The sequence below is a fragment of the Leptodactylus fuscus genome, chromosome 4 (assembly GCF_031893055.1).
Source record: "Leptodactylus fuscus isolate aLepFus1 chromosome 4, aLepFus1.hap2, whole genome shotgun sequence".
Taxonomy (NCBI): domain Eukaryota; kingdom Metazoa; phylum Chordata; class Amphibia; order Anura; family Leptodactylidae; genus Leptodactylus; species Leptodactylus fuscus.
This window is the reverse complement of record NC_134268.1, coordinates 148,384,020-148,456,108: the sequence shown is the minus strand read 5'-3', so window position 1 is coordinate 148,456,108 and position 72,089 is coordinate 148,384,020. Positions and strand designations below refer to the sequence as shown.

At 40.4% G+C, this 72,089-nt stretch overlaps 2 protein-coding genes across 2 annotated transcripts; both read right to left on the bottom strand.

Annotated features, from left to right (window-relative positions):
* Window positions 1-1,022: 1,022 nt before the first annotated feature.
* On the bottom strand, window positions 1,023-4,466 carry YAE1 (YAE1 maturation factor of ABCE1). Its single transcript, XM_075272221.1, has 3 exons — window positions 4,277-4,466; window positions 3,327-3,448; window positions 1,023-1,555 (listed from the first exon to the last, which is right to left on the bottom strand). Exons 1-3 carry the CDS (start codon window positions 4,400-4,402, stop codon window positions 1,141-1,143), a joined length of 663 nt encoding a protein of 220 aa, XP_075128322.1. The 5' UTR covers window positions 4,403-4,466; the 3' UTR covers window positions 1,023-1,140.
* A 23,372-nt stretch (window positions 4,467-27,838) lies between these two features.
* On the bottom strand, window positions 27,839-55,383 carry TBX20 (T-box transcription factor 20). Its single transcript, XM_075271202.1, has 8 exons — window positions 55,239-55,383; window positions 52,942-53,176; window positions 44,220-44,384; window positions 41,167-41,275; window positions 40,203-40,361; window positions 34,117-34,193; window positions 28,616-28,728; window positions 27,839-28,515 (listed from the first exon to the last, which is right to left on the bottom strand). Exons 1-8 carry the CDS (start codon window positions 55,360-55,362, stop codon window positions 28,175-28,177), a joined length of 1,323 nt encoding a protein of 440 aa, XP_075127303.1. The 5' UTR covers window positions 55,363-55,383; the 3' UTR covers window positions 27,839-28,174.
* Window positions 55,384-72,089: the final 16,706 nt, after the last annotated feature.

The window sequence follows — 72,089 nt, the reverse complement described above, 5'->3', positions numbered from 1 at the left end:
AGCGGTATATAAAACCGCATGTGCCCCAGGTGGTGAACGGTCCTGTTTAACTACTTCAAAAGGAAAGAGACCTTTGAGAGCTACTTCCACATATATAGAGACAAACAACCAAAACAGTTTTTAAAATAAAAAGGGGAGAAAGAGACAGATAAGCCTGATAACATAAGAGGAGTTTTGTTGTCATGCAGCTTGGAGGCTTTCTAATAGGTTGGGTACATCCAGCTTGTTTGCTGATTTTCAAAGTGTGAAAAAGTTCCAAGGCATTCACAGTTTTTGTAATAGTGAGCTGCTGCCTAGTGAAGATACACTTCACTGTCAGGATGCCTCCCTATGCCATCTTGGAAATGAACTGCTCCATCTGTATGTGAGTGAAGTATTCTACAGGTGCTTAAGGTCACGGTCCCGGCACAACTGGAGTTATACCTGTCAGAATCCATAACCGTGGAAGAGAAACTGCTCTGGTCCTACCTTGTTTCAGCAGGTTGCATGAAATGGTCAGTGCATGAAATGGTCAGTGCATTAAATCCTTGCACTGACCCTGTGACAGACCATACTCCATCCTGGGAGTAATCACATCCCCTTTGCCAGTGTTCCAGCACCTACTCAGAGGATACTGGCAAATGTAGGATTAGGGCCCCTTCACACGGCGTAAGTGCTCGGCTCATTCCGAGCCGTACACGCGAGCGCTTCTAAACACTTCCCAGTCACTTCAATGGGAGAGCTCGTAAAGCCGGCTTTACGCACGCTCCCATTGAAGTGAATGGGAAGTGTTTAGAAGCGCTCACGTGTACGGCTGGGAACGAGCCGAGCGCTTACGCCGTGTGAAGGTGCCCTTAGGTTGAGAAAAACTATATTTGCCATTCTGATGAGAAGTAATCTACTGGATCTAACTAACTTCTCCATTTCTGCTAAATTCTAACTGTATAAGCGTTGTAGTTTAGGTTCAGTGGTTCTTTGATTCCAAAACCTTGAAGCTATACAGTAGAAGACTTGATACCATTTTGGGGTGAATTTGATATTTTATTGCATTGGCTGAATTATGGGAAAAATACATATTTATAGTTAATAAAACATCCATCTGACCCATGCAGCCTTCTCTGGTTGCTCAGTCTCAAGCTTGATTAGAAATGAACAGCAGCATCAAAACCATGAATGTTTTGTTTTCAGCATCTGTAAGTAAGAAAGTAGGTCTGCAGGCATATTACTTTGCTGAACTAGAACAATGGTGTCTCGGAGAATTCGACCAAGTTCATGTTTAACGACATCACTTAATTGTTGTGCAGTCCTACAGCAAGGAAATGTGGGAACAAATTCTTGGTTTTGACAACAATCTTGTCCAGCATTACATGACCTCTCATTGGACTTCTCTGAACAACATGTGAAATCCATATCCTCCAATGAGCTTGACAAGTCAGATGGATGAGAAGTCTGATTAATGGATGACAAGCTTTTCACTATATTGTCTTCACACTTGACCACTGAAGTCAGGAGCTCACCAAGCTGTGTACATATGTTAGAAGTGGATTCATGGACTTGGCACCATGTGACAAGGGAACTAGGGAAACAAAAAAAAAAAAAATCATTACCATTACAAACCATAAAAGAAAAAAGTCAGCAAACCATAACTCATTAGAAATTGTTATTTCTAAAAATGTAATGTCTACAGCACTTAGTACAAGTGTGTGGATCTTCAGCAGTATTTTGCACCCCGCTGAAAAGGGTATTCAGATCTGTCCTTGGATCAGTAAGTGTGGCCTCTTAAAGCCTAAAGAACAAGGTACTTAGTGGCCAACTTCACTGGTAATGATGAGAGATTAATGCAAGCCACTGCCACTTTTGACTACTAGTGAGTGCCAACTCCAGAGGACACACTTTAGATTTGTCTGCTGAAATGGTCAATTTTATTCTATTATAAAATTTGTAGAAAATAACCATTACTTTTGTCTGCCAAAAATAGATCCTCTGGAGCAGAATTATTGAGAGGCATATCATAAGCCAGTCTTAATACACAGCCCGAGTGGCAAAGGGAAAAAGATTTATGAAAGTATGCAGCCATGCATACATTTCCATTATAACTTACACTAAGAAACTATAATCCAAACTAAGTATATCAGGCTGAGGCGTCTTCCACCCTCTCCATCCCGCAATGTGTTGGGAATTTTGGGCTAGTGACTGGCTGAAAAAGTAGTATTGTGCACCTAAACAGAAATCTATACCAGTTACTTGCTTACATAAATTGGATGTGGCTGCCGGTAGGCCTACACCTATCAATCCGCTTTTGGCAGAATTTCATGCAGGGTATAAAATTCACTTGCACTTAGTTTTTTTTCCACAACTTGTACTCCAGTCAGAGCACAAGCCAACATAAATCAGCCTTTTAATTTAAAAAATAAAAACTACCTATCCAATTAGACAGTTTATTTCATGTTGATTCCAAAGGAACTGAAAATATAAAGGCAGGATTTAGTCAATTCAGATAGCTATGTGTGGTACAGGTAATACATCTGTAATATAATCTGTGTAATGGCTTTGCACAGCCCAAACAAAGCTGTACTTTGCCAGGAAACTGGCATAGGCCAGGTTCACATCTGTGCATAGGTTTCTGTTTGGGAAGTATGCTTGGGGACCTCCCGAATGGAAACAGAATCCACATAAAAAAGCAGTTACTTAAGGAAACCCATAGACCCCATACACTATATTAGAGTTTGAAGTTTCTGCACTAAAAATGCAGAGCGAAAAGTCCTGCTTGCAGGTCTTTTCATTACACATTTTTCACGCGGAGAGAGGAACGGAATGGCCCGAATGCAAATGTGAACCGAGCTATACAGAGCATGATAGATCTACCCCCAAACATGACCCCCCCATTACAGCTGGCCATAGACGTCGGACTTTCATTGGTTCGTATGGCAGATTTACTAAGAAGAAGATGCTGTGAGCGTCTGTTTGTATCAATGATCCCATCATCGATTGATAATTACACCACAGCTAACAAATCTAGGATGTATGGCCTACTTCAGTAATAACAATACCGGACACATACTTCTCTTAAAATTACCTTAAAGTTCTATATTCTACACCATTTAATCAGGGGTAAGTGCAGCTTTATATTTTCGATAACACTTTTATGGAGAAGGCTGTAGCCAGGAACCATATTCTCATGATCATGGAGATTCCAACACACAGACATTTCTGACATATCCTAGGGCTATGCTATTAATGTCTTCTCTTGGCATAATGTAAGAAGTTTCCAATCCAAAATAATTAGGAGAGCAATACCACAGTTTGATCACTGAATACTATAACCAATTACAAATGAACTGACATACCTTAATGTTCCCCTGAGCTCTCCACAAGGCACTAGAAGGGCCACTCCAAGTTTATAACCCAGATTAAATCCGGTTTGCAGAGAGTTTTCCTTTCCAGCTTCCATCCCATCAAGATAGCCCTCCTGTAATGAAACACATCACCGTTATCTATCATGCCAAAGTTAGGGCTACACAGCAACACTAAAATTTCAAGTATTATTTGTAAATGACAGGTTAGTGGCAAAAAATTCCAAAACAGGTGGGTTTGCAGATACAAGTCTCAAGCAATTTTTGCCCTATTTAGTCTCTGGGAGGCAGGGATTCCCAGCAGATTAGAGAGAGTCCTGCTTCCAGGGTGGTAAATCCAGAGAAACTGTGTGCGTGAATCTATGGTAAGTATTGGACACCTCCAGCTATTTATTTTTTTTTTATTTTTTTTTTTTTAGAGTGTTTCCCAGGTACTGCAAATCCTAAATCGTATGCAGTTTGCAACCAAAATGCACCCTAAAATAGTATTGCGACTGAACTAGTGACTAACTGTTCTGACAAATCAGTCTCATTTTGCAAGTGATTCTGGACCAAAATGTAATTCACTTTAATTAAAAATGTGTCTGGTTCCTGCTGAAAAACCTCTCATTTGCTGTTACTAGACGTCTCCCTTCTAGGTAATTTGCTGTCAGTTCCCGTTGATAGGGAAATTCTGTCTTAGTTACCATGAAAATCCAATCAGGTTCACAGGAAGTGAGCGCTCACAAGTCTGAACCCACCATACAAAGCCTACAGCCCATTGGTATGTTTCTGGAATATGGGACGGTATTGGATTCCCTGAAGCAAACTCATTCACACATGCTGAGAACACAATACAATCCATACCAGTGTATGGCTGACTAATGCTATCACATAGGTAACACTGAGGACATCCATGGCTAGCAGGGAGCACCGGCACTGAAGAGGAGGACAGGGGGACTAACCTTCAGCCTCTTCTCCATGGATTTCTTCCAATCATTTTGCAGCAGTTTCATTTCATCCGCTTCCTCATCAAACACCTCATCACCTCCCTGAGGCTGAAGCTCCGCGGCCGCCCGGACCCAAGACATGTGGACCCGATGGTTACACAGAAGCGCAACGGGCAGGCGCTCGGTTACCAGAAGTGAGAAGGACCTTTGATGACGTCCAGGTCATGTGATCAAATACGGCGGGGGAAAGGGACTCCCAGCTAAAGGCGATTCGGCGACGTATGGACCATCTGTTTAGTCACGTGTGTGGGAGGAGTCAGGCTCGGAATTTGCGATTGACACAGTCATAGAAAATTAAAGTGTAGTCAGAAAAGTCAGAGTAGCTGAGCCGTGTGTGTAGGATGTAGTCAGTAATCTATATATGTAACGTCTGTGTAGCTGAGCCGTGTGTATAGGATGTAGTCAGTAATCTATATATGTAACGTCTATGTAGCTGAGCTGTGTATGTAGGATGTAGTCAGTAATCTATATATGTAACGTCTGTGTAGCTGAGCCGTGTGTATAGGATGTAGTCAGTAATCTATATATGTAACGTCTATGTAGCTGAGCCGTGTGTGTAGGATATAGTCAGTAATCTATATATGTAACGTCTATGTAGCTGAGCCGTGTGTGTAGGATGTAGTCAGTAATCTATATATGTAACGTCTGTGTAGCTGAGCCGTGTGTATAGGATGTAGTCAGTAATCTATATATGTAACGTCTATGTAGCTGAGCCGTGTGTGTAGGATGTAGTCAGTAATCTATATATGTAACGTCTATGTAGCTGAGCCGTGTGTGTAGGATGTAGTCAGTAATCTATATATGTAATGTCTATGTAGCTGAGCCGTGTGTGTAGGATGTAGTCAGTAATCTATATATGTAATGTCTATGTAGCTGAGCTGTGTGTGTAGGATGTAGTCAGTAATCTATATATGTAACGTCTATGTAGCTGAGCCGTGTGTGTAGGATGTAGTCAGTAATCTATATATGTAACGTCTATGTAGCTGAGCCGTGTGTGTAGGATGTAGTCAGTAATCTATATATGTAATGTCTATGTAGCTGAGCTGTGTGTGTAGGATGTAGTCAGTAATCTATATATGTAACGTCTATGTAGCTGAGCCGTGTGTGTAGGATGTAGTCAGTAATCTATATATGTAACGTCTATGTAGCTGAGCCGTGTGTGTAGGATGTAGTCAGTAATCTATATATGTAACGTCTATGTAGCTGTGCTGTGTGTAGGATGTAGTCAGTAATCTATATATGTAATGTCTATGTAGCTGAGCCGTGTGTATAGGATGTAGTCAGTAATCTATATATGTAACGTCTGTGTAGCTGAGCCGTGTGTGTAGGATGTAGTCAGTAATCTATATATGTAACGTCTATGTAGCTGAGCCGTGTGTATAGGATGTAGTCAGTAATCTATATATGTAACGTCTGTGTAGCTGAGCTGTGTATGTAGGATGTAGTCAGTAATCTATATATGTAACGTCTATGTAGCTGAGCCGTGTGTGTAGGATATAGTCAGTAATCTATATATGTAACGTCTATGTAGCTGAGCTGTGTATGTAGGATGTAGTCAGTAATCTATATATGTAACGTCTGTGTAGCTGAGCCGTATGTGTAGGATGTAGTCAGTAATCTATATATGTAACGTCTATGTAGCTGTGCTGTGTGTAGGATGTAGTCAGTAATCTATATATGTAATGTCTATGTAGCTGAGCCGTGTGTGTAGGATGTAGTCAGTAATCTATATATGTAACGTCTGTGTAGCTGAGCCGTGTGTGTAGGATGTAGTCAGTAATCTATATATGTAACGTCTATGTAGCTGAGCCGTGTGTGTAGGATGTAGTCAGTAATCTATATATGTAACGTCTATGTAGCTGAGCCGTGTGTGTAGGATATAGTCAGTAATCTAGATATGTAACGTCTGTGTAGCTGAGCCGTGTATGTAGGATGTAGTCAGTAATCTATATATGTAACGTCTATGTAGCTGAGCCGTGTGTGTAGGATATAGTCAGTAATCTATATATGTAACGTCTGTGTAGCTGAGCTGTGTATGTAGGATGTAGTCAGTAATCTATATATGTAACGTCTATGTAGCTGAGCCGTGTGTGTAGGATGTAGTCAGTAATCTATATATGTAATGTCTATGTAGCTGATCTGTGTGTGTAGGATGTAGTCAGTAATCTATATATGTAACGTCTATGTAGCTGAGCCGTGTGTATAGGATGTAGTCAGTAATCTATATATGTAACGTCTGTGTAGCTGAGCTGTGTATGTAGGATGTAGTCAGTAATCTATATATGTAATGTCTATGTAGCTGATCTGTGTGTGTAGGATGTAGTTAGTAATCTATATATGTAACGTCTATGTAGCTGAGCTGCATGTGTAGAATGAAGCTAGAAATGTAGATGTGTGTGTGTGTGTGTGTGTGTGTGTGTGTGTGTGTGTGTGTAATGCCTGTGTGAGCTGTGTGTGTACTCTGTATACAGAAGAGCAGGAGATAGCCCTCTATTTGTAACTTGCATGCAGATGACCTCTGTTCTGTATACATTGTATATACAGAGAGGTTGTGAGTAACATTCATGTGATGGAGCAGTGCGTTTCAGTAAGGTGTAACAAGATGGCGTCTAATGTTACTTTATTATGTGAATACTTGTGTTATAGTAGCGTTTGTGCGCCATCTAGTGTATGGCTGAGTAAAACCTCTGACGGAATCAGGGTATGTTCACATGGAGTTATTTGGTGAGGCAGAAAATAATTTGCTTCAGGAATTTGAAGCAGACATTGGAATTGGATTTTGTTTTTTGAAAGCATGTTCTGAAAAAAAAAAAAAAAAGTTCCAAATTCTGCTTCCATACATTTCAATGTCAGTTTTAGGCTCCGTTCCCACGGAGTAACGCGCCGCACATTCAGATACATTTACACGTGTCAGCGTGTGAGCGCTCAAAACAGATTCCATTCACTTCAATGGGTGCTGGCTTATGGGTGTTAGGGTGCATTCACACGATCACGGCCGCAAAATAACGCGGCTTATACGATCCTAACTTCCATTGAAATGAATGAGAGCTTTTATGGCGTGCAAACTCTGACACGCCGTATACGTGCCAGATCACGCTGCACGTTACATCGTGTGAATGCACCCTTACACGTTGAAATCAATGGGAGGCTTTTTAACTCATTGATTTCAATGTGTAGCGTGCGTCAGCCGGCACCCATTGAAGTGAATGGAATCTGTTTTGAGCGCTCACACCCTGACACGTATATACGTGTCTGAATGCGCGCCACGTTACTCCGTGGGAACGGAGCCTTAGGCATAATCCTGACACCTGAATGCTCCTCAAAATCGTCTCCAAATTCCCGTTAGAGCATACCATAAGTCTACATTACTGACTGTTATAAAAGTGATGGTCTGTGTTAAAATGGACTAGTCACCTCCTGAGAAGAATACCAGCAGCCATGCCTTCTAATCATGGCTAACCCTTGAGTGTGAACGGGTTGTTAAAGGGGTTTTCCAGGCCAAAAATGTTTTTTTTTTTTTTTTTTTTTTTTTTTTTAAATGTCTATTGGTGCTATTAATGGCTTAATAAATGTACCTATATACTTTTTAGTATGTTTTGAGGGAGTTCTGGGTGTCTCTGGGGGCCCCTAGTGTCTCCTACTTTTGTTTACATCCTTCTGCTTCCTGCTATGTAACGTCCTAACTCCTCTCACCTCTCTCTCCCCTCCTTCCTCACCCCCCCCCCTACAACCCCTTCTTGTCTGTCTAGCTATCCTTCCTATCCTATATGTCCTACCCTACCTATTCAGTCCAATCCCAACAAACACTATCATTATACTCGAGGGGTCTTTTCAGACCCCTGAGTATAATGATCGGAGGCCTAGGAGAGGTGAGGCAACATAAAATACTCTTACTTCCGTCTCCTACTCTCCAGCAGGCTTGGGCCTACTTGGCGACGTCACATTTACAGGCCCTGCGTCATTGTGTGTCATGACGCAGGCCCAGCTCACATGACGTCTGGTCCATCATTGAAGATGGCCGACATCACCCAGGAGTGCGCCGGAGCCAGGGAGAGGTAAGTAACAGTATTTTTTATGTTTTTAATAATAATTGTGAGTGGTCCATAATGGGGTATAATACTGTGTGTAGGGGTCACTATGGGGGATAATACTGTGTGCAGGGGCCACTATGGTGCATAATACTGTGTACAGGGGCCACTATTGGGGATAATACTGTGTGCAGGGGCCACTATGGGGGATAATACTGTGTGCAGGGGCCACTATGGTGCATAATACTGTGTACAGGGGCCACTATGGGGGATAATACTGTGTACAGGGGCCACTATGAGGCATAATACTGTGTGCTGGAATGGGGAGGGGGGGGGGTCAAAGGTTCGCCATGGGGGCCCACCATTCCTAGTTACACCACTGGCTAAATGGGTTATCTGGGGACATGGATTCTTTTTTTTTTTAATGTAGATTGTGAGCCCCACATAGAGCTCACAATGTACACTTTTCCCTATCAGTATGTCTTTGAAATATGGGATGGAAATCCATGCAGACACGGGGAGAACATACAAACTCCTTGCAGATGGTTTTTTGCCCTTGGCGGGATTTGAACACCAGGACTCCAGCGCTGCAAGGCTGCAGTGCTAACCACTGAGCCACCGTGTGGCCCTGGGGACATGGATTCTGTGCAATGGGTAAGCTTTATTCCTAATATAGTAAATTTCCTTCATCTAAAGGTCATTATTTTATTGCACTGTGTGATTATTTTTTAATTTTGTGTATGTCTTTTTTGATCTTATTAATAAATTTTCTTTTCCATATCTCTTGATGTATACAGTCTTGTTTGTTTTAGGGTATTCTTAAAATTGTTTCTGTGCACGTGATATCGACCCTTTATATTCATAAATCTGTATTGACAAATATACTGTATATTTTGAGTGGCTTTTGGCTTGAAAGTTTCTTTATTTATTAGTTTCACCTAGTATGTGGTCCAGAGAAAAACGAGTGAACTGGCCACAGGGCTATGGGTGCCCAAGACTGACTGATGTATGTGGCTAGTGACATCTAGTCTGTCTGGTCCAATTTCACAGAATTCAGCACAAAATGCTGAAAAATGTGACTGTGACTGTGACTTTGGTAAAAAGGCGTCACAATGCATTACTCCCCTTGACTACCCTTAGGCCATCTGGGAAGCCATTACCTTCTAAACATTACCGTGACATTAAAGGGGTTGGCCACATTCAGACCAATATTGACAAACAAATGTACAATAAAAAGATTTACAATTTTCCAATATACTTTCTGTATCAATTCCTCACGGTTTTCTAGATCTCTGCTTGCTGTCATTCATTCTGTTACTTGTAGAGGATAAAACTCTGACCATGGTCATGTGATTTACGGTCCATGGTCATGTGATGAGCACACAGGTGTACATCGGTTTACCAGGCAGCTGTCTGATTATTGTGCTGTGACTAACGAGCAGCACCTGTGTGCTCATCACATGACCATGGTCAGACTTTTATCCTCTACAAGTAACAGAATGAATGACAGCGAGCAGAGATCTAGAAAACCGTGAGGAATTGATACAGAAAGTATATTGGAAAATTGTATCTTTTTATTGTACATTTGTTTGTCAATATTGGTCTGAAAGTGGCCAACCCCTTTAATCGCTTTGTTACCCAAAAGCATAAGGAAAGTTGAAAAGCAGCCTATTCCACTGCCAGAAAACAGCCGTTAATCCCTTCACAATCTTTTTATTTGTTTGTTTCAAGAATTCCTGTAATAAGAAGAATCTACTGTAATGGGGCAACTGCATCTATCTATACTGTGCATGCCTCTTTGTCTTGATTTCATCAGCATTCCACAAATAAGGACTTCTTTTACCCTATGGTGTTCTCAGTCATTGCTGTGCAAAAGAGCAACAGAACGACCTCATCTTGCCAAAAAACTTTTTTTTCTGTTTCATAGCTTGGCACTTCCTGCTTCACTTCTGACATCTTAAAGATTCTTGTAAAAAGTTGGTTATTTGTAAAGAGTAGAGATGAGCGAACAGTGTTCTATCGAACACATGTTCGATCGGATATCAGGGTGTTCGCCATGTTCGAATCGAATCGAACACCACGTGGTAAAGTGCGCCAAAATTCGATTCCCCTCCCACCTTCCCTGGCGCCTTTTTTGCACCAATAACAGCGCAGGGGAGGTGGGACAGGAACTACGACACTGGGGGCATTGAAAAAAATTGGAAAAAGTCATTGGCTGCCGAAATCAGGTGACCTCCATTTTAGACGAATAGTGGATTTCAAATCCGGGTCATATGAGAATGTGAACTTTGTGACTATGAGACAGGGATAGCTGTACAGGCAGGGATAGCTAGGGATAACCTTTATTTAGGGGGGAATGTTATTAAAAAATAACTTTTTGGGGCTCTATCGGGTGTGTAATTGTGATTTTTGTGAGATAAACTTTTTCCCATAGGGATGCATTGGCCAGCGCTGATTGGCCGAATTCCGTACTCTGGCCAATCAGTGCTGGCCAATGCATTCTATTAGCTTGATGAAGCAGAGTGTGCACAAGGGTTCAAGCGCACCCTCGGCTCTGATGTAGCAGAGCCGAGGCTGCACAAGGGTTCAAGCGCACCCTCGGCTCTGATGTAGGAGAGCCGAGGGTGCACTTGAACCCTTGTGCACCCTCAGCTCTGCTACATCAGAGCCGAGGGTGCGCTTGAACCCTTGTGCACACTCTGCTTCATCAAGCTAATAGAATGCATTGGCCAGCGCTGATTGGCCAATGTATTCTATTAGCCTGATGAAGTAGAGCTGAATGTGTGTGCTAAGCACACACATTCAGCTCTACTTCATCGGGCTAATAGAATGCATTGGCCAGCGCTGATTGGCCAGAGTACGGAACTCGACCAATCAGCGCTGGCTCTGCTGGAGGAGGCGGAGTCTAAGATCGCTCCACACCAGTCTCCATTCAGGTCCGACCTTAGACTCCGCCTCCTCCGGCAGAGCCAGCGCTGATTGGCCGAAGGCTGGCCAATGCATTCCTATGCGAATGCAGAGACTTAGCAGTGCTGAGTCAGTTTTGCTCAACTACACATCTGATGCACACTCGGCACTGCTACATCAGATGTAGCAATCTGATGTAGCAGAGCCGAGGGTGCACTAGAACCCCTGTGCAAACTCAGTTCACGCTAATAGAATGCATTGGCCAGCGCTGATTGGCCAATGCATTCTATTAGCCCGATGAAGTAGAGCTGAATGTGTGTGCTAAGCACACACATTCAGCACTGCTTCATCACGCCAATACAATGCATTAGCCAGTGCTGATTGGCCAGAGTACGGAATTCGGCCAATCAGCGCTGGCTCTGCTGGAGGAGGCGGAGTCTAAGATCGCTCCACACCAGTCTCCATTCAGGTCCGACCTTAGACTCCGCCTCCTCCAGCAGAGCCAGCGCTGATTGGCCGAATTCCGTACTCTGGCCAATCAGCACTGGCTAATGCATTGTATTGGCTTGATGAAGCAGTGCTGAATGTGTGTGCTTAGCACACACATTCAGCTCTACTTCATCGGGCTAATAGAATGCATTGGCCAGCGCTGATTGGCCGAATTCCGTACTCTGGCCAATCAGCACTGGCTAATGCATTGTATTGGCTTGATGAAGCAGTGCTGAATGTGTGTGCTTAGCACACACATTCAGCTCTACTTCATCGGGCTAATAGAATGCATTGGCCAATCAGCGCTGGCCAATGCATTCTATTAGCGTGAACTGAGTTTGCACAGGGGTTCTAGTGCACCCTCGGCTCTGCTACATCAGATTGCTACATCTGATGTAGCAGTGCCGAGTGTGCATCAGATGTGTAGTTGAGCAAAACTGACTCAGCACTGCTAAGTCTGCATTCGCATAGGAATGCATTGGCCAGCCTTCGGCCAATCAGCGCTGGCTCTGCCGGAGGAGGCGGAGTCTAAGGTCGGACCTGAATGGAGACTGGTGTGGAGCGATCTTAGACTCCGCCTCCTCCAGCAGAGCCAGCGCTGATTGGCCGAATTCCGTACTCTGGCCAATCAGCACTGGCTAATGCATTGTATTGGCTTGATGAAGCAGTGCTGAATGTGTGTGCTTAGCACACACATTCAGCTCTACTTCATCGGGCTAATAGAATGCATTGGCCAGCGCTGATTGGCCGAATTCCGTACTCTGGCCAATCAGCACTGGCTAATGCATTGTATTGGCTTGATGAAGCAGTGCTGAATGTGTGTGCTTAGCACACACATTCAGCTCTACTTCATCGGGCTAATAGAATGCATTGGCCAATCAGCGCTGGCCAATGCATTCTATTAGCGTGAACTGAGTTTGCACAGGGGTTCTAGTGCACCCTCGGCTCTGCTACATCAGATTGCTACATCTGATGTAGCAGTGCCGAGTGTGCATCAGATGTGTAGTTGAGCAAAACTGACTCAGCACTGCTAAGTCTGCATTCGCATAGGAATGCATTGGCCAGCCTTCGGCCAATCAGCGCTGGCTCTGCCGGAGGAGGCGGAGTCTAAGGTCGGACCTGAATGGAGACTGGTGTGGAGCGATCTTAGACTCCGCCTCCTCCAGCAGAGCCAGCGCTGATTGGCCGAATTCCGTACTCTGGCCAATCAGCACTGGCTAATGCATTGTATTGGCTTGATGAAGCAGTGCTGAATGTGTGTGCTTAGCACACACATTCAGCTCTACTTCATCGGGCTAATAGAATGCATTGGCCAGCGCTGATTGGCCGAATTCCGTACTCTGGCCAATCAGCACTGGCTAATGCATTGTATTGGCTTGATGAAGCAGTGCTGAATGTGTGTGCTTAGCACACACATTCAGCTCTACTTCATCGGGCTAATAGAATGCATTGGCCAATCAGCGCTGGCCAATGCATTCTATTAGCGTGAACTGAGTTTGCACAGGGGTTCTAGTGCACCCTCGGCTCTGCTACATCAGATTGCTACATCTGATGTAGCAGTGCCGAGTGTGCATCAGATGTGTAGTTGAGCAAAACTGACTCAGCACTGCTAAGTCTGCATTCGCATAGGAATGCATTGGCCAGCCTTCGGCCAATCAGCGCTGGCTCTGCCGGAGGAGGCGGAGTCTAAGGTCGGACCTGAATGGAGACTGGTGTGGAGCGATCTTAGACTCCGCCTCCTCCAGCAGAGCCAGCGCTGATTGGCCGAATTCCGTACTCTGGCCAATCAGCACTGGCTAATGCATTGTATTGGCTTGATGAAGCAGTGCTGAATGTGTGTGCTTAGCACACACATTCAGCTCTACTTCATCGGGCTAATAGAATGCATTGGCCAGCGCTGATTGGCCGAATTCCGTACTCTGGCCAATCAGCACTGGCTAATGCATTGTATTGGCTTGATGAAGCAGTGCTGAATGTGTGTGCTTAGCACACACATTCAGCTCTACTTCATCGGGCTAATAGAATGCATTGGCCAATCAGCGCTGGCCAATGCATTCTATTAGCGTGAACTGAGTTTGCACAGGGGTTCTAGTGCACCCTCGGCTCTGCTACATCAGATTGCTACATCTGATGTAGCAGTGCCGAGTGTGCATCAGATGTGTAGTTGAGCAAAACTGACTCAGCACTGCTAAGTCTGCATTCGCATAGGAATGCATTGGCCAGCCTTCGGCCAATCAGCGCTGGCTCTGCCGGAGGAGGCGGAGTCTAAGGTCGGACCTGAATGGAGACTGGTGTGGAGCTATCTTAGACTCCGCCTCCTCCAGCAGAGCCAGCGCTGATTGGTCGAGTTCCGTACTCTGGCCAATCAGCACTGGCCAATGCATTTCTATGGGGAAAAGTTAGCTTGCGAAAATCGCAAACTGACAGGGATTTCCATGAAATAAAGTGACTTTTATGCCCCCAGACATGCTTCCCCTGCTGTCCCAGTGTCATTCCAGGGTGTTGGTATCATTTCCTGGGGTGTCATAGTGGACTTGGTGACCCTCCAGACACGAATTTGGGTTTCCCCCTTAACGAGTTTATGTTCCCCATAGACTATAATGGGGTTCGAAACCCATTCGAACACTCGAACAGTGAGCGGCTGTTCGAATCGAATTTCGAACCTCGAACATTTTAGTGTTCGCTCATCTCTAGTAAAGAGGCTACGAAACACTCTCAAAAATCAAATGGACCAAGGCTAAGCCAAGTGACAGGGAACATACTTCCATTATGAGAATGTTATCTATACTGCTCAATGGTCTTCACAGAAATAAATCAGAATATACAGGTAGGGCAATAGCTGACAAGTGTTATAATCTACTCCAGGCTTACACATTGGCGTTGGGTCAACAAAACATGTTTGAAGCAAAATATAAGAAACCTCTACTACATCAGTATAGATAACATAATTCTGAGGCAGTGAAGGTGCTATAAAGAGTATGACAGATACAGAAATGAATATTAAAACTACTAAGTAACTGCTGAAATCTTGTGATATAGCCAATGATTGAAAGTTCAACGCTTCTTGAGGTGTGAACTGCTGAGGATTGAACACGGCCTGCGTGAAACGTCTAGACTTCAAAGTATCCCGCTGCTGTTAGATCATCAGCTTAGTCGGCTCGGCACTTGCTTACCACTGGGTTTCCAGGTATAACAAATTATGGTGTTCCACATCAAAGGGCTGCTAATGAAAAGTTCTAAATTCATATAACTAGGAGCAAAAAGAATTACCAACTTTGAGAAGAAAATATGTCAATTTAAGTGTTTCATAATTTATCTGGAAAGCAAATCATGTGATATTATTCAAGTAAAAGGGGTATTCCAGGCTCCCAAATCCTGACCATTGTATTATTTAAATATTAGAATTGTGTGATGAACTTTGTGTATCAATTCCCTAGATTTTTTAATAGCTATGTTTATGGTCGTTGAGTACAGACAGACACCTTTACCATGTGACATGTGCTGGTGACATGATAAAGTGTTGGGTAACCAACTGTTTGATCGTGTGTTGACCTGGAAAGATTTTCATCCTTTGGATGTAAAGTGTTCCTATTCACCTTCGTTTAATGAATAGATCAGGGGTCTCAAACTCAATTTACCCGGGGGCCGCGGGAGGTAGAGTCTGGGTGAGGCTGGGCCGCATCAGGTTTTCCCCAAATTTTTTTCTAAAAGTTGCCATATTCTGACACCCATAACTTTTTTATAATTCTGTGTACGGAGGTGTATAGGGCGTCTTTTATTGCGGGGCCGGGTGCACTTTTTAGTTATACCATTTCGGTGAATTGGTATTGCTTTGATAATTTTTTATTCAAATTTTTATCAGAGGCAAAATAGTGAAAAAATGGCGGTTTGGCACTTTTTACTTTTTTTTCCACTACGGCGATTACCTTACAGAAAAATATTTTTATAGATTTGTCAAGCAGGCTTTTTCGGACACAGGGATACCTAACATGTATGTGTTTCACAGTATTTAACTACTTTTATATGTGTTCTAGTGAAAGGGGGGTGATTTTAATTTTTAATACTTTTAATTTTTTAAATATTTTTTTTACTTTTTTTTTTTTTTGCATTTATTAGACCCCCTAGGGGGTCTTGAACCCCAGGGGGTCTGATCACTAATGCAATGCATTACAATGCTAATGCATTGCAATACATTGCAAAAAATCATCATTTCTTTTGCAGGATGCATAGAGTAGCCTGCAAATGAAAATCACTGCAGACCGGCCAGGAAGCAAGGCTCCCGGCTGTCATGCCAACGTGACGTTGGCCCTGGATCATGCTCCAGGCGCCGGCGATCACTGACAAAGTGGTGGTGCCCATGTGCCGCTGGGAAAATGGCACCTCGGTCAACTTTGACCGAGGCGCTGGAGGGGGTTAATGCCTCCAATCGGTGCAGGCACTGACCGGAGGCATTAGCGCTGGGTGTCTACTGTGTAAAACAGTAGACACCCGGCAGCTATGGCGGCCGCCTGACTCCCAGGCGGCCGCCATAGTTAAATACCTGGTGTCCGCCGGGGGCTGCAAACTATTGTCCTGAGGGCTGCAGTTGGCCCGCGAGCTGCGAGTTTGAGACCCCTGGAATAGATCCAAAAGGGGTGACTAGAAAATGTATTAGTAAACAGCATAGTAGGTTTTCACCACTTGAAGAAATAGGGATTTTCCATTTTTGTGTTTTCATTTTTTCAAATTACAGAGTTGCATGAGGACTTACTTTTTGTGGAACAAATTGTAATTCATTTTTGTACCATTTAAATTCTGTACAATGTAGTAGGAATTTTTTTACAGGTTTAATTTTTACAGCAAAATTGAGACTTCATATCCTGAAAGTCAGTATAATCACAGCTATAACAAAATTGTTTAGTATGTACATGTTTCAAATCTTCCTCAAGTCCAGAACCCAGTCTCAGACTCAGTTCCTCACAAGGGTGAACCTGGGCTTTCTGCCGCCTGAAGCGGCGTCAGAAAGCCACCCCCACCCCCGGAGGAGGGGCGGAGCTGCGGAGCTGAGGTGGTGGGGCCGAGCGGAAGGGGCGGGGCCGAGCGGAAGGGGGCGGGGCCCAGCGGGAAGGGGCGTGGTCGAGTGGCGTTCGCAGGCAGGGAGAGGACCTGCTCTCTGCCTGAATCTGAGGGGCGGCCGCTGGAGCAGCGCTGCGTCCAGCAGGGCCGCCCCAATACACCGCTCGCTTCCCGTGTCGGGCTGCAGACACGGTGACGCTAAGCCAGTCCAGGACAGCTTGTCCTGGACTGGCTTAGGTCAGCAAAAATGCCGCCCTCCGGAGGCCCTGGCATAGCGCCGCCTGAAGCGGTCGCTTCAGGTCGCCTCATGGGAGGTGCGGGGCTGGTTCCTCATCTTCCTTCATTTCCTTCAGCATGTCGCATTGTGCTGGTTCCCAACAGCCTGAGTGCTATCAATAATATATGGAAGATGTTGTTCTTTCTTCATCCCTTGATGAATGAATGTGAGAATTTCCTCTAATAAAAATATATGGGGTTTGACATCATTGATGATGCAAATTTTCCTAGTGACAAACTTAGTGGCCTCCTCAAAGGGCCTCAATAGGTAGATTGTTCTTTTGTTGCAAGCCCAAAAGGGTGTTCATTGCCTCATCAAAATGGCTGAAATCCCATACACTTTCCTGGCCATGTGCTGTAACTTGTTAAATTACTATGTGTTTATAAAATGTTGCACATACATTTATGGATTTCTCCATGAAAGGACAGTGTGTTATTTAATGCAGTCGCAGTGCAGCCACATTGTTTGTGCTATTGTTGTTCTCTTTTTCCTATTTACAGTTGGTGTAAAGACATCCAGTGGGGAATTTTGCTGCTTGATGCAGAGAGGCAACTCCTCCACTGTGTGCCTTTTCTTACCTAGGCTCCCTGTTGTAAGACAACATGGTGTAACTTCATCTTACACATAAAAAAGGAGAGAGAGGGAAGGGAAGCAATACACTACCCTGTTGCTGTGAGAAAAATGAGACAAAAAGATATCCAGTAAAGAGATGCTGTAAGAGACATGTAGACGTCTTCTGGTGTTGAAAGACTCCAACCTCTCCCGTTCGTCCCACAGGAAAATGGTCGACGGATATGCACAGTCGGCGCTTTTGGACCCAGAAAAGAGGATCACCCGAGAAGAAGGCGGAGGCAGAGAAGAAGACAAAGGCGACGCTGGAGAGTTTTCAAGCAGCACTGGGAATGCCCCCAGTGCTGGGAGAAAACTCATTTACATAAAGAAGAAACAAGGTATTTCTAAGGAACGGTGGCACTGATCAGAATGATAAAGGTAAGAGAAGTAAGAGAAGAATAGCCTTTCTTAAGGCTATTCCTACATGTATTTACTGTAAAATTTACTGTAAAATTCTAATGATAGAATTCTTTTAAGTCTGAGGCCTCACATGGCGGGAATGCAGCAGAAAAAAACAAAACACAGCGCTTTACAGTTCCTGCAAAATGGATGGGATTCTTGAAAATGCTATCCACACATTGTGGAAAAATACATGCAGCAGAAACACTGCAATTTCCAAAATCGTTGCAGTTTTGGAAATCACAGCATGTCAATTATGCCTACGTAAACCCTAATGTTCCTTATAGATATAATGGAAACCTTATATTAATTCCCTGATTCCCCCTGACATAAATACTGCACCCCTAATGATCCCTTATATAAATGTCCACCCCCTTATGTTCATAATGCCCCCAATGCCCCTTTATATAAATAACCTCCCCCATGTATTCATAATGTCTAATAGCCCTTATATAAATGACCGCCTATCATCCTAATTCTTCGTAATGAATCTTCCCTTATAGCTATAATTCCCCCTCCCCTTATACTATTAAATTACCCACAACTGTGCTAAAAAACAATAAAAGAAACTACCTGTGATCCTGATGAATGGAACCGCCGCTTTTTCGGCACAGGAGGTGTAATGGGACGTCATCGCACTGCCTGTGCTGAGGCGCAGACATTCACTGTTGTGGTCTTATCTTCTTGTAAACCGCAGGCCTGAAGTGGCTTGCGGTTTACAACATAGTCATTTGCAGGATGCATTTTAACTAGATCGGTGTCTGCAGACACCGATCTAGTTAAAAGTAAAGAATGCATTAATGGCAGCTCTGGGGTGGGCCCCACAGAGTGAGTGGGCCCGGAGTAGTCGTCCCCTCTTCCCCCCTTTCCCCGCTAACTACAACACTTGAGTGACAGAAAGCAGAGATCTAGAAAACTGTGAGGAATTGGTAGTATAGTATAGCAAGCATGTTGAAAAATTGTATAACTTTATTAAGCAAACTATAACAATTTGTTTTTTAATATTGGTCTAAAATTGAAAAACCCTTTTGACTGTAGCAACCAGTGCCAAGTAACTGCTACCAAGGCAGGTAAGATCATAAAGAGCACTTTAACATTTGTCAGACCACATATGGATCATAATGTTCACTTTGGGCCCCCATGTACAAGAAAATCTTAGTAGACCAGGAATGGTTTAAAGGCAGTCAAAGTAATACGTGGAATGGGTGGAATACAATACTCAGAAAGATTATGAAAATTAGGTCAACTGAAGGGTGGTCCATTTACTACGTATAAATATATCAAAGGTCAGTACAAAAGATATTTCTCATGAACTCATGAACTTTGATTATAATAAGGGGCATCCTCTATATTTAACAGCAAGACGGTTTCTACACTGATGTAGAAGGGGATTCTATAGGCCGGGTTCACACAGGGTTTTATGGGCCGGATTTTGACACGGAATCCGTGTCAGAATCCAGCTCAAAAAACCTTGTCCCATTGAAATCAATAGGAGCCGGTCATTTCCTTTTTCCGCGAGCAGCTTATTCCCGCTCGCAGAAAAAAGAAGTGACCTGCCCTTTCTTCAGGTGGATTCAGCTGTGGATATCCGCCATGCGACACCTCCCTCTCAACTAGGCCCATTCATTTGGGCCTAATCCGGAGCAGAATGCCGCGACATCCAGTTGCGGGTAGCCGTTTTTGTGGACCTGAATCTGAGGCGGCCTCTGCATCAAATTCTGGCCCCAAAAACCCCATGTGAACCGGCCTTGCTGTCAGAGCATTTACATTATGGAACTCTTAGCCAGGGGATTTTTCATGAGGAATTCATTATAATAGTTCAAGAAGGGCCTGGAACCTTTCTGGTTTGTAACAGTATATAACAAGTTATGGTTGTCAGATTTCTGGAGATGGGTTGTGGATCCTGATTGCCAGATTTGTTATAGAAAAGGAATTTTTCTCCTTTAGATTTGGAAAATTAGCTTCTCCTTCATGAGGTTTCTTCTTTCCTTTGGAGCAATATGTAATGGAAATAGGATGAACTGGATGGGCATATGTTTTTTTAGGCCAGGACTGTAGTGTCCCGTAGTGCTAGTGATCAATTTTAACTATTTAGTGACAGCTTCAGCTTGCACATAATCAGTGTCCAAATAGTTAAAATCAATTTGTAGCGCTACAAAAAGTTGCAGTGTAGCCATGGCCTAAAGATTGTTTGTGACATGCGCCTGCCATTCTGTCCATCACTGGCACATTGGTATAGGCATTATAGCAATTGGGTGCCTAAGGGTTGGTTCACACTAGCGCTTGTATTCCGTCCGCATGGAGACCCCCCCCCCCCCCGAATAGAATACCAACGCTAATGCAAGCGCTGTGCAGTTAAGCACACAGAGCCCATAGACTATAATGGGCTCCGTGTGCTTGCCGCGCACTGCCCGTACAATTCATTCGGGCTCCATGTGCTTTGCAAGCACATCGCTTGCAATTGCGATTGCATTCCGTCCGGGGGGGGGGGTCTCCATGTGGACTCCCTGCGGACGGAATACAAGCACTAGTGTGAACCAACTCTTAGGAGTGTTTTTCCTCACAAATACTGAGAATGGCCAGCGGCAGATCACAGCACACTTCTAGCGTCCACTGTAAACAAGGAGTGTGTATATATGCCATTCCATGTCTACATATAATAGTCCTATCAAGTAGCCCTGCCCACTATGAAGTGTTTATCTCACTATTCACACCATGGGTTATTTGGCACACAGTGGTAGTTGCAGGTGGGTCAACTAAATACTGTTAACCCCCTACATGGAACTACAACTAGATGCTCTTATTTTAGCTATTGTCACACTGCCCAAATTGTATCCGACTTTTAATTATGAACTGAGTGACAATGGCAGCTGGGAGATGAGAACTTCCATTACCTTACTAATACTGTCAAGTTACAACTGAAGCGCTCCTAGTACGTTAGTGGTAATAGATGGAATACAGTCCATTCCACTGACTGCCAGTAACTACTCCATAATAGTCTATGTAAAGTTATCAGCAGAGGCTGAAACATGTCAATGCCAAAATTCTGCCTGTTGTATTCAGACACTATTCACGTTATTTACAGATGATAGCTGAAGACTTGGTCTATAAAGTCACACCATTATTACTATATTTTTCATCCTACATGTTTCTGTTGCTTATTTAATTAATTGCTGTTTCATTAGGGGTATGTAATTGCTGCTGGGTCATTTATTTGGCCCATGTTTCATCCAGCCACATGTCGACTTGGTAGCAATACATGTGATAACTGTATTTCACCTATTACCACCATTAATAATAAGAGCGATTCAGTTGTAACTAGACAGTACTAGTAAGTTATTACCCCCATGCTGTGTCTGTCACTCCTCTCTGAATTAGATACCTAATACAGTATGGGCATGGTGACAACAGCTAGCATGATAGTGCTGCTTTACTGGGGTAACAGAACTTGATAGCCCATAGGGTGAATAGTGCGATAAACTCTGTTACACTACAGTGAACATGGCAAACTGATAGTGTCATCATGGCTGATAGGATTATTATATGTAGACCCTAATAGGCATGGTATCGCCACACTCATTATTTACTGCCGTCACTAGACATTTGCTGTGATGTGTTGGTTGCTATTATCTACATGCATGGGACAAAGTAGTCTTCAGGTACTCACATGCTGTAATGATTATATGTGTTTCCCACTTTGTCACAAGCCTGAATTAACCTGTGTAGGCCATTGCTTAATGGAATTATAATATACATTAATAAAGTTATTTTTTTAATCATTTTTTTCAGGTAAAATTTGATTAGTTGTAAGAGGGGGACAAATATGTAGTTCACATTTGAGTGTCTTGTATTTTTCCACTATGGTGAGGTCAGTGACGTAACTAGGAACGGCGGGGCCCCGTGGCGAACTTTTGACATGGGGCCCCCCCCAACCGACACCGAAGACCTCGACCGACCCCCTCCTACGCATTCCTGCGCGTTCTATTATGCCCCATAGTGGCCCCTGCATGCAGTATTATCCCCCATAGTGGCACCTGCACATAGTATTATCCCCCATAGTGGCCCTTGCACACAGTATTATGCCCCAATAGTGTCCCCTGCACACAGTATTGTACCCCAATAGTGGCCCCTGCACACAGTGTTGTACCCCAATAGTGTCTCCTGCACACAGTATTATCCCCCATAGTGGACACCTATAAACAATTATTATACTCTGGGGTCTTTTCAGACCCCAGAGTATAATAATCGGAGACCCGGGGGAATAAAAACATTAAAAAAACACTGTTACTTACCTGTCCCCCGGCTCCTACGCTGTCTTCTCTGCTGCTGTCCTTCTGCTATGACGCAGGCCGGGTTCATGTGACGTCAGAGACGTCAGAAAGGAGGCCTGGCAGGATCGTGGAGAGGTAAGTAACATGTTTTTTATGTTTCTTACCTTTCCCGGTCTGCCAATCATTATACTCGGGGGTCCGAAAAGGCCCCCGCGTATAATGATAGCAGCGGTAGTGGCTGTCACCGGGCCCCTAATGTCCCGGGCCCTGTGGCAGCTGCCTCCGCTGCTATGGCGGTAGTTACGCCACTGGGTGAGGTGTTACACAACAGTAAGTGGCCAACACAAGAGGCAAAAGCGTCATCATTCTGCTACATTGTATTTTATTTTTAAACTTCTATAATCTAATGTTAATGTGTAAATTATCATTGAAACATTTCCCTTAGGGAGTGTTCACACTATCATTGGTGACAGTCAGTAAGGCTAAGGCCCTTATTGCAAAAAAAAAAAAACCTTGCTTTTTGGTGTGGATTTTGTTGTGGTGTTTTGAGCCAAAGTCAAAAGTGTAAGGAATTTAAAATATAAAGGAAGTTCTTATACTTTTACCTTTTTACCTTCTTCTAATTCAACTTTTAATTTTGACTCAAAGAACTGCTGTAAAATCTACCACAAAAAAGCAGCTTTTCTGCAATGTATCACTAAGGTAATTTTCTTCCCAAATCGCGTCAGCATTCCTCCATGTATGTGGTTTTAGTTTTAAAATGCACAGTTTTTATTGGGTCTAAGGGTCAGTGCACATTGAGGGTTTTTTTTTTGCAGATTTTGACTCTGAATCCGCCTCAAAATCAGCCTCCAAAAAAAGTTCTATTGGGAGGCTTTTTGTGGAGGCTGATTTTGAGACGGATTCAGCGTCAAAATCAGCGCCAAAAAACTCTGTGTGCACTGACTCTAAATGTGCTAGACTCTCCCCCTGTTGATTTTGAAGCCTATTTTCCCCCTATATACAAAGGGCACATAAAACAGTTCATACCCAGGGTGGGAGACATCTGAATGCGTTTCCTGGTGCTTTTTGCACTAATGTATAATATAATACAAAAATTATGTAGCTGTATATATATATATAATTTTTTTTAGATGACACAAACATTTATTAAAACACGCACACAAATACTTTATTGAGTAATCACACATCTGCCATAATATACAATGTTCTCATGTTATATATTTTTAGATTTATATATAGAATTTAAGCAACTTTTTACGTTGCATTTAACTTTAAACATTCAAATATTACACAATGTTGACAGAACATTTCCAGCAGAAATAAATATATTGCACTTAAAAAGAAAATTCCATCAGGTGCCATGTCAGAGAGGCGACAGTCACAACTGTAGTTGTCTGCCGTAAAATACATTGGTACAGATTACAGTTTGAGAGTTTTTATGTAATGCAACAACAGCAAAAATGACAATCCAGAACAGAGCAGTAAAAGTATAAGCAAAGCAATAAATCCAGTTTCAAAACTTTTAGAAAATGTTTCCTGGTTGTTACAATTTTAGCTTAACAGCTCCTAGAAAAAGAGAAGTTGTATTAGCTAAGCACATGTTGTGCTCACATTTTAGGTGTTTTTTTTTCTTTTTGCAAAACATGTTTTTGTTTTTCCAAGAACTTGTAAAACTTATAAAAGAATAAAATAATTTATTGTATACTTCTGTGATTTGGTTTAAGAACCATTGAACCTATAAGAATGTAGAATAAAGGTAAGTAAGCAAGCTACAAATAATCTTTAATAAAATATATAATGTTTGGTGCATCACAATCATAGATACTGTAAATGAAATATTAATGGCTTTGGACTTCACCTATTCTAAAGATAGGCTATCAATGAAAATTCCTGAATAACCCCAATAGCATCTGTCAATGAAAGTAAATATTTATATACTAAAATGCAAAATGACCCCTGAAAATTCTGATGTCTACAAATATCCTCATTATTCCTTTCTGCCCTCCATGTGAATCCCACAGTTGTTCAGGTAGCAGATATATTGTGGGTACTAATAGGGGTCCCAACACAACTGTTATATCTCCCCAGAGGTCACATTGCGATCTACAGGTAACCTCTTTCCCACTTCAGGCTCTTTATTAGAATTAGACTTAATAGTACACTATTTGTATAAAACAATGTGTTGTATATTTAGTGGCCATTTTGAATGCTCTCAGTAACATTGACTTCCCCTTTGTGTCACAGATGGACCATATCAAGGATTTGTAAAGGCCTAGACATGTCACATACCCCATTGCACTATTATTAATTGCATTAGTTAGTATTAAATAACTGCATTATCTAAGAAGGGTGAAGTCACTCATAGTGGCATCTGCCATGCACCCATGGGTGATGCCATTGTTTTCCTTTGAATACTGTTAAACATTTATTGTTAAACCTGCAAAACTGCACGCCTGTTAAGGGCCTCTTCACACGGCGTAAGCGCTCGGCTCATTCCCAGCCGTACACGCGAGCGCTTCTAAACACTTCCCATTCACTTCAACGGGAGCGCGCGTAAATCCGGCATTATGAGCACTCCCATTGAAGTGAATGGGAAGTGTTTAGAAGCGCTCGCGTGTATGGCTCGGAATGAGCCGAGCGCTTACGCCGTGTGAAGAGGCCCTTAACAGGAGAGCAAGCATTAAGTAAAATAAATGTTAGAATAGTTTAATACCAAACATTGTCACTATGTGCAGCGTCACCCTTAGGTCCTATTACCACACTGGCCTTTTGTCCGACAGTGAAGCCTATCTGGGCCAGCTTGGGAAAAGTAATTCCCAATAACTAGCCTGTGTAAAGGTGTTAATGATCACTTTATAAAGGAACATAAATCAATGACCCTAAAGCTTTTCCCACAAATATGCCTTATGCGCTCAGCTACTCCTGCTCTGTAACATGTTGCAGATTGGACAGCAAGTTGACTGTATCTTTTATAAATACATTAGTATAAAATCCAAGGTTTACCCTGATTACCAATGGACATAATTATATTTTGCTCAGGTCAATATCAGAAAACAGCCATAGATTTAAAAAAAACAACAAAAAAACAACAAAAAAAACCAACCCTCAAAGTAGATATAAGTACTGTGCTCACTTTCTCTCCTTGGCCGTTTTTATTTTCCATTATAGATCTTAAAACCGTCTCCTTCCTAACGTTTATTTATTAGAAGTGCTAAGAATCTACAAAGTAACTAAAAGGTTATGAAGAATGACTATTATATGGCCTAGCAAATATATGGGATGTTCCTTAGTTAGTGATATGAGGTGAATTCATAATAACGCGCCCACTTTAAGGAGCGTTCACATGTACGAATCGGATGCTGAATTTGAGGCAGAATCCACCTCAAAATCCACAAAATTTAGCCTCCCATTCATTTCAATAGATTTTTTCAGCTTGAAGAAAAAAAAATAAGAGTCTTGTTCATACTTCTGGCGAATTCCGACTGAGAAATCCCATTTAAATGAATGGGATGTAGAAAATACACCTATTCAATTGGCGCAGAACTACATAAATTCCTCAAGAAAATCTGCCCTGCCCAAGAAAAGAAAAATACAGTGGCACTCTTCTCCAAATTCTGCGTCAAATTCTGCACCAGTTTTTGTCAAGCAGAAAAAACAAAACTGCTTCAAAATTCTGAAGCCGAAATTTTCTGCTTGACAAATTCAGCTTCAAAATCTGACAAGAACATCCTCTTATAGTGAAGCAAAATCTACAAAGGGAATCATTTCTTTATTCTATATATCAATAATTGTTGGATAGGAGGGATCTGAATTCATGACCTGATGATATCATGACCTTATTTAAAGGGGCAACACTATTTATTGACAAAATCGGTAATGGTATCCGATATATCAGGTGTTACGGATTCCATATATAATGAAGCATCACTTCATTCCATTAAATCCGACAGTAATGCATGAATGCACCATGGCTACAGAATGAGAACTGAAGCATCTAACTTGGAAAATTCTCCTAATTAAGTCAGAATAAAAGGATATTTTAGAAATAACCATCAAAAGCAAACAGTATATTAAAAGGAGTTGTCCAGGTTTTTTTTTTTTTTTTTTTTAATTATTATTATTATTATTGATGACCTATTTATGGTATAGGTCCTCAATATAGAATCCATAGAGTCTGACACCTTGTACCCTCACTGATCAGCTGTTTAAAGGGGCCACACCGCTTGCATGAGTGCTGTGACCCCTTCTTTGTTTACTCTGTATCAAACACTGATAAAAAGAAACAAAGAAATAATACATGAATAATGTACAAAGGTCCTCCTGACCAAAACTGAACATGATGTTTACTGGACCTATATATGAATAAATAAGCAAACATATTCCCATGGGAGTGCATGCTGTCTTATAATTGCTAAAATGTCGTTTTATGAGCCTCAGACTGTAATTACCTTGCACCGCCACTATGAAACAAATGGTGTCCAATGTAAACAGAGAAGGTTCACGCCACTCACATGGAATAAAACAGCTGATCAGCAGGGAGTCTCCAAAAAAAAAAAAAAAAGGACAACCCCTTTAAATAAGCTATTTTAAATAACAGTAATAATTGACAAAGCCATTATCATTTGACATCTTCATATATAAAGTAGCAGGGCCCTTTTTGAATTGAATAGCTTGGATTGAACCCAGTTCAGACATTCAACGAGAAGTATACCCAAATGTATAGAATATTTTACATCTTTAAAAATACAGGTGTATCCTTGCCAAATGTTCTTTCTTAATAAACCTAAAAGTTGTAGTAATGGATATAAAGAAATGACTACTGCAGCTTTTGGACAGATTTCAATAAATAATAAAATATACTTTAACAGTTAGAAAACATATCAAATAAACACAATGTTAACAAGTTGCTTGACAACGCAGTGGTTTCTGAAAATGCAACATATCCTAAAAGACCAAAAGAAATATTGTTTATATTGATATTTATATTGGTAGTTTCAGATCCTCCATAGCCGTACATGGAGGGTCCAGTTTTCCATTCAGTCTGCAGATTAGTTTCATCAACCGCAAAGTGATAATTGTGCCCATAAAACTGACTTAAAACTGTTCTTAAAAATAAGAATTTGAACCAAATATAAAATCCACCAATCCTTGTTATTGCTAAACATTGGCACTCAAGTGGTGGCCTTAGAGACTGGTCTTTCCAGGTTGCTTCTTGTGAAATAAAAAACCCAGAAGATGAATGTCCTCTGTATAAAGTGAAGCCAAGTTGCGCTGGTCCATCTGATGCTCATGTTATGACCGGAGGGGGTTTAGACATGCAATACATCTCATAATAACCACTTTGCATCTGGCTTGTAATGAATGCACAAATATTAAGAATTATTGCAATATATACCAGAAAGCTTGATATGTACAATCATGTGTTAAAAGCCTTTTCCAGCCACTCCATTTGAAATAGTCAAGCAGCAATGGACATGAAGCTAGGTAAATATCTAGTAAGAAATGACTGACAGTGGCTAAACAATTTCCAAACTGTATATTTTCTAGAGAGTGATACTTTAGGCTGTCACACGTCAGGGTAGTCACTGGTAAAATCTTCATTGGAAAAGGTTATAGTAGCTGAGATTTGCTTTGTGGTTTTCTCCATGGTTTAACAACATGCTTGACTGGAGTCCAGTTATATGAAGAGGTTCAGTGCTTTTTCATCCATGAATTCTGACCAGTTCATACAATAGCATGTGATATATGTGGCCCTGTTACCTCTCCATATTAATGTGTATATATTTTATGCTTCTAGATTGAATCAAATTAGTCATACAAATGGGGTCATCACAGCAGAGGAGTGTCGCAGTCCTTGGATGGCTGCATAAGGCCCCTGCTGAAAGTAATGATGATACCTGGGCATATGGAAGGAAGGGAAAGTTGGCCCACTTCCTTGCATGGTACTTGCAAGAGCTGTTGGTGTTAGAGGCATGCTCAATCGACTGTAAGGAGGCAGGGATCCTTGGATTGGGTGTGGGATTGAAGTGGCAAGAGATGCAGTGCTAGTGCCTAGTGCCGTCAATGCTTGCGGGTGCTGAAAACCGGTAAATCCTGATGTGGAGGATACCCAGGAAGTGAGAGACAAGTTGTCAGATGTGGTAAAAGCTGATCCTATAGAGCACAGAGACACATATTACAATGCATTAGAATTAAAAATACAAGACTTTGGCATATGCAAGCACAGAATGATTTCCTATGCATCACATCTTACCTCTGCTTGGTACTACTTGACCATCTTCAACCAAACCATCTTCATCTCCTCCATATGTCCTGATTGGAGATCTTGCATATGAATGTTTCTGTATAAGATTTTCTACACTTTCCCTGAATGATACAATTAACACTGTTCAGCTTATATACAGTACACAAGTAGTTTACAGTCTAATGTGAATTGTACTATTCATTCATATTAATGTCAAAAACATGTGTCCTTTTGTGTGGAAGGTCCATTGCAATCTACAAATAGAATGAGTGTGTCAAAATCTAGAGCAAACTACAGAGCACATGCAATACAGAAAATGATTTCTTTACCACTGTAAAAACAAGGAATGTTTGTAGGGTTAGGGCCCCTTCACACAGAGTTTACACTCCGCTCATTCAGACACGTATACACGAGCGATTCAAAACACATCCCATACACTTCAATGGGAGCGCGCGTAAAACCGGCTTTACACACGCTCACATTGAAGTGAATTGTCATTGTCATTGTATCATTGCACCTGTATCTTTAGATGTTCACATTTGTTAACAAGTTGGGAAATCTAGAAATGCTGTACAAGGTCACTTATTCTAATTGGAAGTACCAGAGATTGTCCAATCCCAGATAAGAGGTTCACAATGAGATATCCTTTTTCTGTTAGCTTAACTCATATCCACCTCCCTCTATGCAATTCATTGCCGTACTTAAAGGGGGTGTCCACTTTGAGACCAATATTACGAGACAAATGTTATTATTGGTATAATAAATAAAAAGCTACAATTTTCCAATATACTTTCTGTATCAATTCCTCATGGTTTTCTAGATCTCTGCTTGTTGTCATTCATTCTGGTAATGTGATATACCATCCATGGTCATGGACAGGTATACATCTTATTACCAGGCAGATGTAAGATTACTGTGCTGTGACTATAGTAAGTTGTGCACCTGTGTGCCCATCACATGACCATGGACTGATTTTATCCACTGGGATTATACAAGCAATAACATTTATCTCTTAATATTGGTCTGCAAGTGGACAACCCCTTTAAGTTAACCCCTATAGAAAATCCATGTCAGCAGCATATCACTTGAGAACAATAAGATGGGGCATTTGAGATCCAACTACCTGAGTCTTATCTTCCTACCATCTGGGGAGTGTCAGGAGGCTCCCATACACATTAGGATTTTTTGCTCCATTTTCCATATTCCTCTTGAAAGTTGAGAGTATGGATTAGCCAGCAGCAGGCTGAGGAATTATACTTGCTAGTTTAGAACATGTATTAAGTAATCAGGAGAAGGAGATAGAACAGATCAGAACGTCAGCAAGAGTACGTGTCATTTACTGACTAAATTTGAGGTATCGGTTATATCTTCTTGGTCAGATTGATGCTGGAAACTATTGGATGTTTAATTAAAACAGTGATAAAATTGTGCAGTAATTGTATACAATTTAGTAAATTGAATTTGGGCAAATGACTGCTATTTTTTTCTCCTGAGGCATCAGATAAACCCTATATATTCATAATATAATATTCAATTAGCACAAAACGCAGCAATTTCTGTCATCGTGTCATAAAAGAGTACTTTTTGCCTCAGATTTTCCCTAGAAGAGATCTCTCGGTGCTGGCTTCAGATTGGAATCAGTTACAAGAAGCAATCCAATTACTCTGAGGTTTAGTGCACTAACTGACTCCAGACTAATTCAATTTGCTTCTCTAAAGATCAATTGATCTGATTTGGATTTTTCCCTAAAGGCTGTTTAGGGGAAAGGCTGTGTTAAACATTGAAAATGAAACGTATAGGCCACTGCTTAGAAGAACTGTAGTGAAATATACACAAACCATTTATTCCTGCCTGCGTAATTGACATATTAGATGCGCTGTGATAGATTATACAGTAGAAGATAAGCAGCCTCCAGTATACCTGTCAGATGTTGTTTGCTTACACCCTAACATGACCCATTTCCGTTTTTCTATTTATACGCCATTATTCATTTGTAGTGACTTTGTCTAGAAATTGACACTACCGTTGCATAGACTGTATGTTCCTAAAGATGTCCATACACCTTGGATATTTCTCCCGATTCCCCCATACATGTACACACTCGGCTTGGTCAAGCATTTCTCAAGTGCTCAATGAAAAGGAATAAGATTCTGCCAAACATTTCTGGAGGCTCTTCGTTGTGGAAACGCAGCTTTTTTGTTGCAGATTTTGCTGCGTTTTTTGAGCCAAAGCCAAGAATGCTATAAAAGGAATGGGAAATATACACTCACCGGCCACTTTATTAGGTACACCATGCTAGTAACGGGTTGGACCCCCTTTTGCCTTCAGAACTGCCTCAATTCTTCGTGGCATAGATACAACAAGGTGCTGGAAGCATTCCTCAGAGATTTTGGTCCATATTGACATGATGGCATCACACAGTTGCCGCAGATTTGTTGGCTGCACATCCATGATGCGAATCTCCCGTTCCACCACATCCCAAAGATGCTCTATTGGATTGAGATCTGGTGACTGTGGAGGCCATTGGAGTACAGTGAACTCATTGTCATGTTCAAGAAACCAGTCTGAGATGATTCCAGCTTTATGACATGGCGCATTATCCTGCTGAAAGTAGCCATCAGATGTTGGGTACATTGTGGTCATAAAGGGATGGACATGGTCAGCAACAATACTCAGGTAGGCTTTGGCGTTGCAACAATGCTCAATTGGTACCAAGGGGCCCAAAGAGTGCCAAGAAAATATTCCCCACACCATGACACCACCACCACCAGCCTGAACCGTTGATACAAGGCAGGATGGATCCATGCTTTCATGTTGTTGACGCCAAATTCTGAACATACCATCCGAATGTCGCAGCAGAAATCGAGACTCATCAGACCAGGCAATGTTTTTCCAATCTTCAATTGTCCAATTTCGATGAGCTTATGCAAATTGTAGCCTCAGTTTCCTGTTCTTAGCTGAAAGGAGTGGCACCCGGTGTGGTCTTCTGCGCTGTAGCCCATCTGCCTCAAAGTTCGACGTACTGTGCGTTCAGAGATGCTCTTCTGGCTACCTTGGTTGTAATGGGTGGCTATTTGAGTCACTGTTGCCTTTCTATCAGCTCGAACCAGTCTGGCCATTCTCCTCTGACCTCTGGCATCAACAACGCATTTCCGCCCACAGAACTGCCACTCACTGGATGTTTTTTCTTTTTCGGACCATTCTCTGTAAACCCTAGAGATGGTTGTGCGTGAAAATCCCAGTAGATCAGCAGTTTCTGAAATACTCAGACCAGATCTTCTGGCACCAACAACCATGCCACATTCAAAGGCACTCAAATCACCTTTCTTCCCCATACTGATGCTCGGTTTGAACTGCAGGAGATTGTCTTGACCATGTCTACATGCCTAAATGCACTGAGTTGCCGCCATGTGATTGGCTGATTAGAAATTAAGTGTTAACGAGCAGTTGGACAGGTGTACCTAATAAAGTGGCCGGTGAGTGTATATGGAAAGTACTTATACTTTTCCCTTCTGCTCAATACACTGCTGGCTTTGGCTCAAAAATCAAAGGAAAATCTGCAACAGAAAAGGCTGTGTCTGGGGCCTCAGCCTAAGACTATTTGTAATTCTCAGTTGTTGGATGGAGCTGTCTCCCTTACATTGCATACAGAAAGCAGAGGAGAATCTGCTTTTTAACCCTCTATATATGCAGGGCATATATAGACAAGTACTGACTAATATCCATGTAAATAAAGCACTTGGGGTGAGATAGTCGTGGCTGCTAGTAAGTCAGTGTCTAATTTTTTTTTAAAGTGTGAATATGCAGGAGATTAGAGGCTTTGTATCAAAAAAAGAGGGCTCCAACTTCTGTAAAGATATTTTTACAAATAAGACTCATTTTACATTTGCATTATTTTCCCCATGCTTTTGTTCCATTAGAAGATCAGAAAGTGGTGGATAATGGAGGTCTATATCCATCCTATGACAAACAGTAGCAGTGCCTGATGGACCTCCTTGGCATATAATGGGTTCTTAGGGTTCCATCGTGGTGTCCATCATTTTGTCAGGACAAAAAACACAGCATGTTGTGCTAGTTTGTCCATAAAATACGACAGAACTTCCTACAAAAGCTTTGAACGCAGTTGATAATGTGAACAGATACTTAATCAGCAAAAAAAGTGAGAAAAGTTTGGTCTAGACATTTACTTAGAGTTACAGAAAGTTAGCAGGAAAATATCTTTGTACTGTTAGCCAGTGGATATGAAATACATTTTTTTTGAAAAGTCTTCAGTAGTTGATACCTTTATTAGTTAGCCATTAATAAAGGTATCAACTACTGAAGACTTTTCAAAAAAAAATTATTTCAGAAAGTTATCAGTGAGAACACTTGCAATATTCTGTAATTCTCAAGGTAAGAAGACCACTCATCTGCAGACACCTTTCCACGAAACACCCTTGCTAGGGGTGAAAACTATGGAAGTGCCATTAATATGACTTTTATGGCATATTTGATTAACATACCATGAAACAACTTAGTCACAAAACCATTTTAGGTGCAACAGGATTACAAAGAGCTGGAATATATCAGTGGGTATTTAAGAAGCTTGATCAAGGGAAATAACTGATAATAATAGTCATTGTCCTTGGTTTTCCAACTGTAGCTGCTATGACCTTTGTCTGATCTCAGCCATGTCTCTGTTTAGTTACTGACCTTTTGAAATAGGACGGATGAAAATTAATAAATTTAATAAATAAAGTATTGACCTTTGTTGTTAATTATGAATAAAGACAAGGAAGCCATCTCCAGTTGAGGGAAGATGCTCACACAAAGCTAATATCATCAATGGTTTTCGGTTATTCAGTTTTCATCAGAAGATCAGTGGAATACTGAGATAACCATAGACATGTTCTTAAATATTTGTAAAACTAATAAACTAGTGTTATTGTTGTAAATTACACAAATTTTCCACCTTTACCAATTCATTTTTTGTTAAAAGGGACTTTTGAAGAGGAGCTGGTGACGGGGTGTCCCACTGATATCACCTAGAAAGCAGCAATAAAGTGTTGTGGTGATGGTGGGGGGGAGGGGAGAAGACTACTCAGGTTTCAAATGTGAAATGTTTTTCCCCTTCAGCACTATCCCCGGAGAAATGAAGCATTAAACAGTGACCATTGAAATTTTATGCCTTCAATGTAATGCATATACATAGACTGGGTCCTTCAGTGGAAGATATGCTTTGAATAGCCACTTTTCTTCTGGTTTATAGTTGAATGGCCTGAATGGGGGATACACTCTCTAATAATGTACAATTCCTATCAAAAGTATTTATTTCTTTTTTTTTAAATGTAGATTGTGAGCCCAATATAGGGATCACAATGTAAATTTTTTTCCCCCTATCAGTATGTCTCTTTTTGGAGTAAGGGATTGTTGCCCCCCTATCAAAAGTATTTGTTAACATAAGAAACACAATAATGTTTTTATACGGTCTGTATTTGAATACCATATCTTATCATACAAGTTTCCATTACCTCTCAATGTCAGTGAGTCTGGATGAGTCCCGGAATCCTTTAGCGAATGGGTTGCTGTCGATTTTTAGTTTGGTTATCTAAAAAGACAAGGTCATATAATGTCTCCAAGTTTAGCACATCAGCACCCCTCTCAACAACTTTACAAACAATTAACCCTTATAATATAACAAACCCCTTGTATTATTTATATTTTTGTCACTTTTTAAAGACATTTTCCAATTTACTGAGAGCCCTAGACTGATGGAAAAAATTATAATTCTATATGCATCATAATAACTAGAGATGAGCGAACACTAAAATGTTCGAGGTTCGAAATTCGATTCGAACAGCCGCTCACTGTTCGAGTGTTCGAATGGGTTTCGAACCCCATTATAGTCTATGGGGAACATAAACTCGTTAAGGGGGAAACCCAAATTCGTGTCTGGAGGGTCACCAAGTCCACTATGACACCCCAGGAAATGATACCAACACCCTGGAATGACACTGGGACAGCAGGGGAAGCATGTCTGGGGGCATAAAAGTCACTTTATTTCATGGAAATCCCTGTCAGTTTGCGATTTTCGCAAGCTAACTTTTCCCCATAGAAATGCATTGGCCAGTGCTGATTGGCCAGAGTACGGAACTCGACCAATCAGCGCTGGCTCTGCTGGAGGAGGCGGAGTCTAAGATCGCTCCACACCAGTCTCCATTCAGGTCCGACCTTAGACTCCGCCTCCTCCAGCAGAGCCAGCGCTGATTGGCCGAATTCCGTACTCTGGCCAATCAGCGCTGGCCAATGCATTCTATTAGCCCGATGAAGTAGAGCTGAATGTGTGTGCTAAGCACACACATTCAGCACTGCTTCATCACGCCAATACAATGCATTAGCCAGTGCTGATTGGCCAGAGTACGGAATTCGGCCAATCAGCGCTGGCCAATGCATTCTATTAGCCCGATGAAGTAGAGCTGAATGTGTGTGCTAAGCACACACATTCAGCACTGCTTCATCGGGCTAATAGAATGCATTGGCCAGCGCTGATTGGCCGAATTCCGTACTCTGGCCAATCAGCACTGGCCAATGCATTCTATTAGCCCGATGAAGTAGAGCTGAATGTGTGTGCTAAGCACACACATTCAGCACTGCTTCATCACGCCAATACAATGCATTAGCCAGTGCTGATTGGCCAGAGTACGGAATTCGGCCAATCAGCGCTGGCTCTGCTGGAGGAGGCGGAGTCTAAGATCGCTCCACACCAGTCTCCATTCAGGTCCGACCTTAGACTCCGCCTCCTCCGGCAGAGCCAGCGCTGATTGGCCGAAGGCTGGCCAATGCATTCCTATGCGAATGCAGAGACTTAGTAGTGCTGAGTCAGTTTTGCTCAACTACACATCTGATGCACACTCGGCACTGCTACATCAGATGTAGCAATCTGATGTAGCAGAGCCGAGGGTGCACTAGAACCCCTGTGCAAACTCAGTTCACGCTAATAGAATGCATTGGCCAGTGCTGATTGGCCAATGCATTCTATTAGCCCGATGAAGTAGAGCTGAATGTGTGTGCTAAGCACACTCATTCAGCACTGCTTCATCACGCCAATACAATGCATTAGCCAGTGCTGATTGGCCAGAGTACGGAATTCGGCCAATCAGCGCTGGCCAATGCATTCTATTAGCCCGATGAAGTAGAGCTGAATGTGTGTGCTAAGCACACACATTCAGCACTGCTTCATCACGCCAATACAATGCATTAGCCAGTGCTGATTGGCCAGAGTACGGAATTCGGCCAATCAGCGCTGGCTCTGCTGGAGGAGGCGGAGTCTAAGGTCGGACCTGAATGGAGACTGGTGTGGAGCGATCTTAGACTCCGCCTCCTCCAGCAGAGCCAGCGCTGATTGGCCGAATTCCATACTCTGGCCAATCAGCGCTGGCCAATGCATTCTATTAGCCCGATGAAGTAGAGCTGAATGTGTGTGCTAAGCACACACATTCAGCACTGCTTCATCGGACTAATAGAATGCATTGGCCAGCGCTGATTGGCCGAATTCCGTACTCTGGCCAATCAGCACTGGCCAATGCATTCTATTAGCCCGATGAAGTAGAGCTGAATGTGTGTGCTAAGCACACACATTCAGCACTGCTTCATCACGCCAATACAATGCATTAGCCAGTGCTGATTGGCCAGAGTACGGAATTCGGCCAATCAGCGCTGGCTCTGCTGGAGGAGGCGGAGTCTAAGATCGCTCCACACCAGTCTCCATTCAGGTCCGACCTTAGACTCCGCCTCCTCCAGCAGAGCCAGCGCTGATTGGCCGAATTCCGTACTCTGGCCAATCAGCACTGGCTAATGCATTGTATTGGCGTGATGAAGCAGTGCTGAATGTGTGTGCTTAGCACACACATTCAGCTCTACTTCATCGGGCTAATAGAATGCATTGGCCAATCAGCGCTGGCCAATGCATTCTATTAGCGTGAACTGAGTTTGCACAGGGGTTCTAGTGCACCCTCGGCTCTGCTACATCAGATTGCTACATCTGATGTAGCAGTGCCGAGTGTGCATCAGATGTGTAGTTGAGCAAAACTGACTCAGCACTGCTAAGTCTCTGCATTCGCATAGGAATGCATTGGCCAGCCTTCGGCCAATCAGCGCTGGCTCTGCCGGAGGAGGCGGAGTCTAAGGTCGGACCTGAATGGAGACTGGTGTGGAGCGATCTTAGACTCCGCCTCCTCCAGCAGAGCCAGCGCTGATTGGTCGAGTTCCGTACTCTGGCCACTCAGCACTGGCTAATGCATTGTATTGGCGTGATGAAGCAGTGCTGAATGAGTGTGCTTAGCACACACATTCAGCTCTACTTCATCGGGCTAATAGAATGCATTGGCCAGCGCTGATTGGCCGAATTCCGTACTCTGGCCAATCAGCACTGGCTAATGCATTGTATTGGCGTGATGAAGCAGTGCTGAATGAGTGTGCTTAGCACACACATTCAGCTCTACTTCATCAGGCTAATAGAATACATTGGCCAATCAGCGCTGGCCAATGCATTCTATTAGCTTGATGAAGCAGAGTGTGCACAAGGGTTCAAGCGCACCCTCGGCTCTGATGTAGCAGAGCTGAGGGTGCACAAGGGTTCAAGTGCACCCTCGGCTCTCCTACATCAGAGCCGAGGGTGCGCTTGAACCCTTGTGCAGCCTCGGCTCTGCTACATCAGAGCCGAGGGTGCGCTTGAACCCTTGTGCAGCCTCGGCTCTGCTACATCAGAGCCGAGGGTGCGCTTGAACCCTTGTGCACACTCTGCTTCATCAAGCTAATAGAATGCATTGGCCAGCGCTGATTGGCCAGAGTACGGAATTCGGCCAATCAGCGCTGGCCAATGCATCCCTATGGGAAAAAGTTTATCTCACAAAAATCACAATTACACACCCGATAGAGCCGCAAAAAGTTATTTTTAATAACATTCCCCCCTAAATAAAGGTTATCCCTAGCTATCCCTGCCTGTACAGCTATCCCTGTCTCTTAGTCACAAAGTTCACATTCTCATATGACCCGGATTTGAAATCCACTATTCGTCTAAAATGGAGGTCACCTGATTTCGGCAGCCAATGACTTTTTCCAATTTTTTTCAATGCCCCTGGTGTCGTAGTTCCTGTCCCACCTCCCCTGCGCTGTTATTGGTGCAAAAAAGGCGCCAGGGAAGGTGGGAGGGGAATCGAATTTTGGCGCACTTTACCACGCGGTGTTCAATTCGATTCGAACATGGCAAACACCCTGATATCCGATTGAACATGTGTTCGATAGAACACTGTTCGCTCATCTCTAATAATAACATTTTTACCAAAGTGTAGCTGAATAACTTTTAGTGTCAGCACCCAAAATGCTAATTGCTTTGGCTAATTGCATTTTGGGTGCTGAAACTAGTAGAAACAATTGGTTCAAAACAGTAGGAGCAAGAGAAAAATTCTCAGCTATGCCAGAATCAGTGGAGCAGCAACATGTGTATGACTAAAGAGAGTATCCATGTCATGCACTATAAGCAGGGCCACTTTTACCATAGGTACAACAGTGTAGCCGCACCGGGCCCTATAGTTTCGGGGTGAGAATTCATTTTATTCTTTTAAATGTAACATTGGTGGTTGAAGGGAAAGGGGAAATTAAGTTATGGGGAGGTATTGGGGGGCCCACTGTCAAAACGTTTGCACAGGGCCCCCCCCCCCCAATACATTAAACATTGACTATAGTACATAGTAATTTTGCCAGGATTGTTTCTTTTATATTTTGTCTAACATTTCTCTTCTTTCAGGCTTATGTCATAAACAACATGGATAAGCTCAAATCCAATGGTTCTTTTTGGAAATGTTATTTTGTTAGATTTTGTTTAGTATGTTGGACCTGTCAGGCAATAAATACAAATATCTATCAAAAGCCATCTTTAAGCATGTCTGTTGACCTGTACTTCAACTCTGTCAAAGTGGTTTGACTGTTTAGATTGAAACCTGACCTTTAAATCCTAAATTATGAGATAGTTTGTTGAAAGTGTAATGTGTTTATCCTTTATCCAATAAAGTAAAACTAAATTGAATCAAATCCTTAGCAACAGCAGTGAAAAGGGCAGAAAATGTAGTTATTCTAATGATTTATGAATAATGGTGTATTTGATCTGGGGGAATGCGTAGGCCTAGCTTACAACACTCATGCATTGATCATTTACTTTGACATGACTTCATTATAAGGAAATATGTATTGGGTCAATACTTAGAAATTCGCTGTCTATATGTCAGAACACTCCTTAATCCAAAACACCTTTATCACATATATAACATGCTTTACAGGAAAATACAGTAACTCCTATTCCTTTCTTCTTCTTGGTGACAGTCAAGCTCCCAAGATAAGATTGCTTGTGGAACCCATATTAGGCTGGGTTCACACAATGTATTTTGGCATGTAATGTGGCACGTTGACGCCGCGGGAGCTTTTGCGGGCCGTATACGCTCCCATTGATTTCAATGGGAGCGTGGATCGTATACGCGGTGCTATTTTGCGGCGGCCACAAAATAGCGCCGCGTATACGGTCCCGGCTCCCATTGAAATCAATGGGAGCGTATACAGCCCGCAAAAGCTCCCGCTGCGTCTACGTGCCAAATTACAACCCAAAATACATCGTGTGAACCCAGCCTAAAGGTGTCTGTACACATAAGAGCAATTGGCTAAACTCATGATATTTGGCAGGAGAGAGCAACAGTCTTACATGCATGAGGTGTACCAACTCTCAGTTTCAACATGCCCACAGTTTTGCTCTCAATGGAGAAAAGTTACTGCCAAAGGTGTCTGAAACATCTTATCCCCCTCTGCATGACGGAAATATACAGTATGCCTGGTTAGAGGTACCAGTCTTGCAAGTCTGTTGAAGAGTTGGGTAGAATAGCTGTTGGCTAAAATCTGCTTGCAGCAATATTAAAGCTATACGACCAGTTAGCCATACACATTTATACATATTTATCTGAATATATATATATAAAATTTTGGCAGTTCCGGCTAAATTTGGAGAATCTGATTCTGTGTTGATCGTACACATAAGATTAACATCACATGTTACTAATAAAAGACTGAATCTCCCAATGACCTGCAGATAAATAGTTCACGTGTGCCCAACTTAAGTCATTATGAGCGCCAACAAATATCTGCCTTCAGACTTAAGCAGTTTGTCTCAAGTGAACTATGCAGTAACCTGGCATTCATTAAGGGTCTGGCTTTTTGATCTCAGCATTCAGGCAATATAACTGGTAGTAGATGTGGATAGCTGCACATTAGAGTGTGTCCTCTACAGATAGTCACTTGCTAAGAGGAAATCACCAATGTTTTCTAATCCTACATATCCCCTTCACACGGGCGTATCACATTGAAAGCAATAGGTAAAAAAGCCTCCCATTGATTTCAATGGGGAGCCCGCATATGCACCCATAGAAATCAATGGGATCTGTTTTAACGCCGCTCACTCTGAACGAGTTTACGTTCAGAATGAGCGGAGCATTTACTCCATGTGAAGACTCCGTGAAGTGTTAAGTTTTCTTGTGCTTTAATAAGGTGTTTCTTTAGTATAGGAGCATGGACTTACTAGTTGGTTTTGATAGGCTGTAACAGCAGTGAAGACGGTTTCTTGAAAGATAAATGTTCTGAATTCTTCTGATTTCAGGTTCAGCAGAGATGCCGTGTGGTCCTTTTTCTTTATAATGTGCACCCTTGGCTGGTATTTGTGCATGGAGTTCAGGATGATCTATATTAAAACAATATGAGATTTTTTTCTATGACAAAAAGCTGAATCTCGTCCATTCCATAGCATGTCTCTATATTAGTCTACTGCAAATATAATTCTTAATCATGGAAAAATATAATTTATTCTATTGCTATATGTAAAAACAGTATAAAAAGATAACAGAACAAGGATCACTCTCTCTGTGCCTGAATGGAGAGTTGTTTTGTTACTATCTCCTAGTCTTGTGGACCTGGGGCTTTCATGTATCACATCTATAGCCATAGTTAATCGCTGTAACTCTGTGACTATATGACTGTGTGTGGATGTTTTTGCAGCAATAGTTTAAATCTCCTTCAGTATTTTTGATTGTTCCAGTTGTTGCCATTGACTGAATATACATCAAAATGCATCTCAATATGTTGGACATCTTGCTCTTTGCTGTACTTTAAAATGATACAAAGAGATTGCATTCAGTATCCATAATACTGGAACACTGTAAATCACTTCTTTATGTAAATTAAAAAAAAATTCTTAATCAGGAATCAAATTCCACTTGGGGAAATAGTTGCAAATGTTTATGCTAAAAAATCCTAGACACGTGGTGAAGGCTTGACACAGAGTTATCTTGGCAGATTGTTAAGCTGTCCATGCGTCTTCCTCTCATCATATCACACATATGAATGCCACTATCCTCACCATTTTTGTTTATCTGTCATAGCACTTGTGCCTGGATGAGTAATGCAATCTTCTGTGATGGTGCTGATGTTATTTTGGTGCCTGCACTGTATGTGACCTTGGTTTAGTGCTCAGAAATATACACACTTACATGGCCATGTTGGTCTAGTTCATTGTTTGTGAGCTTGACTTTCTCAAAAGAAACCATTTGCTTTAACAATTGTTCCCCAGTGAATGGAGAATCTGGATGGATATATAACCTGGAAGCATAGAGGTTTATCAGATATGCAGAAGATGTATCAAAATAAACACAAAACCAGATTTAGATTCTGATTCTGCACATTAACATATATATGCACTGTATACAAATTATATAGATATAAACCTTCACACCTTTTGTTTAATATATACAGAAGAGTATATAAAGTATAGGCCAACAACTCTTATAAATTACACCAAAAACCTAATTTATCTTTTGCATCTAACTTGTCAGTTTTTAGTTGAAAAAGGGGGAATTTTTTTTGCGCGTGTACAGTACATACCTAAACTGTATTAAAAAAATATTTCAAATATTTTTTTTGAAACAATATTTGTAAATATCTAAGGCAGGACGTGGTGCAAGGCTCTCAACTTCCTTTCTTTCATGACATTTTAGCCATAACTGTATATGACAGTCCGTTTTACTGAAGTTGTTATACCAAAATGTATCATGAAGATAACAATAAAGAGTATGTCTATAGGTCAAAATGGCGATATGAATATACAAGCAGCAAAAACTGTTAGCCGAAAAACCTTCACAAGTTTCACTGACTTCCAGTTATGAACGTATCTTTTTCTTATGGATCCTGGACAAAAATCCATTATTTTATGGACTCCCCATGACCTTATGGATGGCTGGTAACCCTGGCATGGCCTAGCATAATATCATTTGGTCACATCAGATGTTCTGTAGATGGCATGTTATGATCACTATAACAATCTACATTGATCTTATCTGATCTCTATCTTTTGTGACCAAGTAGAATTAGGATTCCATTGTCAAATAGTTGTTAGATATGACTTATAACTCCACCAAACTATGGCCATACAGTACATTCTTTCCTCTCTGTATAGAATAATATAGTTAAAGAGAGTCTGCCACCATTCCCAGCATATTAAATTGTCTGACAACACAGTGCACATTGCAGTGATAAACATGCAGAGGGCACCTTCAACTCGCACAGCACCACTCATGCCACTTGGACATGAGATTTTGCCAAGTAGGATCAACTCCCACTGCACAGGGTGGCAGTGACAAATACAGGAAAGAGGAGGGGTCCGAGTAGAAGAGTTGTAATCCAGGAGGTGAAGGCCCACCCTGTTTACACAGAGTACCTCTTGGCATATTGTTTCAAAGTTATTTTTCTCCAATTTCACAAAAGTCGCATACATAACAAAAGTATGTTTATCATTGTAATATAGTGGTATGTTATTATGCTAGAGTCAGCTCACACAGAGTTTTTTGGCAGCGGATTTTGACACGGAATCCGCCTCAAAATCCGCTACTGAAACCAGCCTCCATTGACTTCAATGTGAGCCGCTTGCTTTTTTTTCCCCGCTAGCTAGTATTGAAGAAAAGAAGCGAGATGACCCTTCTTGCCACGGATTCCGTGGCTGAATCAGCCGCAGCGTCCAAGGTGCAAGGCTCTCTCCAGATTAGGCCTATTCATTTTGGCCTAATCAGGAGCGGAATGCCGCAACGGGATGCCGGTGCACTGCTCCGGCATCCCGTCATGGCTAGCCGGATGTAATGTTCACACACGGAATGCAAATTCTGCCGTGTGAACATACCCTAAGGAAGGTGGTTGACGCCTTCTAAGGACTAGGTGGCTCATAAACAATACAACACAACTAATAGATTAAACTTAGTCCTTTAAGCAAGCAGCTATTAGGGACACATTGAGATTATCCATTGACACAGCAAAATATTGCACCAAACAAGATTCTAATAATAACATAACCTGAGACTAGATGGAATGAAAGACCTTTCTGTAATATTTGTACAAAAAACAAAACAAATGGAAATGTATTTCTATATTTTTGTGAAAATTGATTTTTTCATCTCATTGTAATATTTTTTCATTAATTTCACTCATAGATTCATTCACTAGTTTTGCAGACTACTAATGTATGAAAACATACACTAACTGCACATGAAATGTCTTGAAGATATTCTTATTGTAATGCAATTTAAGTGGTTTATAGACACGTAATGCTTTTCCAAATTTTATTGCTCAATGTTTCTGTTTTCCTAACATTATCCTGATTTGTATATTCTGTATCATCTTTATATGTCTTGTACCTGGATTGTTTCTGAATTAAGGTCAGGCTAACATCCAGATTGCTGCTTTATAATGTCTGTGGAGTCAGTATTGTAAAGACAGCCATGTAAATCATGGGTAAAACTTGGAAGCAAGGAAACCACGTATGTTAATACAGATGTTTTATTTACAAAGCCTCCTTGTCATATACAGAAGGTATAAACAGAGTATAAACTGTCCTGTTGTATTATCCATCATGTAGAAAACCATTTATTATTACATTATATCATTCTAAATGTTACAAACAAATGCTGTTGGCTCAATGTCATATTGTAATACCAATCCTGGAACATTTTCTTTAGGATATACAATCGCGCAGTGGATTTCACTAAGACTAGTTTACCAAACTAGAATACCAAACGCAATTGCAAGTGTTGTGCAGTAAAAGAATCACAGACCCCATAGACTATAATGGGGTCCGTGTGCTTGCCGCGCGCTATCAGCATGAATCATGCAGACAGGAAAGTAGATTGTGAACTACTTTACTGTCCACATGATTCCTGTGGAGATCTGGCGGCAAGCACACAGACGCCATTATAGTCTATGAGGATGAGTGTGCTTTTACTGTACAGTGCTTGCAATTGCATTTGGTATTCCATTTGGGGGGTCCCCATGTGGACTCCCCCGGACAGAATACCAATGCAGATGTGAACAAGGAGTAAGACCCCAAGTTACAGAAAAGCTTTTTTTTTTTTTTTTTTTTTTTGGGGGGGGGGGGGGGGGTTGTAAATTGTGCTACAGTTTTTTGAGCCAAATACAGGAGTGGAACATGGGACCTCAGTCTAAAGCATATTGTCACATTGCTGATATTTATTTTCCTAGTTACTATTAAATCATTCCTTACCGAGCAGGTAGAGGAGGATCTGCTTTTCCTGCCACCAGCCAAGATGATCTGTGGTAGGCATATCTGTATCTCTTATTGTCAACAGGCACTATATCCATTAGGACAATGTATTTGGCATCTGGATCAACCCCAGAAAATGAAACTCTGATTGTAGGGAACATCCTCCTAGAAAGTGTAATAAAAATAATAAGGATAATATTGTTAAGTTGTGACTAATATTAGTAATAATAATGAGAGTAATAACAACAATAATAATAATAATAATAATAAAAATAATATTTATTTTAAAGCATATACAATATACAGATCTCTATAGCAAAAATAGCTCCATTGTTCATGTCAGTGTCATGAATAGAATGTACCTTATATAACAATATGTGATATATTATTAGTAGTGGCAGCAATAAGAATTAGTGAACCTCTGCTATAAACAAATATTAATTTATGAGTACACATTGCTAATATTTAGGAATACATTAAAATGTATTTTTTTCCTTATACATCCTCTAGATAATGTGAGACTGATCTTCAGTTATCTTAAATATTTGGTTCCTAACCACAGCACATCCAGGTTTATATAATATTTTTAGAATATTTTTTAACATAAATGTTCACAACTAATATTACTAGTATATGGTTGTAAATAACAATCTATTAAATACATTTCTAAATGGAATACAATTCCTAGTTCTAGTTCGCAAGGACATGAACACTTCCGCCCTCTACTGTTCAAACCAGTTACATGTTAACAGACTATTAGGAGATTTTGCTGACATTGTCAGTTCGCCACAACATCAAAATAAAGTGGATCAAATCTTTCCATGTAACCAGCCATTTCACCATACAGCAAATGGAAGGAGACTTTTTGATAGACGCAGCTATTTGGCTTATCAAAGGGCTACAAGGCTTCTGTCTGTACTGCCGTATTGTAGACGTAAATGAAAGAGCCCATTCTATGTCTTGTGGCTATACCAAGAGGTATAGAAACCTACAAGAAACTCCCATAAAATATAGGGGCCACATATGAATCTTTCGCAGAAAAATGGTGTATAAATATATAGCTCATCCATTATTGCACTATTTTATTATCAATTACAGGCAATCTCTTCTTTAGTTGTGTAATTCTAATAGGCATCATCTTTCTATGTAAGAAATATGTATCAGTAATGCTTTATTCAGCTTTTGTCATTTTTAACGGAATTGGCAATTTGTGCTTATTAGTATGATAATTTATATGGTAATATCAATGCGTTATTATTATTATTATCATCATCATCCATAGAATGTCAGGGCTTTATTATTGACTTTTGTAACTAGTTTTAGTAATTAGCTATATCTGACTGCCAATGAACTTATTGAACTTCTATGTTAAAGGATAGGGTATAGCTATAGATGGTAGCATGCCATGGAGCTGCCACATTAGATGTCCTCCTACAATATAGGAAGACAATGGTATTATAAATGGCACATGGTAGGTACGGAGGAGAGGATTATACGTTGCATGATTATGATGAATTAACAATCTTTGTTTTGATATCGTCATCTGTTTTATGTGCTGGGCCCACATAGCATAAACTCAGCAGTATCTTACAGTCACTGGAAAGTGGATGGGATTCTAGTGAATCTATTATATTCTATGAAAAGTGCTGCGGGAAAAACTGTGATGCCTTCCACTGCGTTTTTTCCCCACAGTGCTTTTATTCTGTGGCCCACTACATGGGGCCTTAGTCTAAGGGGGCAGTCACACGGAGTAACGCGGCGCTGATTCTGGCACGATAACTCACACAAGAATCAGCGCTGATAAAAAAGACTCCCATTGACTTCAATGGGTTCCGTTTAGCACGCGTAACACATTGAAATTAATGGAAGTCTTTTTATCAGTGCTGATTCTTACGCGTGTTATTTTGCCAGAATCAGCGCCGCGTTACTCCATGTGAATGCCCCTGTAGAGTAATTCTCCTGTAGACAAATAATGGTCCGTTATTCTGCGAAAAACAAACAATTTAAGTGTCAAAGATGCTAATATTTAATTTACTGTATAGCGACTTCTTAACCCCGCTCACTAGTTTTTAAGTGTCAGGATTGTCCATAAGTGACCAACACAGTTCCTGCTATTCTGATTTGTTTTGCACAGTGATTGATGCTTGAGCCCAAGGCCCTATTCACACAATAGTGAAAAACGGCCATTTGATAAACAGATTTTTTTATGGTCGCCACATGGCTAATTTAAAAACAGTGAGAATGTGAGATTATATTCACTTGTTCGTTTTTTTGTTTTTGTTTTTTTTCACTGGGTTGGGTCGAAAAAGAAATAAATAAAATTGATCTATTTTTTTATATGGTCCATTAAAACAGATTCAAAATGGACAACAACTGCCCGTGAAGAATAGAAAAATGTGATGGAACAGATGCACATCGGTTTTTGCATGGATGTTATATACACCATAGACCACACTGTTGTGAATTAAGGCATTAAGCTGGTGGATCCCAACATGTCTTTATGGGGAAATTGGGCAAGATAGGTGTTGGCTAAATGAGCATTTGCCCAACAGCTATCTTATGAGTATGGATATCCTTAGTAAGTTAAAGTGAATACGCACTCTATTGTATGTCAGGACACAGAATGAGTTAGATCCAATGATCACAGCATCTTTCTCAAGTGAGACTCTGATCAGTGAAAGAAAGACAAAGCAAGGGGTCCTTGATCTAGAGCCAACAATTTTTTCTTCTATGTATAACTCAGAATTAATTATAGTAGATGGCAACCAGATTTAGCATATTATTTCTTCAGATATCATTGACAGCAGTCATCCACAAGCATCTCTATATATGATATGCTCATCTATGCGGAATCACAGCTTGAAGCTTAGGGTTATGTGTCAAGTCTGGCCTCTTGTTCTTACAGTTATTTGCATAAACAAATGAGAGTGTTATAATTGCACATCACCTAAATAACACATTTTATATATGATGTTTTGAAGCATTTTAACCACTTTAGGTTATTGCAAGGGACTATGAATACATTTATGAATACGTTTCTTTAAGACATATCAATAAGTCTTTGATCAGTGAGAAATAGTTAAAAATTATGCATTTATGGTACTGATGTAAAGAAAGCAGTACACATCTAATGTAGTGGCAGCCAGCATTGGGTTAAATACGACAAATAAATTATTATCTTTCTCATCTCAATGCATTAACCACGTTGTTAGCATAAAATATACTTTGAGCCATTTCACCATGTCCCTGAATTATCTAATCTGAAATGTTCTATTGTGTTGCTCAGGAGTTTGACACCTACGGACTTCCATCAAACTGCTCACAGTCAAGCACCATAAGTGTATGTATGTAGACTAGTGGTAATAAGCTGTTCCAGGCAAAAAAAGGTTTATGTTTCTTTAGTTTATGCATGGGTCTGAAAATACCATTCCTACAAATGTCTTCAATAGTCTTCAACAGATCTGCCATTTCTGACTATATCCCAAATATACCATGCAGGCTCCTATATATATATATATATATATATATATATATATATATATATATATATATATATATATATATATACAGTCCTATGAAAAAGTTTGGGCACCCCTATTAATCTTAATCATTTTTAGTTCTAAATATTTTGGTGTTTGCAACAGCCATTTCAGTTTGATATATCTAATAACTGATGGACACAGTAATATTTCAGGATTGAAATGAGGTTTATTGTACTAACAGAAAATGCGCAATATGCATTAAACCAAAATTTGACCGGTGCAAAAATATGGGCACCTCAACAGAAAAGTGACATTAATATTTAGTACATCCTCCTTTTGCAAAGATAACAGCCTCTAGTCGCTTCCTGTAGCTTTTAATCAGTTCCTGGATCCTGGATGAAGGTATTTTGGACCATTTCTTTCTACAAAACAATTCAAGTTCAGTTAAGTTTGATGGTCGCCGAACATGGACAGCCCGCTCTCAAATGATCTGAAAACAAAGATTGTTCAACATAGTTGTTCAGGGGAAGGATACAAAACGTTGTCTCAGAGATTTAACCTGTCAGTTTCCACTGTGAGGAACATAGTAAGGAAATGGAAGACCACAGGGACAGTTCTTGTTAAGCCCAGAAGTGGCAGGCCAAGAAAAATATCAGAAAGGCAGAGAAGAAGAATGGTGAGAACAGTCAAGGACAATCCACATACCACCTCCAAAGAGCTGCAGCATCATCTTGCTGCAGATGGTGTCACTGTGCATCGGTCAACTATACAGCGCACTTTGCACAAATAGAAGCTGTATGGGAGAGTGATGAGAAAGAAGCCGTTTCTGCACGTACGCCACAAATAGAGTTGCCTGAGGTATGAAAAAGCACATTTGGACAAGGCAGCTTCATTTTGGAAACAAAAATTGAGTTGTTTGGTTATAAAAAAAGGCGTTATGCATGGCGTCCAAAAAGAAACAGCATTCCAAGAAAAACACATGCTACCCACTGTAAAATTTGGTGGAGGTTCCATCATGCTTTGGGGCTGTGTGGCCAATGCCGGCATCGGGAATCTTGTTAAAGTTGAGGGTCGCATGGATTCCACTCAGTATCAGCAGATTCTTGAGAATAATGTTCAAGAATCAGTGACGAAGTTGAAGTTACGCCGGGGATGGATATTTCAGCAAGACAATGATCCAAAACACCGCTCCAAATCCTCAGGCATTCATGCAGAGGAACAATTACAATGTTCTGGAATGGCCATCCCAGTCCCCAGACCTGAATATCATTGAACATCTGTGGGATGATTTGAAGCGGGCTGTCCATGCTCGGTGACCATCAAACTTAACTGAACTTGAATTGTTTGTCCAAAATACCTTTATCCAGGATCCAGGAACTGATTAAAAGCTACAGGAAGCGACTAGAGGCTGTTATCTTTGCAAAAGGAGGATGTACTAAGTATTAATGTCACTTTTCTGTTGAGGTGCCCATACTTTTGCACCGGTCAAATTTTGGTTTAATGCATATTGCACATTTTCTGTTAGTACAATAAACCTCATTTCAATCCTGAAATATTACTGTGTCCATCAGTTATTAGATATATCAAACTGAAATGGCTGTTGCAAATACCAAAATATTTAGAACTAAAAATGATTAAGATTAATAGGGGTGCCCAAACTTTTTCATAGGACTGTATATATATATATATATATATATATATATATATATATACACACAACTTGATCAGGGATCTAGTTATCAAGGACCCTAGACAGAAGATAGAAGTGGTTTATTACTGCACTTCTGTCTCTTTTGTAACTACATACTGTACATAGCGCTCAATGGTATTAATTTAGCTTTGCTTTGGCACCAGTATCTTGGTATGTTTTTTTCTATTTTGTTACTTTTTTATTGGTTGCACCTAATTTATTATTAAGTGCATAATTCACCAAAATGAGTTGCCGTCAATACTCATGTTTTCAATGGTGACTTGTAATATGGGCCTTGTATAAACGGTGACTTGTAACATGGGCATGGTATAATCAATGACATGCAATATGGGGCCTGGTATAAATGGTCACTAGTAATATGGTCATGGTATAATCAGTGACATGCAATATGGGGCCTGGTATAAATGGTCACTAGTAATATGGGCATGGTATAAATGGTGACTTGTAATAAGGGCCTGGTATAAATGGTGACTTGTAACATGGGCATGGTATAATCAGTGACATGCAATATGGGGCATGGTATAAATGGTGACTCGTAACATGGGCATGGTATAATCAGTGACATGCAATATGGGGCATGGTATAAATGGTGACTTGTAATATGGGCCTGGTATAAATGGTCACTAGTAATATGGACATGGTATAAATGGTCACTAGTAATATGAGCCTGGTATAAATGGTCACTAGTAATATGGGCATGGTATAAATGGTGACTTGTAATATAGGCCTGGTATAAATGGTGACTTGTAATATGGGCATGGTATAAATGGTGACTTGTAATATGGGCCTGGTATAAATGGTGATTTGTAATATGGGCCTGGTATGAATGGTGATTTGTAATATGGTCATGGTATAAATGGTGACTTGTAATATGGACATGGTATAAATGGTGACTTGTAATATAGGCCTGGTATAAATGGTGACTTGTAATATGGGGCCTGGTATAAATGGTCACTAGTAATATGGGCATGGTATAAATGGTGACTTGTAATATAGGCCTGGTATAAATGGTGACTTGTAATATGGGCATGGTATAAATGGTGACTTGTAATATGGGCCTGGTATAAATGGTGATTTGTAATATGGGCCTGGTATAAATGGTGATTTGTAATATGGGCCTGGTATAAATGGTCACTAGTAATATGGACATGGTATAAATGGTCACTAGTAATATGAGCCTGGTATAAATGGTCACTAGTAATATGGGCATGGTATAAATGGTGACTTGTAATATAGGCCTGGTATAAATGGTGACTTGTAATATGGGCATGGTATAAATGGTGACTTGTAATATGGGCCTGGTATAAATGGTGATTTGTAATATGGGCCTGGTATAAATGGTCACTAGTAATATGGACATGGTATAAATGGTCACTAGTAATATGAGCCTGGTATAAATGGTCACTAGTAATATGGGCATGGTATAAATGGTGACTTGTAATATAGGCCTGGTATAAATGGTGACTTGTAATATGGGCATGGTATAAATGGTGACTTGTAATATGGGCCTGGTATAAATGGTGATTTGTAATATGGGCCTGGTATGAATGGTGATTTGTAATATGGTCATGGTATAAATGGTGACTTGTAATATGGACATGGTATAAATGGTGACTTGTAATATAGGCCTGGTATAAATGGTGACTTGTAATATGGGGCCTGGTATAAATGGTCACTAGTAATATGGGCATGGTATAAATGGTGACTTGTAATATAGGCCTGGTATAAATGGTGACTTGTAATATGGGCATGGTATAAATGGTGACTTGTAATATGGGCCTGGTATAAATGGTGATTTGTAATATGGGCCTGGTATAAATGGTGATTTGTAATACGGGCCTGGTATAAATGGTGATTTGTAATATGGTCATGGTATAAATGGTGACTTGTAATATGGACATGGTATAAATGGTGACTTGTAATATGGGGCCTGGTATAAATGGTGACTTGTAATAAGGGCCTGGTATAAATGGTGACTTGTAATATAGTCATGGTTTAAACGGTGACTTGGTACATGGCTAATTCATTGTTAGTTGTGCTAACAAACTCCACATTCCTGAAACCTGAATTGCATCAAACTTATTTATTTAAAATTTATCAAAAATAAGTCAGAAAAGTGGCTTCAAACACTGTTCTCGTGATAAATCAGCACCAATGAACATTGCCGTACCTGATCACATGATTGTCAGGTGTAAATGTGAAGCAAAAGAACAGGAAACCATTTAATTCCTTTTTAGCAAGCTAAATTAGCTAAATTAAGGAGAAATAGAAATGAAAAAAAAAATCCTTATAAAAATAAATCTTGTAATTAAAGTGCCATGAAAAATTATGTGTAGATAAGAGAAAAAAAGCGCAAAACTTTGCAACACAAATTATTAAGGGGTTAATGTATTAGTAGCCATTTTCTTAGTGTATGGCCTTGACACTGATATATCATTATTTTACCCCTTCAATGTGGAGTTACTATGAGATTTTCATTCCATTTAGTATTGGCTGTTATATAATGAACACAATTACTTGTGCTTCATTTTACATTGTTGCCACATTTATAAAGAGATATTTTCTGGTTCTTAAAGGTACAGTCTGTTTATGGGAATTATGTACAACTGAATGCATCTTTCATCTCACTAGGAGGTAGGGATTAGTTAATAGAAATGGCCAGCCTGTGTTTCCTGGAAGATTTCCTTGTAGTTTTCTTTCTAGGCTGTAACATGGATCCTGAACATCATGTCAGCTGTACAAATTATGTGTTATGTACAGGCTGTCATTTTTATTGCTGGATTTTTCTTGTTTATGCTCTAGGCCTCAAAGATAATACACATATGTTGTGGAGTGACCATTAAATGCATTCCAATGCTTTTCAATACTTATTGCAACATGGCACAATGTGTGGCGCGAAGTAAAAAAAAACCTTGGCTGCATATTACTACATTATTCATTATTTGTGTTACTAGAACTATAATAATTAGTATAGGCATAATTACCTAAATTAGGTTAAAGCCCCACACTGCGGAATAGCTGCGTTTTGTAAAACACTCACATTTTTGATATTTGTAGAATATTGATTATACCTACTTTAAAGTTACGTATAGGTATAATAGAAGCAGAAATCTGCAGAGGAAAATTTTGCAGATTTTCTGTGAAAAACCCTGCGGGAAAAATCGCAACACGTTTCTACCGCATAGCTTTTTTTTTGCAACAATAAACTGCATGGGGCCTTAGCCTAAAACACAAAAGAGGAAAAAATCTTTCCATTACACCTTTTCTCTGTGTAGATTTCACTACTGGGTTTGGCTTACAAATACACATGTAAAATACATACCATAGGTAAGGCTATAGCTTATGGAAAAGCTGCATTTTTGCTGTAGTGTTTTTTTTTTAGCTAAGAGTGATATCAGTAGGAATGAGAAATATAAAATGAGTTTATATTTATACTCTCTTTTTACTTTGACCCATTTGTTTTTGGAAACATGTCTTTTCTATGTTTTATTTCTTTTTTTTCTGCTTTCATACCATAAATAAATCTCACCTTCCAGACTTGGTAATAATCATTTCTGTCCCTAGGTCATGAAATTTGTCCCAGAGTTCCTTGGTCTCCAAGCTGCAGGAAATCTTGGCCATTTCTTCACTGGGGATGATGGGAGTAGTAGGGATCAGAGGCTCAGTACACAGAGTAACAGGACTGCTGCTAAAGTCCCCATGAGGGTCCACACTGGATATGTCATTCACAGGCTGCCCACACGATGACTTCTCCACAAATTGTTCTAACACAAAGGAAAGAAAATATAGAAATGACTGAATTAACCAAGACACCAAGAAACAGTCCTGGGAAGTCTCTCTCTTATTTAAAAGCAATTGAACGTCCTGGACTGGAGATGAGAAAGATACAAGTGTGCATTAGTGTCTATTCCTGTCATGTCATTGAGGAACATCATGTATAAAATGAATATAGAAAAGTAATACTACTACATATTGTTAGAGCAGGACAAACAGCATTCACTGAGACCCAGGAAAAGATTTATAGTAAAAGATATAGTAGGAGCAATGACAGCACATAAATGGTCAATAATATAGAAACAAGTAGTATAAATATTAATAAGATAATTATTAGTGTGTCATATACATACACATATATATACATACACACTAGAAATAAACAGCACTCTTCATAGTAAAAGATAAAGTAGGAACAATGACATGAATGGTAACTAATATAGAAACAAATAGTATAAATATGAATAAGGTAGTTATTATTGTGCCATATATATATATATATATATATATATATATATATATATATATATATGAGAAATAAACAGCACTCTTCATATTAATAGAGGATGAATGGCAAAAAAAGTCAATCCAATAACAGGAAAATGGCAGCACTTCGAAAATTCATAGAAGAGGAACAATGATCAGGAGCTTCAGTCCTCTCAATGAACAGTCACTAAAGAGGAAGAATCACGATTTCTATGAATTTTGAAGTGCTGCAATTTTTTCCTTGAGAAATTTAATATATATATATATATATATATATATATATATATATATATATATATATATATATAATCATAAGTTTTTCCATTGGTACACATAGGAGACTATAGTGCTGATCCGATAAAAAGTACAAAATATAGGGTACATAGTTACATAGGAGTTTTTTTTCTTTTCTGTATTTTATAAGGTAATAACTGTATATAAACATATATATATATATATATATATACTATATATATATATATATATATATATATATATATATATACACACACACACGCACACACACATTTTGAAATATATTTGGATTAACTTAAAACTGAACATACTGAAAATATGTTACATTTGTAAGAATTCTTTAACTGTTTAGTCATGGATAAATTTTCATAAAGTGGCTTTAACTTAGGTTTTCTATCTGTTATTAGCACAAACGTCAGTGTAATATGGTATATATGTATTGTACATTATATGAAAATATACAAACATATTGCGAAAAATAGAATGATAGAAAGTGAGATCAGTAATGCGATGAAGGAGATCAGAAGCTGTACTAATATTGTACTAGTATTGTAGGTATATACTAACCCGCAGAATATTCCAAGTGATACATGTGTATTATACAGATCTAATAGGGAGGTGCTGGCTCTTCCTATAGTGATATAACTCTGCTGGTTTCCAGCCTCACGTACAAGTTGCTCTTCTAGCTTTCTATGTGATTTTTTCTGCCCTGTATAGAGTTCTGTATGGGGTGATCTCTCCATATACTCGGCTACACTCACACTCTCCGCTTGTATGAGCGGGCACATAGACACAAGCTGTCCGGCCGCCGAGACTGACTCCCGGATTATACAGCACAAGTCACCAGCATGGTAGAAGTTTATTTCTAAACAACAGAATTGAAAAATTCCTGTTTGAGACATTTACTTGGCAACACACATCAAGTTTTCAATCACTTGTAGTTGCTAATTATATATATATATCTGCATATAGTAATATTGTAACAAGAGTTAACATAGCATTGTAATGTATATTTAGGAATGTATATAATTATTAATCATATGTAATTATTGTCTTCAAATGGATGTAGTTAGTTGCAGTGATAATCTAAGAGTATATATATATATATATATATATATATATATATATATATATATATATATACATATATAGAAACTTTTTAGATGGCCATACTTAATAACTAGATAGAAAAGTTTTCACATGCTCACACAACTGTATCACAAGCCTTCCTAGCCCCATGTACATGTATAATCATATGTATTGCTGTTCTTCTCTTCCTATATTCTATATATTGTTTGTTCCTGTACTCACCCAGCGGTTTAATAGTGCTCTCAGTGTCCTTGTCCTTGACTGTCCCGCTAGACATGATGGCCGCAATGGAGAAGGCATTAGCCCTGGAGGAGAGCTGAGGCTTGGGAGAAGCTGTGTATTCCATGTTGAGCTGTGTCTCCACCGGGTGCAGGTCTATAGAGGTTCAGTACACGGGATCCCCAGGGCTCAGGGATACAGTAGTAGATACTAGGAGCTGCACATCATTATGGAGTCTCCTCCAGGGGCTGCTGCTGCTCTCCTTGGGATGTTGGCACTAAATGTAAGAGTGTTGTTGGCATGAGGTCAGGAGGAGCCGGGGTGGGTCTAGAGCATTGGCTGCTGGATGTAGTAGTGTGTGGACTCTCTGCCTCCCCTTCCTTAATTTGATGGCCACACAGATCCTATCTTTCCTCTGTCCAATTGGAGCCCTTGAGCGTCATATGTGCTGGCTGCAGCTGATAAATGCCTGGGAGGTGGTGGTGGGCACAAGGGGTGAAGCTTGTCATTATTAGGACCCTGATCCCTTACTAGCCACTCTCATTTCCTTATACAATTAGGGGGTGGGGCAGAAGGAGGATACTGGGAAATTACAACATTATTGGCATTTGAGGATTATTCACAGAAGTGTCCTAAACACTGCCAATTGTCTTATCCCAAATATTATAGGATTATTATAGGCTTACAGACAATGAAGTGTTGTGTCCATAGCAATGCACATCACATGTCCTAAAGGACAGGATATTTTACCCCGTGTAGATTGCAGCCACATTCTGAAGGGCACAGGACAGAGGTCTATGTGCAGTTTTCTCCATTGTGGATGACAATAGTGGCAGCATTATATACATGATATAAATGATGTCATTCCAATTAATGGCAGGCGTCTGCCTCTGATATTAGGAGTATTAGTGAGTGGTGGGCAGCTCCCAATGACCCACCACCAGCAGGGATGGATCTAAATGCTGCCAATTAATTAATTAATGTTGTCCACAAGGCTAATTGTCTGGGAAACTAAACCCAGAATACCAAAAGAAAAGCTAACAAACAGCCGATATTATATTAAGAACATTAAGAAAACATTAAGGGGGGAGAAGAGTCAGAGCTGGGGGTATCTGGCTATTACTTATGCGCAATTTCCTACATGGATATTTTTATATATACTGTATTATATAAAATAAACTAACAGCAAGAAACACAAAGGAAAAACAAACAGAACTAATTGGAAATTGTTATTTTTATAATATTTTTACCCATCTATTAAATATCTGTTTGTATACAGATCGATTATTGCTATTGTTGTTTTATATATTTATAAATATAAGGGAAGTCAAGAGTCATGTTGTTAGATATATATATATATATATATATATATATATATATATATATATATATATATATAAAATTTTTATCTTAACACACTTGCATTATTTACTTTCCTATGTGAAAACTTTTTATTGTAGCAGAGGACACGATGTTGTCTTTTGTATCCGGCTTGTACCAGGAGACTGTGTGGCTACATTTGTATAGTCTGCTCCCTCTGCTATCACATCCAGACCCCTTCCTCTCAGTGGGGATAATCCACTTGACTACACAGCATTTTGTGAACAGGACAGGACCCATCCAGCAGACTATGGGAAACACACAGAGGAGCAGGCAGCAGAAAGCCCCTCACTGCAGGTACATTGATAAATGTGTTTTCTTACAATGACATATCAGTGGACGTGTCTATTAATGTCTTGGCCTTTTCCTTACATCAACACTCCATATCTGCACCTCTGCACTCACCCCTCCTCTGAACTGCACAGGACCAGCAAATGGGGCGGGGGGACTTTATTCCAATAAAGTTGTATTACTTATTATATAGTCACTCTGAAGATATCTATCTATCTATCTATCTATCTATCTATCTATCTATCTATCTATCTATCAATCATCTATCTATGTCTTTGTACAGGTCAGGTATAGAGAGATAGAGACAAGCTTACATACATATATATAAATGTATATGTATTCACAGTTAGATCACATAATTCGTACCATAGACATAGAATTTACACGTTTGAAAAAATAATACAATGAAAGTCTAATATTACTATATTTTAAGTTCATTTTAAACTAAAATAAACAAACTATTTTCAGGATTTCTTTAGACTCTATGTTATATCAGTCATTTTGATATATAATAGTGCTGTATAGTAACAGTACAGCTAAATCTCCTGGTATTGTGGGGTTTGTATCCCTGTGATGAGGATATAGTAATACAGGCTGAGTAGTGCTGTGTCCTATGACCTCATAGAAGGGTCTCTTGTTCTCTCTGGAAAACCTTTTCTTTGCCCCCACAACCTGATAACGAAATGACTTTAGTCTAGACGCCTATGGCTTTCTCTATCTTAGTCACATACTGTACACGGTCTACCTCTTGCTTGTACAGTTCATTTCCCACAACCCTGTTAGTTAATTAAGGCAAATTATTATTATAATGTAATATTCATAAAATTATTAATTAATACATTCTTATCTTCAGAGGTGAAGGAAAGTCAGATATCAACCCTACTCTTCTTATATTGTATCATTGTTGGTCTTGTAAATGTGTGTGTATATATATATATATATATATATATATATATATATATATATATATATGAAAACATCAAACATCGAACTCCTCAATTTTCCACGTATGTTCCTATAAATATAAATAATATATATAATATATATATATTTATATCCAGATAGCTTATTTTAATTATTTGATAGATTTAGATTACAATAGTTTGATATAATTAGTTTATAGTATTATCCATTAGACTTGTCATTCATTAGTCAGTAGTATTAGAATAGTGTATATTACTTACAGTGACGATTTTAATGCATGTAACCTTATTTCCTATTAATAGGATTGGTGATTATATTATTAAATTATGTTCTTGTTAAGTGTTGGTGCAATTATTATTGCAATAATCATCCTGATTGTAATCAAATCTATATGTTGTCTAAATTATAATGTAGACATATAATTATAATAATGATTTTTAATTTATGTTAATATTTAGTTATTTTCTATTATCTACGTCTAATGATATTAGTGATATTAATTATTATTTATTGCTATCTAAACCATAAGGCTGGGTTTACACTGTGCTTTTTGATCTGAACTACATGCGGTTTTAATTGCAGTTATGAGCAGCACATTTCTACTATACCAATAGACCTGAGGTTTCCAGTTTAATGTTCTTTAGCACACAGGTGAAATGCATAGTACAATGTACTGTCCATTACTACTGCATACAGTTCTGCTGTAAGAAGCACAATGTGAACACAGACTAATATAATCAGGAACGATTACAGATAGAATTCAGATAATTATAATCATCATCACCATCATCAATACTATTCAGGTAATATAAACTATTATTATGTTATGTTGTCATTACTGCTCTTCATTTAATGGTTTATTATTGTGATGATTATTATTATTACTATGTTATCAATAATATTAATGTGAAATAATATATCAATATAATATTTATTTTAACTGTATATTACTCCATTAATTGTTCAGTATTATTGCTGACTTTGATCACTATTTATCAGTATTATTTTGATAAGACATAATATCCTAGATGGAGGCACTACTTGTAACTACTGACTATGGAGGGGGCTATGTGGTCAGTATTGGGCACCTCTGCACATTGCTCACTTTCAGCTATCCTCTGTGTGAGTCCCTGCACCTGCTCCCTGTAGTAATCACATTTAGCTCTCTGTCCCTCTCTTCCTTTGTACTCAGTACTATCTTTCTGGATCCTCTATGTAAACCAATCCCCATATTTATTTTATTACAAACTGGCTACTTCTTTTTTTTTTTTTTTTTTTTGTTAACCAAGACCATGCCAAGTGACAAAGCCTAAACCTACTTGTTTCCTTTAAGGCTGTTTATATATATATTCTGAAGTCTTCTATTATCACTTGTTGCTAATGTACATAATGTGTATGTTTAGCATGGTTTTAGTGTCACATGTGCCTATGAGGAATGATTTAGTTGTTATTGTGTATTTTGGTTAAATTAGTTATAAATAATATAGCAATTAGTAGGAACCTTTATAATCTCTTGTAATCATTGTTGTCTCCTGTAGAATATTATAGAACATTGCACCAATTATCGTTAAGCCATTATATAAGCACCTTTACTATTATTAGATGTTAAGAATGGACATGTAAGCAGTACAATACAATTTGCTTATGAAATGTTTATTTCAAGGAAGCAAACCCATATTTTCTGAGCTAAATCTACCCCACAGCATTATCTTCTAAAAATGTAGCCACTTATTTCCATCCCACTATTGAATGACAAGAGATTTCAGCCTATGTTTATGGTCACAGAAGATGTTAACAATTAGCTAACTAATATATAACTAATATCCAGGTATGTAAGTTAGGCTTCCATTATAGATCCCTAGGGGTAACTCAGTGTTACATGATAAGGATCCTGAATGGCAGATATTCCTAATTATACCGCAATACAGTAGTGTGAGATGTCATTTTGCATATCTTGCTATATTTATGTTACTGGAGTACAAACCTTTGAGAGCTGTAATGGCAATCCTTCTGTGTATGTCCACATAGGGCTTAAGCACTGAGGAAATGATGCAGTCTTTATACTTGGAAATTCACAGCAGAAAAAATGCACCAAATTTTGCTATGGAATTTCTGGAAATTTGCTGTACAATTAATACTAAGGCCACAATGCGAATACGCAGCTAATCTCATCCACACATTGCAGAAAAAAAGTGCAGCAACGCGTTTTTGTAAATTGCAGCATGACAATTATACTCATAGAAATGCTGATAGTTTCCATATAGGTATAATAGGAACAGAAAGTCCACAAAGGAAAACTCTTTTTTTCTGTGAAAAGCGCAGCAGAAAAAACACAACGCATTTCCACTCTGATCTTTTCCGCTGCACTTTTTAGCTGCAACTCACTATATGGGGCCTTCATTTTAAAGTTAAGCTTTTTTTTGTTGCAGATTTTGCTGCCCAGGAATGGCTGCAAAAGATTCTAAAAATAAAGGAAGTTTTTGTATGTCTCCTTTCTGCTCAGTCTACTCCTGGCTTTGGCTCAAAAAAAATGCAGCAAATCTGCAACAAAAGAAGCAGCTTTTCTGCAATGTGGAGCTTTAGCCTCATATTGTAAGGTCGGGGCTCCATCTTGCGAATACATGATGTTTTAGCTTTGGTGGATATGCCAATGTGTATTACAGTGCCTGCAAAGTGGATGGGATTCTGGCTAAATTGCAGCATGTCAATTATACCTACGGAAATACTGGCAGTTTCCACATAGGTATAATAGAGACAGAAAGTCTGCAGTGGAAAATCCTGCAGACTTTCTGTGAGAAATGCTGCAGAAAAAAGCACAACGTGTTTCTGCTGAAGCCTTTTCCGAAGCGTTTTTTTTTTTTTTTTTTCTGTGATTTCAGTCCTGTGGGACTACTGCCATTGAGCTACATTCACACAAGTGTGAATAAAGGCTGTGTGACATCCGTTTCTTTAAGGAATGTCATGCAACAGCATCAAATTCTATGAAAGTGAATAGGGGCTATTCATGTGACCATTATTTTGGTTACATAACTGGTGTGTTTTATTTATGATGGGTAAAAATGTTCCTTAAATAGAATATGACTAGGGTTGAGCCGATCTTGACTTTTCAGGATCGATTTTTAATATCCGATTTCCGATCATTTTTCATTCGAACCCAATCTCGATCCCAATTCTGATCCCAATGCAAGTCAATGGGATTTTTTTTATTAATCCGTGATCAGATTTTAAAAGCAATCCTATTCACTATACAGCATGGAATCTAACAATTGTTAGAATCCACGCTGTGTAGTGAATCACTAAAGTAGCTAGAGGATTTTTTTTTTAATCCTCTGGCTACTTAGTCCTCCCTGGTGTCCACTTACCTCCAGAGATTGCTGGTCCGGTGCCTGGTGCCTTCCTTCTTCTTTGCCTCGCTGACGCTCCATGCTGCTCTTCTCCCTTTGCTGCCCCCTCCCTGCCAGGTTAGGAGAGTGTGGGCGGGTTAGGAGAGTGTGGGCGGATACTGGGAGGGGAGAGTTCACGTCTCCCCGCCCTGTACCCACCCACACTCTCCTAAGCCACAAGCCCCGCCTACCTAGCGCTTTAAACACTAACCTGGGAGGCGGGGCAGCGAGGCAAGAAGAAGGAAGGCACCAGAGCAGCCATCTCTAGAGGTAAGTAGCTGCTAGACATGTTTAGTTTAGCCTCCCATTCGAATGAATGGAGGCAGCTGGCGCAGGGGGTTAAGGCTGTGTGCTGGCTGCTTCCATTCATTCCTATGGAACTGCAGCGGAGCCTTCACACTGAGTATACAGCGTATACTCAGTGTGAAGGCTAAGCAAAGCATTGTGGGAAAAGATCACCGATCTTGATTCCACATAAAAAGATCATGTTCGGAATTCCGATCGCGATCGTGAAATTTTCTCGATCGCCGATCGGAATCCGATCTTTTCCGAACACTATCGCTCAACCCTAAATATGACTATGAAACATGTGACAATGAGCAATACGTCAGGTCTTTATATTTATATGGATTTTTGAACAGCTATAGTTTTAAGGCTGGGATCACGCATGTAGTATTGTAGTACACTGTATATTGAAAATACTGTGTTTAGACGAACCTGCAGAGTGGATGGGATTCTGTCTAATCCCATCCACACATTGCAGAAAAAAATGCATTGCGGAAAGGCTTTGTTTTCTAAAACGCCTACGTTTTTGAAAATCGCAGCATGTCAATTATACCTGTGGAAACACTGCCATTTTCCATGTAGGTATAATGCAGAAAGTCCGCAGAAGAAAACTTGATGCGTTGCAACCGTGGTTTTTTTCAGCAGTGCTTTTTCACTGAGGCCCACTACATGGGACCTTTGCCTTAGGCAGAGGCCCACTTTGCGGAAACGTAGCTTTTTTTGTTGTAGATTAGAGCCAAAGCCAAGAATGATTCCTACAAATGGAATGGGCAATATATAGGAAGCTCTGAAGAAAAGAAAGCTGCGTTTCTGCAACGTGGGGCTAAGTCCCTAGGCTAAGGACCACAGGCCATAAACGCAGTGATAAAGCGCTGCAGGAAGAACCGCTGCGACGCGTGATGGCATTGGGGTTCTGTCCATAGCGCTTTTAAGAGAAAGTTCACAGAGTTTTCCTCTGCGGACTTTCTCTTAACATTATATCTATGGGAAAGCCGCCGGCGTTTCCGTAGATAAAATTGACATGCCGCAACGGCTTTGCAAATCACAGTGTGTCCGCACTGCGATTTCTTCCGCCAAGTGGGCATGGGATTTGCATGAATCCCATCCACTTTGCTAGCACTGTACAACGCCACGATTTTTTCCGTTTCCGCTGCGGGCAAATTGCAACGTTTACGTCCCATGGGGCCCTGGCCTTAAGCATTTTTTTTGAGCCAAAGACTGCAGTAAATTCAATAAGGCTTGAGTAAGGACTGAGATCGCAAAAATGAATGACACATCCCATTTTTTCATCTGTGGAGCACCAGTTTTCTTAGGCTCGGTTCACATCTGCACATATCTGAAATATAATATGTATATTTATAAATATTAGTATGTACTTATACTAATATTAATATGTACTTATTCATGAATACCCACTACTCACAATACAACACACAGGAGTATTCTGTAGGCACAAGGGGCACAGTCACTAAGCGAAATGTCCACTAGAAAAGGCATAATTTTAAGCTGACAACAGATTTACTTACAAATGTGCCTTTTCAGCTTTCTTTTGCCTGGCATGGTCCTTTTAAAAAAAAGTAGGTGGGGCATGGGAGGGGCTGAATAAGGATGGGTGGGTTGTGTTCTTCATGGCTCAAAATGTATAAGATTACTGCCAGAACGCCAAACTGTATAGGGATGGCGTTCCTGACTGTATTGCGACATGTCCCATTCAAATTACAGTACTAGCAGCGCTGCACCTCCCATGAGGCGACCTGAAGCGAGTGCTTCAGGCGGCGCTATGTCAGGGCCCCAGGGAGGGCGGCATTTTTGATTACCTAAGCCAGTCCAGGACAAGCTGTCCTGGACTGGCTTAGCACCGAGCGGTGGATTGGGGAGGCCACTGAAGCAGCTCTGCTCCAGCAGCCTCCCCTCACGCAGAGAGCAGGTCATCTCCGTGCCTGATCTCTGCCTGCGAACGCAGCTAAGCCCTGCCCCTTCTGCTTTCTGTCGTTTGCCTCGGGCGGCGAAAGGGGGAGGTTCACCCCTGAGTACTAGTCCCCATTCCTGGCTGTCTGTTATGTTGGTTTTGGGTTTTCTTGGCCGTTCCATTTATTAGCAGGAAGAGAGGGAGGGAATACTGGCTTAGGTGGTAGTGTCTCTCACTTATTAGGTTATAAGTTTATATATATATGTATCCAAATTGTTTACGATTCCCCCTGTACCTCATTGGTTGATTTATGGTATGACCCCCACGGTTCATATTTGTGGTATTCCGCCCTGTCTTCCTCTTTCCAGACCCCCCTGCAGAGCGTTTCCCTCCCTCCCTCCGCTTTTTTTTTTTTACCGTGCATGTTTTATCTCCGTTTTGCTGATATTTGTCTCTTTTGCAGAGCCTTTTGGATGTTTAGTTTAAAGTCACAACTGACGGTATGGTGTTTGAAAGGGAAGTGGAGGTGACATGCCCGTGGGGAGTCTTACGGCTGGCGTACCACGCCACGCCCACCCGGTTTAAATAATTCACAACGGTTATACGTTCAAAGGTTTTACAATTACTCTGGTTTACGGTTATGATAAAGCTGTGGGTCAACCCCGTCCACAAATTTGAGTTTACATGGTCTCTTGTCTTTATTATGGGGAATGGGTTTTGCTATGGGGTGGTTGGTGTTCACTATTATTCTACACAGTCTTAAAGGGATTCAATCATTAGAATCCCTTTATGAACTAAGACAAATCGGAATAGCCTGAAGAAAGGCTATTCTTCTCCTACCTTTATCATTTTGATCCACCCCTCCATTCCGGTGTTGTTTTGTTTTTTTTGCCTTATGCAAATGAGTCTCCAGACAGCACAGGGGGCGTCCCCTGTGCGGTCCAAAGACTCTCCAGTGATGCCTCCATCTTCTCCCGACTGCCTCATCGGCCGCATCTTCAGCTGAAAGATCCAACTGCACATGTCCATCGGCCATTTTCCTGTGGCCTCTTATACAAGCGTCCGTTCGGCCACAGGAAAATGGCCGATGGACATGTGTAGTCGGCTCTTTCGGCTGAAGAAGCTGTGAAGAGGTGGTCGGGAGAATAAGATGGAGGTGTTGCTAGAGAATCTTCGGACAGGGGTTGCTCCCTGTGTTTTTTGAGCAAAGGGGAACGCCCCCTGTGCGTTCTGAAGACTCAATTTCATACAGCAAAAAAACTAAACACCAGAACGGTGTTAGGAGAAGAATAGCCTTTCTTAAGGCTATTCCAAGGTTGTCTTAGTTCAAAAAGGGATTCTAATGATAGAATCCCTTAAACTCCAGATGCTTGCTGGAATCCATTTCAATTTCTGGAGCACAGATTGATACCTGTATATAACACAGCCCCAGTACCCTTGATGAGATGGTCACTTTCATGCAGTTGTGGGTAAAAAATATGTCCATTTAGTAATATGAATATGGCTATAGGTTTGGTAGATTCCACCGACCAAAAATTCTACTGTGGTTTTCACTGAAGAGCCAAGTCTTCTACCCAACTAAGACAGGTCTTTTGTAAAAAGAACAGTAAGGGTGCATTCACACTGAGTAAACGCTAGCTTATTTTGTAGAGTAAAATTACACTTGTAAATTTTGCTATCCCATTGACTTCAATGACATTTTACAGGCGTATTTTTACAGGCGTATTTTTTACAGGCGTATTTTTTACAGGCGTATTTTTACACTTGTAAAAAAATATCATTGAAGTCAATGGGATAGCAAAATTTACAAGTGTAATTTTACTCTACAAAATAAGCTAGCGTTTACTCAGTGTGAATGCACCCTAACAGTGTTTTTGTAGCTGTCTACTAAGGCCTTTATATAGTCTTAAAGACAAGGTTGCTTGCCAAGTTCATTACCTCTGAATAAATGTCATGACCTTTTACCGGCTATTCTTGACGGGCAGATGAAGTACAGTTGTCAGCAGGAGGGGATACAGGCTTCTTATAGGTAATACAGCTTGTGACCTGCCATTGGTATATAAGAAGTTTACAGCAGGCACACAATACTATAAGGCTATAGTGGTCAGGCTATATGGCTAAATGTCCTGCCCATTTTGGGTAGCATAGGTGAAAATAGGTTTAAATAGGCACAAAACTGTTGTACACCTAAAATTGAAACGTTTCTCACAAATTTATCAAGTAGTGAATGTGGCTCATTAAACTTCTTTAGGGTGCGTTCACACGGAGTAACGTGCTGCGTGATGTGGCACGTATACGGCGTGTGAGACTTTGCGCGCCGTATACGCCCCCATTGATTTCAATGGGAGTTAGGATCGTATACGCCACGTTATTTTGCGGCCGTGATTTTGCGGCCACAAAATAACGCTTCGTATACGAGCCTAACTCCCACTGAAATCAATGGGAGCGTATATGGCGCGCAAAGTCTCACACGCCGTATACGTGCTATATCACGCGGCACGTTACTCCGTGTGAACGCACCCTTAATGTTAGTATGCCCCATGATGAGATGGCAGGATTGAGTATAGTGCTTGCTAGTTAGTATAGTCCAATGTCTGGCGTTACATTGAACATTCTGCATTGGGTACTTGGTGGTTAGCGGGATGATGGGCTTCCTACAATGGATGATCATGGAAGTACATTTGCCAGGTCATAGCACTTACCTGAAACGTGGATGCAGGTTCTAGGAAGTATTCATGAAGACTGGTTAACAGCCAGCAAAGACATTTTAGACATAACTAGAAGTTACATAATGCAGCTGCTGCTTCCGATATAGGATGTCAGTGCTCAATGTAAAAAAAGAAAGCTTCATAGGAAGAATTGTTTATGCTTCAAGTAATGTGAACTGCAGTTTCAACTGGAGGGGTTGTGCAAGGACGTGCAACACATTTAAAGGGAACCTGTCACATGGAAATGTATTGCACTCTGCAGGCAGCATATTATGTCAAGGGTAGTCCCTAGCACCAAATGCACCAACATTATTCTGAATACTACACACCAGTCTTAAAATATTAACTCCAATGTGTTTCTGATGCAACAACAGGTCCATCTTCAGATTGGGAGCTTGAGTGAGGACTCGGATTGGGCCCAATACATGTTGTTTTCTTACCACTGATATAAGATGGACTGAAGTGTTGTGTGAGGTGTTTGTTAAAGTGATATCACTACAGTGATATACTTTTACGACACAGTCACTAGATATAACCAGAACATTTGCATATAGACTTGAATGCAGTTGTCCAATTATTATAACAGTTGGAACTATTTGCTGGTTAATAAACTAATATGCTGTCCATTTAAAGGGGGTGGACGGTCACCTTACACCAAGTTGGTTATTATTATTCAGATCCATATTCTAGGTCCTGCTTCTATGAGCCAGGCTCTAATCCCATTGCCTCAAGTACACTACTCAGCATCTACTAGTGCAAGAACCTGGGCAACTTTTCTGCAAGATAATTCAGGCTGTTTTCCAAGGACTAAGGGTGTAGACCAAGGGAATTTCTTAAGCAGACAATAGAAAGGACAACATATCCCGATTTGACCAGAATTCTGGAAGATTTCACAATTGTCAGGCTGCCACACACTGCAAGATAACTGTAGCTGTAAGGATAAGGTTCCACATGGAAAATACTTCTTCCTGTAGAGTGAATTCTATACTATGGGAACAAATTGTATTGGTGAGACCCAATTGCTAGAGCCTGTCTCCAGAAGTCAGGATATCAATACAGCCCAGCAGATAGATAGGTTAGGGTCACCTGAATTCAATGATGTATTCCCTTTGTGGATCTGTGCCTGTGTTGCTGAGATAGCACAATTTTTGCTAAGTGAGTGGTAAACATTGAGCTGCTCTGTCTCAGTGCAGGTGATCTGCGGGGGTCCTGAGTGTCAACCCCAGCAGGTCTAATGTAGGATAAGCCATCAATATTAGAAACCGGAAAAACCTCTTCAAGTATTTAGCCTTTTCTACTTTTACTGTAAGTGCTGTCTGGACATGACTCGTGTAGCTTGGACTATGGCCTCTCCTATGCCTGTATTTAATTGCCCCAATGCCAGTTCTTGTTAACAACTTCTCTAGTTAATCTCATCTTTCTCACTGCCAGGCATCTCTTATTTTACTTTACTTGTATTTTCTCATTGCAACTGAGACTCTAGAGCACCTGTTGTGACGTCTTGTCCAACCTTGTGCCTTCTGTTAGGTTGTGTGCTTTACACATGCCTATCCTGATATAAAACAGCTACTATTTCTTTTACTTCATATGATATTGCTTTTGTAACTTTTAGAAAAATAAGAAAAAACGTATTTAATAGTAAGGCGGATGTCAGGAAAGGGTTTTAAGTCCTAAGGATGCCCAAACACCCCAATTACTCCTGCTCTTACAAAGGCAGTACCAAACTGCACCTTTAAAGGGGCTTTCCGGCATGAATTGAAAATTAGTCGCTGAACTAAACTCTCTCTCCCCGCCTAACTTCTAATTGATTTCCTTAAAAAATGGGGATGTCATTGGACCTCTCCAGGCACATTTTCTGATGATCCCGTGATGTTCCGTTTCCGCATTTCCACACTTCAGTTTTCTGGCATGAAGCGTCACTTCTTACGCTTCTGCTGGCACCTGCACATTAGAGCTTTATTTTACAGTCATCGCATACCACACATGCGCAAGAAGTCCACAGAAGAAGATGCCGATGGGACCGTAGAAACTGATATCCAAGCCATAGAAGACAGGTAAATATGATTGGAGGGGACAGATTGGAGCTGAGGTAGATAGGTAGGTTGATAGATAGGGCTAGTAGTCCATGGGCTAGCTAGGGAAACAGGTAGGGGGTGTGAGAGAGAGAGTGAGAGGGGGATAATGGGAGTTCTAGGCTTGGAAAGCATGTAAACGAATGCAGAGGATTCCAGGAACTCCCAGAGAAAGTCAGAAATCACTCAAAACACTGCTAAAGGTATTTTGGTGCAATTTTTTATTTTTTTGCCCCGAAAACCCCTTTATAGAGGGCACATGCGGTCCTCAGGGCACATGCAGTGTAATATACCACTAGAAAGTCGACAGTGTGCTGAATTCAGTGCATTATCGGCTTTCCCATTCTGTGCCCCCGCTGAAGAGCTATCGTTGCCAATACCGTAGCTCTTCAGTGTCAGAAGGGCATTTCTGTGAGAGGTGGCATTCCTTACTGGCTAGCGATGACGCTAAGTGGTGAGCATGTCATGTCTGGGTGGTAAGGAACGCCCCCTCTCACAGTACAGAGTAATAGAATCTACTGTGAGGAGGGGCGTTCCTAACTGACTGTCAGAAATGCCCTTTTGACACTGAAGAGCTAAGGTACCAGCACAGATAGCTCTTCAGTGGGGGTACAGAATGGGAAAGCTGGCTGTCAGCTTTCTAGCGGTCTATTACACTGCATGTGCCCTGAGGACGTGAAAGGTCCTCTTTAATGTAACTGATTTAATTGAGTATCAGAAGGTGACTTTGATTGGATATCTAGAGAAGAGAGTGAAGCCCCAGCAGGAGAAGAAATGCCCCTAAAGTCTATTTCAGCTAATTTTTTTAACAATGAAATCCAGATTTTCATAAAAATGGAGCTGCAATGCAGAATTATAAAGGCATTTTTGGAAAGTGTAAAATAAACTGTACATATACCAGTAGAATTTTTATATCCCTTCTATTTCTTTTGAGATGGTATGTAACAGAGCAAAAATAAAAAAAATTGAACATGAGGTTATTAGCATAAATTATGACCAGGATATATAAGCACACTAGTCTCTTCACGGCAAACTCTGTATAGTGGGTTCCTACTTTAAAGCTGAGATCACACTTAGATTTTTGGTCAGGATTTTGAGGCAGAACCTGCCTCAAAATCCTGACCAAAAAAAACGACTTCCATTAAAATCAATGGGAGCCGGTCAGTTCTTTTTTCTGCGAGCCGTTTGTTCCAGCTCGCGAAATGCTCATTCTTCAGGCAGAGCTGGATGTCTGCTTGAAGACATTCTCCCTCCCGACTAGGCCCATTCATTTGTGCCTAATTCGGAGAAGAGTGCTGCGAATGGATGACGTTTCTTGGACTGGAATCTGAGGCGGTCTCCATGTCAAATTCTGGACCAAAAAACCTCGTCTGAAATCGGCCTCATGTGTGCGATGCAGCACCCACCGGGAAGAGTGACTCAGTAGCCCAACTGCAGGCCAGGCCCCCAGGCTTTGTGTCACACTACCCCACAGGAATAGAACCTCAGCAATTACAGCTACCATGCAGTATCACACCATGTGAACAGATCTCAAAAATTCACCTAATGAATATATAGTACACCAACTAATTTCTATTATTTCTGTGATTACTTATTGTTGTGCCTATTTGATGCCACAATAGGTTAATAGCCATTCAGTAGTGTTTTAAGATCAGAAGGCTCGTGCAGTGACCCACCAAGTAACTGCTGGAACCTTCCCAGCCTGTATTAAATTTACCATCTGCATCAAATTCCTCAGCAAAGCGCCTCAATGTCACCTACCCTGAGAGGACCCAAATGCATAGCCGCTTAAGCCTATTAGAGGTTGATTTAGAATCACATTCACTGAAGAGAGGGAAAAAGGCTCTATTAAGACCTGAGAGTTGAAAATTAGATTATAGTTCAGTTGCTAGTGGATAATGTGCTAAAAGCTTTCTCACTCATTGTAACTCCTTGCTGAAAATTATTCACACTTTGCAGGTTACTGCACACATACTGAACTGAGGAACTGCCAACAGGGAAAAAACACCAGCAGACTTTTATTTCAAATTCATACAGCATGTATAACAAGCAGCTCTTTACTACAAGTGGTCTCCAAACACTTATTACGATCAATAAACATATGTAATATCCCATTTATCATTTTCTTTCCATTGCAAGTTGTAGCTGCTGGTCCACAGCACTATTATGGCAGGGGTGGTCACTGTTTCTTAATCTTTAACATTTTTACTACAAGGAGTATCACATTGAATGTATAAAAAGTTCCTTAAACTACCATAAATATGAATAAATGTTGCTGAGAAATTCAGCGAAAAGCCATAAAGATCATTCACCAGCATGGTACTAGCTCTATATGAACAGTACCTGGCACCTATTACAAAGTAATCCTGTAGGGTAGTATGACTTAAAGTGAGAGCAAGTGTTTCTCCCGTATTGTAGTCTAGAATTGTTAGTTAAGACATAATATAATAAATAAAATAGCTTCAGAAGTAAATCTTCACTTATAATCATCAGACTACACATCGGATAACGTGTTCAATATGGGATTTATGCATAATAATTATTATTTATTTTGCTTACTTATATAGCACCATCATATTCCGCAGCACTGTTATAGACATTGTCAATCACTGTCCAATATTGGGCTCACAATCTACATTCACAATCCGTATGTCTTTGGAGTATGGGACGAAACGAGGAGTAAACATGGGGAAAACATACAAACTCTGTGCAGATGTTGTCTTTGGTGAGATTCTAATTCAGGACTCCTGCGCTGCAAGGTAACATTGCAAATCACATATAAGAAGGACATATGAACTAGAGCAGAGGCAGAGGAGAGTGACTAAGTTTGGATGGGTAGATTGAAACATCAAGACAGATTCATAAACTTGAGGTTAAATTTATAAATGGACAGTACATAAATCTATCTAATGATCTTTGTACACCAAGACCATGACGAGGTTTTGTCTCCATCATATATGGGGGCTCTTTTATTGTGAGAGCAGAAAACTACTAGTACATCTCAATAAATTAGAATATCATCAAAAAGTTCTGGACTGTTGCTGAGTGGTCAAAGGTGTTTTCATATGAAAGTAAAATTTACATTTCATTGGAATGTCCCAGAGTCTGGAGGAAGAGTGGAGAGGCCATTTTCCAACAGGACTTGGCCCCTGTCCACGCTGCCAAAAGTACAAAACGTGGTTTAATAACCACAGTATCACTGTGCCTAATTGGCCAACAAACTCATCTGACCTTAACCCAATAGAAGATCTATGGGGTATTGTCAAGAAGAAGATGAGAGACCCCAGACCCAACAATGCAGACGAGCTGAAGGCTGCTATCATACAACCTGGGCTTCCATAACACCTCTGCAGTGTCACAGGCTGATCCCTCCATGCCATATTGCATGCAGGTTGGATTTGACATTCATGACTTGCAGCTCCAGGGTTTTGGATCTGAATTTAACCAAGGGTAACATCTGCATGGGGTTTGTATGTTCTCTCTGTTTGTGTGGGTTTCCTTCCACATACGAAAAGGAAGTCTACCACCAACAAAATGTCTTTTAAACCATGGTTAATAAAGTAGTGAACACATCTTTACTGTGTGAATGTGCATTCTTGTATTATATTAACTTTTATTCCATATCCAAATGAGCTGTTCTGTGCACATAGGATAGGGTCATTCTTGTCACCCATTTGCTTTTATGGTCATCACCTCCAGTGTTGTCCAGTGCCTCTACTCAGGAATATGGTTTAGAAGTCATTTTGATGATGATAGAGTGCCTGTGAGATAGGCCCATGAGCGTTAGTCTAATAAAGGGAAATATCATGTGATCTTAAGTACTATGATGGTGTCTATCATAATGATATGTGTATGATAGTGATGCATGATAGACACCATGATAGAACTTAATGGTTAATGTT

Excerpts from the sequence above, each read along its gene's own strand:
- TBX20 (XM_075271202.1), bottom strand. The coding sequence starts at position 55,362 with ATGGAATACACAGCTTCTCCCAAGCCTCAGCTCTCCTCCAGGGCTAAT. Across the intron at positions 40,362-41,166 it reads AACTAGACCAACATGGCCAT|ATCATCCTGAACTCCATGCA; the intron begins GTAAGTGTGTAT and ends GTTTTAATATAG. Across the intron at positions 28,729-34,116 it reads AGACTCACTGACATTGAGAG|GGAAAGTGTAGAAAATCTTA; the intron begins GTAATGGAAACT and ends TGTATCATTCAG.
- YAE1 (XM_075272221.1), bottom strand. The coding sequence starts at position 4,402 with ATGTCTTGGGTCCGGGCGGCCGCGGAGCTTCAGCCTCAGGGAGGTGAT. Across the intron at positions 3,449-4,276 it reads CCATGGAGAAGAGGCTGAAG|GAGGGCTATCTTGATGGGAT; the intron begins GTTAGTCCCCCT and ends GTTTCATTACAG. Across the intron at positions 1,556-3,326 it reads GAGCTCAGGGGAACATTAAG|TTCCCTTGTCACATGGTGCC; the intron begins GTATGTCAGTTC and ends TTGTTTCCCTAG.